Below are 71085 nucleotides of genomic sequence, written 5' to 3'. Positions count from 1 at the left end.
ATAAAGTTTTTGTGTGTGAGTGTGTGAGGAAGATTGGCCCTGAGCTAACATCCGATGCCAATCCTCCTCTTTTTGCTGAAGAAGATTGGCCCTGAGCTAACATCCGTGCCCATCCTCCTCTACTTTATATGGGACGCCGCTACAGCATGGCTCGACAAGTAGTGGTCAGTGCGCGCCCGGGATCCAAACCCGTGAACCCCGGGTAACTGCAGTGGAGGGCGTGCACTTAACTGCTTGTGCCACCAGGCCGGCCCCTGAATGATATCTTTAAAACTGAAATGTACTTTCTTTTATAATTATTAATTATTTGTTTTAAAACTCAAGAATGAATTAAGAAAATGAAACATTACTTCAGTGGTATGGTTTAGCAATTGTCTAAACTGTACTTTTTATAGACATATTAGTTTTATTAAAATTGACTCATTCTGATTTTTTTTAACTGGAATGAGTCTATAGCCAAAGTTGAATTTAAAAAAAGTTTCATTGACTGCATTTCCTTACTGACCATTATTATTATTTGTTTCTCTTTATAATTAACACTGAAAATAATGTTGTGGTATATAGGAGCGAAGTAGTTAAAAAAAATGGTTTTCTCTGGGGTCAGATATGGTCCCAGCTTACAAACTGCATATGGTTTGTTTGTGGTTTGTTTGCTTGTTTGAACTCTTTCCTTTTCCCTCATTAGCTAGGAACTGAACATACTGACTTTGAGTTTTAGTGCATCAAAGAGTTTAAAGTTTAATGCTGCAAGATTACACGGGCTGACCAGAACACGTTATAATCAAGGTCAAGGATGAAAAGCTGCCCTGCTGGTAAAACGATGTTTTGCAACTTGACCTGCTCTCACCCTGCTCAAGCAGGGAAAGGTCAAATGCAAGAGCAAAGACACAGCCCAGGAGATTCAGTATTTAAGCAACAAGCCAAGATGAGGGAGGAGCATGCCCTCTCCATATGCTAGTATGTGTCAATAGCCAAAAAGTGATGATTTTAAGAAGATATTTCTTTCTTCCTAGAAACAGTTACAGCCATCATTCATTCATTGAACACCAACTATGTGTCCAGCACTGAATGCTGGTGATATAGTGGTACACAAGCCCTTCTCACAGATTTTGCTGTCCAGTGAGTGGGACAAACATCAGGAAAGTGAGGACCCACACACATAGTCACCAATTAAGGTGAATGCCGGGAGGGAAGGCCACAGTCCTTTCAGAGTACATAGCAGATAAACTGTGATTGGGGTTTGAGGGATCAGCTTCCCCAAGGAGAAGTGGAGAAGTGGCCCTTCCTGGGCGCTGAAGCATGCATTGGCGTTAACTAGGAGAAGAAGATGGACAGAGAGAGGGAGCTAGAGGAAGAGGCTTATGGTGGAGGAGATATGGTTCCTGTTTGAGGACTAGAAGGAAGGGCTGTGAGGGAAATGCAGTGAGCTCAGGGGACAACAGACAAAATGAGGTCAGAGAAAAAGAGGTGGAGTGAATGACCAGGGTCTTGACAGTCATGCAAAAGATGTTAGTCTTTATCCTAAGAGTGGTGAGAAGCCACCAAAGACTCTAAGACAGAAGGTGATATATTCAGACTAGCATTTCAAGATGTCCACTGTGGGTGGAGTGTAGAGATAGGATGTGAGTGGGAGCAGGGGTGGAGGAGTCATGGCACTGTCTAGTTGAAAGGGCCATGGAGTGGCCATGGGTATGGAGGCTCTCAGGGATAAGACAGGAAGCTCACCTCCTCCTTTAGCCTCTAGCACACTGGTAACAAAAGTGGAAGGTTAAGTTTAAGATTGATTTGTAGGACACAGTTTCTTGTAGAATATCTTTTCATTTTAATTGCACAAACATTTCTCTAGTACCTACTATGCTAAGTTCTACTGAAGATTAATGAGAAGAGAAGAGGAAAAAGAAAAGGGGAAGATCTGGATTATCAAGCTTCAGAACAGTAAGCGATATATAACATAGTCACGGATCTCTATGAAAAGGGAAATGTGGTCTGAGATAGTTAGATTCTTTGTCAGGACTGTTTTTCATATTCAGCAATATATCTGACCCAAGGAATACAATTTAGTCACAGTCTCAATGGCAGATGCAGGACTAAACTTGCTGGAGCAGTTTGCTGTGAGTCACAGACTCCAAAGATCAGGACGACGCTGGTCAGGCTGTCGGGTGTCTGTAGCAAGTGACTTGGGTGGTTTTCTCTGTTCTGCCTGGTCGGTGGCATCATTGGAGGGGCCAAAATAGAGGTTGGCCTGTGCACAGGCCATTCAGCACCCAGGCCCTGCCTTCTCCCACCTCTTTTCCCAGCCACAATTTTCCCACTCCTCCTTTCCACATAGTCAAAGTACAAGCTGGTGGATCATTTTGAAATGACAATACTAAAAGCACATGGGAAACATAGACCACCTTTAGGCACGAGCACTTCCTGCTCCCCTGCCAAGAAAATACTTAAATGCATTTTCAACAAAAGAATACCATGGTATAACTATTCTAGGTACTACTGAAGATTAGTTTATAACAAAGAAGAAAAGGTGGGGAGAGGAAAGAAAAAGAAAAGAAAACCGCACATGACCAATGTAAGTTGTTTCAGGCCCTTTAATCCAGTTATGGAGAAAGTCAGAATACAACTCGGCCAAGGCACAGGAAGATGTGTTCTCCGGTTACCTGGTGAACCACTTCAGAATGTGCCAAGAGTTAACACACAGATGGTACCTCCCCATGCTTGTCACACTGTGATCAAACAGAAATTACAGTGCCTAGGCTATGATCAACAGCACTGCAAGTTAAACCAACCACAACCATCCCTCCAGAGAGGCGTTTCCTCTCCAGCCAGCTGGCGGCTAGAATCTTCCCCAAATCAGACAAGCTTGCACCTTCTTTCACAGCTCCATTTCTGAAAATCTCTACTGAGACAACCTGCATCAACTGAAATAAAATAACTTGCCCTCTCTTTTTGATTTTCTTATGGTTTATTTTAGAACACCATTTCCTAATGGCCTCAGAGAAGAAAGGTCAAACTCAGCCCCCCAAAATGGATGAGGTGGAGGGAATTTTGTTGACCAAAGCCTCGTATGCCTTTTGGGATAAAATCTAGCACTTCTAGGCTAGACCCAACGACCTCATCATTGCCACAAATCCTAAAGCAGGTGTGTAAAATTGTTCAGAAAGATAGGGAGGCAGGTGTGGGAAGTCAAAGGGCACGTCTAAGAGCTAAGCCTTCTCACCTGTGCACCTTCACATCTAGGGTTGGTGCTCACATACACATCACCTCTATTCTCCTGGTTATCTCCAATGGCAGAGGAAGCAGCAGCCTGAAGGGTTCTAAGCAAAATCCACCAAAACATCAAAGCACTGGCACGTGTGCACACATACACATTCACACATACACACACGTGCACACATACAGTATGCACAAGTGCACACACGTTCACACATGTACACACGAGCATACGTGCACACATGCATACGTATGCACACTCTCGTGTACAATACACACACATTCACGTGCATGTGCACACACGTACACACATAACCATGTACACATGTGCACACACTTGCACTCGTGCAAACATGTACACACGTGTGCCTGCACACACACATACACATGGGCACACATACAGTTACAAACACACACAGAATCAGGCAGCAGTGTCTGTCCCTGCCCAGGAGCAAGATGACTATATCTGGAAGTAAATTGTCCTAAACCTGCTTCCTCCTGACCCTGAGCATTCCCTAAATGATCTATTCTGTTTCCTTAGAGTCTTGTTTTAGAGTTTCTCCTTCTATTAGCTCCTGATTATGGAAGAAGCAGAAAAGAAATCAAGCAGATTTCTAGTCAGTTGGCAACATACATAACGTGATAAGAGCGAGCCTGCCCTACACGCTTGGGCCAATGCTCCAACTTCTCCGACTTTTATTTCCTTATATATAAAGTGAGGAAGTTGAAGAGAATATTCTAAGATACTTGCATTCTTTGTTTTAATAAAAATTTGCTGAATTTTACAGTGTGCTGGGTACTGTGTTATGACCGGGGACCTGAAGATGAGTAAGAAAAACAGCCATAACTCCTAAATATGAGGGAGGCTGTAATGTAGAATAGTGGAAAGAGAAAGTCCTTCAGCCTCAGACTCTGTCACTTCTGAGCTGTGTGATCTTGGATAAGTTAATGAATCTCTCTGGGTCCCCCTTTCCTCACCAGGAAAATGAGAGAAATGTCCACCTGACCGTTTTGTGGAGGTTTTAATGAAAGAGTAAATGCAAAGCAGCCTTGTGGCGTATAGTATGGACTAGCCCCCACCTCAAGGCCCTCCTCCCCCAAAAAGTCTAGAATAGAGGTCTATTTAAAGCACTGTGGGGTGCAGAGAAAAGAGAGCTTGAAGTTGCCTAGTGATGTGACATCTCTCACCTCCAGCTTCCCACTGGCTGTTTCCTCTGGAAACACCCTGGAAACTTCCTCTCTGCCCTCCACTCCCACCTTCACTGAGATGGTGTCTTTACCCTTCAGTTCTGATCTGAGATGTAACCTGACCATCACCCCCCAGTTTACTTTAGATTTACTTTAGTTTACCTCCTTTGTGAGCTCTTGTAGTGCCCACTGCTTACATCTATCCTAACACTAGCCAGCTCTGCTGTGATAGCCTGCTGACCTGTCGGCCTCCTCCCTGCCTGACGCATTGAACTCGAAGTTCCCTGTGGTGGAGTTGTGTCTCTGTCAGAACCCTATCCCCAGCACATAGCAGGAAGTGCTCATTAGAGGCTGAATAAGATCTCAATAAATGATTGAACAAATGATTAAACAAAAGAATGAATGAAAAGAGCAGACAAAAGGGAAGAGGTGCTCGTAGGAGAGTGGCGTGACCTCATAACATGGCTGCTTATTCATCATAGGGTTTTGTTATATTCAGCACCAGCTGGGAATGGATTTACAGATCTCTAATTATATTGTAAAATGTAAAGGATTAAATAGAAATGCTGTCTGAGAAGTAATTAACTAAATGTCACTCCACTCACCCTTTTGTGGGGCCAACCAGGGCCAATGTGGCCACAGGAGGTTGTGGATATGATATTCCATGATGAGGAAGTTGATAATGCAGGTGAGACCCTGTATGTGTTAAGCACCTTTTTCTTGAATAGGCCACTCTGAGTGACCCTCTCAACATCCTAACCCCAAGGAGTGTGGGGCTCCCTGGTCAGACAAGCCTGACCATGAGAAATGTAAAGAAAGAAAAATCCTGGACAAAAATTTAATAATAAGATTGCCCCATATTTTCTGCATAATCAAGCAGTGAAAAAGACAATTGTAGCAATATGTGGGATTTTAAACACAGATTCCATGCCCTAAAATGATGCATGTCACCTCTTCTCGATGGCTCTTATCTTTTCAGATTAGTGTGATGGATTCCCACTAAGTCTCAACCCCAGGTTACTCTCTAAAATCAATGGGCCAAGATTCAGCTTCTTTGGCTGTGGACAGAACAAACTTAATAGCTTAAAAAATTGATTAAAGGTTTCCAATGCAAAACTCTACTTTGCCACAAGGTTCAAAAGTTAAACTGACTACCAGATGTGCTAAATCTCATCAGTTTTTCTTAATTCCTGAGGCAGTGGTTCTCAAAGTGTGGGCCCCAGGCCTGCAGTATCAGCATCACCTGGTAACTGATTACCCCCAACCAAGACCTTCTGAGACAGAAACTCTGGGAATGAGGCCCAGCAATCTGTGTTTTCACAAGCCCTCTGGGTGGTTCTGGTACATGTTCAAGTTTGAGAACTGCTGTTGTGGGGCAAAAAAATACCTCATGTGCCTCAGGAAATCATCTCTGGAAATCGCTTCTGTAATAAGGCAGAGTAGAAAGCAATACCTAAATGTCCTTCTGCTAGATTTCTCCTCTAATATTTAGGTTCAATTTTCTAGTTTACATTCAAGAGAAATATTAGGGTTATTTGATGAACAAGCATTGATTAGCATATTCTTGAACAGGATATCAAGATAAATTTCTCAAAGCTACAAGAGTTAACATAACAAAGTCCCTGCCATCACCTCTCAATTAGCAGCATTAGTAGCCATCTCCTTTGTACTTCTCAATGGTAAGATTGTTGGTCCTTGCCAAGAGTCCATGGGCAGAATAGTCCTTAAAATTCAGATCTAAACTGCTAAGCCTGCAAGGTCTAGAGAATGGAGCTGCAGATAAGACACAAGCTCCTTCCTCCATATTCACCAAGTGGCCCTGCAATGTGCCACCAATCTGATGACACAGGGTATAGAGCCAGGTTAGGCATAGTTCTCCTGCCAGGAGCCTATGTGACAACTGCTGTGACAGTGATAGAAAGAGGGGGCCAATGGGACACCTGGCACAGCCTTGAAGGAGGCAGGTGGTGTCCCGAGGTGATGCCTGAGCTGGGTCTTCATGGACAATACGAGCTATTGGTACAGGGAAGTGGGCAGAGAAGCCATTTTGGCATGAGCTTGTGCTTCATAAAGCTGCATGGCCTGTTTGGCAAGCTGCAAGTTCAGCATGACAGGATGGTCAAGGAGAAAACACTCAACAGTGGCGTTAGGCCTGATATACGGGTAGTGATCAGATCAATGGCTGAGGCCAGATGTGTGGTGTCTTAGGCACAGATCTGTGGCTGACTCCAGTTTGGGCCTTTTCATGAAGGCAGTAGAAACAGTGAAGAATTTTCCCCAGTGATGACAGAATCGATCTGCAATTTAGAAAGGGCACTCAGGCAGCAGTAGGGCAATGGCTGGAGACTGGCAAGGAAAGCCAAGAGACCACGTTGGTGGTGGTTGCCCAACTCCAGGCTGAAGGTAGTATGACCAGGACTTGGAGAAGGTTTGACAGGAATGGAGAAAGGGTTTCAGCCAACAATGATTGAGGATGTGGTAATTGCAGAATATGGAGTATGGAAGTTGTTACCCAGGTCCCTGGCTTGAGCATTTGGGAGGATGGTGGGTTTAGTCTTCTTTAGGGGATTAGGAGGTACCTGTCGAATGTGTTAGTGAAGATGGCACTCCAAGGAGAGAGCTGGACTAGCAAAGTAGTAGGAGAGTCAGCAGACCATGGCCAGGAAGTGAGAGGGGCTGAGACTGACCAGGGAGAGCATATAGATTGAGGAAAAGGCCCTCTTGTGGAAGCAGAGAACTTTGATTAATATTGATCCAGGCTCATGATGAAATGTAAGGACAAGGGCATTGAGGGCATTGGCAAGAGTGGTTGCAATGATGGATGATAGAGTCTGGGCAGGGCGAAGGCAAAGAGCAGGCAGAAAAGAGCGACAGACTGGTAGAAAGAGTGGTGATGAAGGGAACTGATGGGGGTGATGAGTTTGGATGAAGAGAGGAAAGTGGAATCGACTGTGGTCAGAGCATCAATGGTGGAGGGTAAGCTACTAGAAATGAGACTCTCTCCATGACCACAGCACCTAGGACACAGCCAGGAGTAAAGCAGGTAGGGATAGAATATTCTCCTTCATAATTCACCAAAAACAAAAGAACACCTAAGTAAAATCATATTCAAATTAAGTTTCTTAGACATAAATAAAGTCAAAATTAATTTATAGATTTGGAAAAGACCAATGCAATGCCTCCCCAAAGATCATTAACATTCATCATCCAATTGATGCTGCTATCCATTTAGGAAAAAAACTGCAAGGTAAGAAGCAGAAGGAAAACAAATGAGCTGTTTTATGAAAATTAAACAGCCCATTTAATTTAAACAATTCTGAATTTGTGGAAATTCAGGCTGAGCTTGATTATTTTTGTAACAGCTAAAAAGAACATCTTGCTAAACTATTAATTGTATAAAAAAGATTTCAGAAGGAATGTTTAACATGGTTACATCTTACAAGATTAAATGATATTGAAGTACTCATAAGCTCATTATTCCTACACAAATCAATGTCTCCACATGTTTACTGATAATCTTTGATGTGTATAACAACACCCTGCTGCTAATTGTCAAGAACGCTTAGACTTGAGGCCGGCCCAGTGGCATAGCAGTTAAGTTCCTGTGCTCCAGTTTGGCCTCCCAGGATTCACAGGTTTGGATCCCGGGTGTGGACATACTCACCGCTCATCAAGCCACGCTGAGGCAGGGTCCCACATAGAAGAACTAGCAGGACCTACAGCTGGGATATACAACTATGTACTGGGGCTTTGGGAAGAAAAAAGAAAAAGAGGAAGATTGGCAACAGATGTTAGCTCAGGGCCAATCTTCCTCAAAAAAAAATTAATTAATAAAAAAATTAAATAAAAATTTAAAAAAGAACACTTAGATTTTATTAAGTCACATTGGTTAAGATCTCTTCTTGGAAAGATTAATTAGTAGTTATCCTAACTCAGCAGATGTAATTAACATCATTATTGCTTTGAAATAATTCTGAAATTAGGTTTGTCCTTTAACTTGCATGTCCTCCTTCTTCCACTAGTTCAAATTTGTGAAGTTTCCTGTACTTATTCCCAGTTGTTATCAGGTCTTTTAAAGAAGCCTCAGGAATGGTTTTAGGCACTATGCTGCTGGCTAATTATACTCCATAGTAAATCAGTCTGTGATGGAATTTAAAACCTCTTGACCATTAGGCAACCCCAAGATCCGGGTGCAATGTCAATTCACAGTACTCAGGAATCGGAGTCACAGGAGATTTCACGGCCCTCAGAAATTCTTCCCATGGCTTACAGAAACCAGCCTTTTCTTAATTTAGTGGAAGAGATGATGACATAGAAACAACCAATAGTAGAAACTCTTTCTAAAAATTATCATGAGCTCATGTGAAAGGATACCAAAACATAAGCAAGAGATGAAGTGGGAAGAGCAACCCTAAGATCTTCTTACCCCTATGAAGAGCCTCATGGCCTGATAGCATGGACATTTGAGCTGTCCTGTGGTGGTTATCATTAATTAGGAGTCCAAGGAACCACACCATCGGACATCAGATCATGTTCACAGGTTCTGGGACTCATAAAGACAAACTGGAGTGTTAGCAATGACCAAAGAGTTTGTAGTCCTAGACTCAGTAGGTCCCTAATCAGAGGTCCCTTGAGCAGGCCAGAGATGGAGGAGGGATAGGGGATTTGGTCTAGAGCTGTGGGACCTTCCCAAACTCAGTGTTGCAAGGAAGCCCCAGAAATGACCTTTTCTTCCATCTTGTTTGTGAATTATACCCCTGAGCAAATCTCTGTGAGCACAGATGACCTTTAAGGTTACAAAGGCCCCAGATATGTCCCCTATGTCTACAGATCAGGAGGTTGCAAAATCTATCTGGCCATATCTTTTAAAATGGCACCAGCACTAGCCAACTGAGAGTTTCTCTCTTCACTGTCAATTCCACCGTGTCCCCCATCATCTGTGTTTCACTGCCCCCGTGAGCACCTTATGCAACTTATCCTTGACCTCCTCTGCTCTAGAGGCCTTCACCTACACTCTGTTTCACAACCCCAGTCCCTAAGTTGCGTCCTAGAATCTGTCATAATCCAAAACTGCTGTGCACCAGACATTTTAAATACTAATAATATCCTGTCTCAATTGGAATCCCTTCCTTCCAGCTCAGTCACCATCACTTCCAATTACTCTGCTTGTTAGTTGTTGTCTTCAACTTGCAAATGCTTAGGTCTGAATCAATCCACCTTTTAGTTTTCTCTCTTTCAAGCCACAGAACTGCTAGACAAAATTCATGTAGCAGTACTATTGTAATCACTGCAAAATCGGGTGTCTGACCTCAGCTAGGAGCAGTCACTGCCCTCCTATTTCCTTCTGTCTCTGTGCCAAACTTTCTTCTTGCCCCTCAAATTCTTGACCCCCCCCCCAAAAGTCCCCTAGTGACTATCTGGATCTCTTGTCTCTGGGGCAGATGAGACCCCTTCCCACCCAAGGCTGACCACACCAGCTGTACTTCAGATTCCATCCCCATCATTTCTTTAGTGTCTTTATCAATTACTCCTTCCTCATATCTCTAGCAGCCTGCGGTGGAAGAGTGTCTCCAAGGAGCTTTCAAAAGTTCTCCCATCTTTAGAAAGCACAGTGTACTCCATTAATTATCTGAATAATTATTTATTCTTTGACTCCCTTATTAGCATGTAAGTGTCCCCAGGGCAGGGACCATATCTGTTTTGTTAGTATTATATCCTCAGTGTCTAAAAGTGCTTGATAAATACTTGATGAAGGAATAAATGAATGTAGGAACCTAAGAGCAGGAGAGCAAATCACAGAGTGATCAGTAGTGGCCAACTTGCGGAGAGGACAAGAAGGAAAGAAAGAAAGAAGCGTCCTCTGGGTTTGGCAAAGAGAAGGGCATCACTCATTCTAGAGGTCCCCAGAAATTCAGAATGAGGGGGCACTAGGAGTCTAGTCCACTCCTCTAGTCCAGCTCCTGCTGCATCTCAGGCCAGGGTAGGAGGAGAGACAATGATGATGTCATGCACAGTGAGGACTGAAGCCGAAGTGGAGAGGTGTGCACCTCCTGGAGATGCACACCAACAAAGGAATCTGAAACATTAGCTACAGACAAAGGCTGTCCAGAACTTGCTAAGGTTTCTTAAATGTTGGTAATTTTTAAATTATTTTAATGATGTCCCATGCCTATTTCCCACAATGAATAGCCATAAAACCCTTATAAGAAAAGTATGCATGTGCTTATCCTCAGGAACAAGTGAATGGAGGATGCTAATGACTCTGTCATCCTAGACAAGCAGTCTAGTTTAGCAAGCTTTGTAGCCTACTGTGGGAGTTTGAGTCCTAGCCCTGCCAATTACTAGATGTGTAGCCTTGGGCTAGTCACCTTACCTCTCTGACCTCAGTCTCCTCATCTGGAAAATGGGGTCAATAGTCATACCTACTGTGATACTGTGATTTAGAATAAGAAATATATATTTGCCCTTCATCCTTGTTCCTGGCACAGAGCTCCTAAAACCCTTGAAATTTCCTAAGTGATGGGAGCTGCAAAGGTTTTTTTTATTATGTTAATGAGGTGACTTTTGAAAGCCCCTGGGTCACCTAAGGATGAGTCTGGTTGCCACAGAACCAACCATGTGGTTGGAGTGTTGGAACTTTCAGCCCCACCTCTTACCTCTGGGAAGAGGAGAGGAGCAGGAGATTGAGTTCAATCACCAATGGTCAATGATTTAATCAATAGTGGTTATGTAATGAAGCCTCCATAAAAAAAACAAAAGGACTAGGTTCAGAGAGCTTCCAGATTGGTGAATACATGGAGATTTGGGGAGAGCAGCAAGCTCAGAGAGCATGGAAGACCCATCCCCCTTCCCACATACCTTGCCCTATGCATCTCTTCTAGCCAGCTCTTCCTGAGTTATATCCTTTTATAATAAACCAGTAATCTAGTAAGTTAAGTGTTTCTCTGAGTTCTGTGAGCCACTCTAGCAATTAATTGAACCCATGGAGGAGGTCACGGGACCCTCCCATCTATAGTCAGTAGGTCAAAAGCCCAAGCAACAACCTGGACTTGTGATTGATATCTGAAGAGTGTGTGTGTGTGTGTGTGTGTGTGTGTGTGTGTGTGTGTGTGGAGGTGGGAGTGAAATTCTTGTAGGACTGAGCCCTTAACCTGTGGGATCTGACACTATCTCCAGGTAGAAAGTGTCATAATTGAGTTGAAGTATAGGACACCCAGATGATGTCAGAGAATTGCTTGGTGGTGCTGGAAAAAACACACATGGGAATTGGTGTTAGAATCATACCTATTTCATAAAAATTTAAAAATAAACAAGATGAAGCATATAAAGCCCCTGGACAGTGTCCAGCCAGTAAGCACTTGGTGTGCTTTGTTTGTTTTGTTTTGTTTTGCTATAATTAGTATTAGTAGTAAGTGAAGTTGTATTAATATTATCAACTCAGAGTGTTAATTTGGTCAATGTCAGGTTTAAAGAAGAAATGAAACAGATTGAGTCCTTGGATCCTATGACAAAGAGGAAAAGGAAGTAAGGGGACCCAGGCCCAAGCAACAGCCCTAGGAAGTCATCAGAAGATTGAGTATTAGCCTGAAGCAAACAAAATATTACTCTATTTACTGAACAAAGAAGAAAAATTGATTAAAGTTGTGAAAACCAGGAAGAAGAGCATTAAAATAGTTCCTGGAGTGATGTCAGCATCATGGTAGAGTGAGATGTTCCCTTTGTCTCTCCCATCTAAGTTACAACTAAATGGACATTCATTAACCAACCAAGGATTCACTACCCAGCACAACAGGAAACCTGAGAGATCCAAGCAGCCATATATCTGAAGGTGGGTGGATTGGATTCCCAGGAAGCAGTAGAACTAGGTGAGTGGACCCCACCCCCTCCCCAGCAGCAGCAATCCAGGTCACAGATCCTCACACAGCAACCAGTGCAATGGTGAGAGGTGACGGAAGTGGCCTGGTCCACCTGCGAACACTTTCAGAGTGGTAGCTCAGCCTGCGGGAGCACCCACTGTGTCGAGGCAGCCCTACCTTTGGGAATGCTCCTCACTGAGTAGCAGCAGCTCAGCCCCTGCAAAGGCACCCCACCCACTAAGTGCAGTAACTCAGCCAAACCACCTGCAAGCACAGCACCAAACCACACAAAAGAAAGCACCCCTCCTGCCTAGCACAGCAGCTCAGCACAAAGCTCAGCACAGAGCACAGAGACCCCACCCACACATGTGTGACCTGCCTGCCAAGCACAGAGGCCTGGCCTGTGTGTGCACAACCCGCCTGCTGAGTGTAGAGGCCCCACCCCCATGAGTGCAGCCTGCTGAGTGCTTACAGCCAGCCCATGCAAATGCAGAGCAACCATATTAGCACAACTACCAGCAGAAAGGGCAGGATCAGAAAACACAGCTCCTGCTCTCCCCACCAGCTGTGGCAGGTGGAATCTGTGACTTGATACTATTCATCACATACCATGAAGAACTTCAGTAACACTTCAGAGCAGAAGGAAAATGATAAATCTCTAGAAACCAATCCTGAAGTCACAGAAGTTTACAATCTAAATGACAGAGAATTCAAAATAGTTGTCATAAAGAAACTCAAAGAGTTAGGAGAAAAATCAGAAATACAGTCCAATGACCTCAGGAATAAAGTTAATGAGCAGAAGGAATACTTCACCAAAGAGATTGAAGCCCTTAAAAAAAACCATACAGAAATTCTGGATATAAAGAACAAAATTAATGAGATTAAAAAAATAGTCTAGGAATGATAAAAAATACAGCTGATCTTAGGGAGGACAGAATTAGTGACTTAGAGGAGAGAAATATAGAAATGCTTCAGGTGGAGGAGGAAAGAGAACTAAGATTTTTAAAAAATGAAAAAATTCTTTGAGAAATATCCAACTCAATTATGAAAAGCAACATAAAGATTATAGGTATTCCAGAAGAAGAAGAGAGGGAGAAAGGAGCAGAGAGCTTGTTCAAAGAAATAATAGCTTGGGAAGGAACCCCAACCCAGGGAAGGAACTGGAATTACAAGTACAGGAAGCCAATAGAACTCCTAATTACATCAATGCAAAAAGACCTTCTCCAAGGAATATAATATTAAAACTGGCAAAAGTCAATGACAAAGAAAAGATATTAAGAGCAGCAAGGCAGAGGAAAATAACCAACAAAGGAACCTTTATCAGGCTTTTAGCAGATATCTTAGCAGAAACTTTACAGGCTAGGAGAGAGTAGAATGATATAGTCAAAATTCTGAAAGACAAAAACTTTCAGCCAAGAATAGTCTATCCAGCAAAAATATCCTTCAGATATGATGGAGAAATAAAAATATTCCCAGATAAACAAAAGCTGAGGGAGTTCATTGCCACTAGACCTGCTTTACAAGAAATGATGAAGGAAGCCCTCATACCTGAAACAAAAAAGGCAAAGGTTTACAAAGATTTACAAAATTTCAAGCTAGGAGATAAATAGACAGAATCAGAAAATTGCAGCTCTCTATCAGAACAGGTTAGCAAACACTTAATTATACCATAAAAGATAAAGGGAAGGAAAACATCAAAAATAACTATAAACACTTCAATTTAGTCACAAACTCACAACATAAAAAATAATAATTTGTGACAATAACTCAGAAGGGGAAGAGGAAAGGGATGGAATATGTTTAGGCTAATGGAGATAAGAGGCTATCAGAAAATAAACTATCTCATCTATGAGATCTTTTATACAAACCTCATGGTAACTGCTAAACAAAAAATCAGAGCAGAGCCACAAATCATAAATAATGAGAAAACCATCACAGTAAACCACCAAATTGAAATGGCAGTCAGAAATAAAAGGGAAAAGAAACAATGAGAATATAGAACAACCAGAAAACAAGAGATAAAATGGCAGTATTAAGCGCTCAAATATCAATAATCACTCTAAATGTAAATGGATTGAATTCACCAATCAAAAGACACAGAGTGAATGGATGGATTAAAAAACAAGACCCAACCATACGCTGCCTCCAGGAAACACATCTCAGCTCTAAAGACGAAGATAGGCTCAGAGTGAAGGGATGGAAGATGATATTCCAAGCAAATGGTAAGCAAAGAAAGCAGGTGTTGCTATACTTATATCAGACAAAGCAGACATCAAGATAAAAAACACAGTGAGAGACAAAGAGGGGCAGTATATAATGATAAAAGAGACATTCCACCAAGAGAACATAACACTTATTAATATATAGGCACCTAACACAGGAACACCAAAGTGTATAAAGCAACTACTGACAGACCTAAAGGGAGAAACTGACAGCAACACAATAATAGCAGGGGACCTCAACATCCCACTTACATCAATGGATAGATCATCCAGACAGAATCGACAAGGAGACAGTCGCCTTACATGAAACACTAGGCCAGATGGACTTGATAAATATATAGAGAACATTCCATCCAAAAACAGCAGATTATACATTCTTCTCAAGTGCACATGGAATATTCTCAAAGATAGACCATACCTCGGGAAACAATGCAAGCCTCGATAAATTTAAGAAGATTGAAATTATATGAAGCACCTTTTCTGACCACAATGCTATGAAACTAGTAATCAACTACAAGAAAAAAGCTTGGAAAGGCACAAATATGTGAAAACTAAGCAACATGCTACTGAACAACGATAAGATCAATGAAGAAATCAAAAGAGAAATCAAAAAATACCTGAAGACAAATGAAAATGAAAACAAAACATACCAACTCTTATGAAATGCAGCAAAAGCAGTATTAAGAGGGAAATTTATAGCAATACAGGCCTACCTCAACAAACAAGAAAAATCTCAAATGAGTTTCAACTAGACCAGACAGAACTAGAAAAAGAAGAACAAACAAAGGAGAAAGTCATCAGAAGGAGGGAAATAATAAAAATTACAGCAGAAATAAATGAAATAGAGACTAAAAAAACAATAGAAAGGATCAATGAAACTAAGAGCTAGTTCTTTGAGAAACAAACAAAATTGACAAATCTTAAGCCAGACTCACTAAGAAAAAAAGAAAGAAGGCACAAATAAATAAAATTAAAAATGAAAGAGGAGAAATTACAACAGATACCACAGAAATGCAAAAGATTAAAGAGAATGCTATGAAAAACTGTATGCCAACAAATTGGACAAGCTAGAAGAAATGGATAAATTCTTAGATTCACACAACCTCCCAAAACTGAATCAAGAAGAAATAGAGAATCTGAATAAACCAATCACAAGTAAAGAAATTGAAAGAGTAATCAAAAACATCCCAAAAAACAAAAGTCCAGGACCAGATGGCTTCTCTGTTTGAGATATCAAACATTCAAAGAAGAGTTAATATTTATCCTCAAACTATCCCAAAAAATCAAAGAAGATGGAAGGCTTTCTAACTGATTCTATAAGGTCAACATTACCCTGATACCAAAACCAGACATGGACAACACAGAGAAGGAAAATTACGGGCCAATATTGTTGATGAACATAGATGTAAAAATCCTCAACAAAATATTGGCAAATTGAATACAGCAATACATTAAAAGGATCATATACCATGATCAAGTGGGATTTATTCCAGGGATGCAGGGATGGTTCAACATGTGCAAATAAATCAACGTGATACACCACGTTAACAAAATGAAGAATAAAAATCACATGATCACCTAAATAGATGCAGAGAAAGCATTTGACAAGATCCAACATCCGTTGATGATAAAAACTCTGAATAAAATGGATATAGAAGGAAAGTGCCTCAACATAATAAAGGCCATATATGACAAACACACAGACAAAATCATACTTAATGGTGAAAAACTGAAAGTCACCCCTCTGAGAACAGGAACAAGACAATGGTGCCCACTGTCACCACTCTTATTCAACAGAGTACTGGAGGTTTTGGCCAGAGCAATTAGGCAAGACAAAGAAATAAAAGGAATCCAAATTGGAAAGGAAGAAATAAAACTCACTCTTTGTGGATGACATGATTCTAAATATAGGAAGCCCTAATCCACCAGAAAACTATTAGAAATAATCAACAACTACAGCAAAGTTACAGGGTACGAAATCAACCCACAAATATCAGTTGCATCTCTATACACTCAAAACAAACTAGCAGAAAAAGTCGAGAATACACTCCCATTTACAATCATAACAAAAGGAATAAATATCTAGGAATAAATTTAATCAAGGAGGTAAAATACCTATACAATGAAAACTATAAGACATTGTTGAAAGAAGTGGGAGAAGACATAAAGAAATGGAAAGATATTCCATACACATGGATTGGAAGAATAAACATAGGTAAAATATCCATATTACCTAAAGCAATCTACAGATTCAATACAATTCCTATCAAAGCGCCAATGACACTAGAAATAGAACAAAGAATCCTAAAATTTATATGGAACAACAAAAGACCCCAAAGAGCAAAAACAATCCTGAGAAAAAAGAACATAGCTGGAGGCCACATAATCCCTGACTCCAAAACATACTACAAAGCTATAGTAATAAAAACAGCATGGTACTGGGACAAAAGCAGACACACAGATAACGGAACAGAATTGAAAGCCCAGAAATAAGCCACACATCTATGGACAGCTAATTTTTGACAAAGGAACCAAGAACATACAATGGAGAAGGGAAAGTCTCTTCAATAATTGGTGTTGGGGAAACTGGACAGCTACATGCAAAAGAATGATAGTAGACCATTATTTTACTCCATACACAAAAATTAACTCAAAATGGATTAAAGACTTGAATGTAAGACCTGAAACCATAAAACTTATAGAAGAAAATACAGGCAGTCTGCTCTTTGACATCAGTCTTAGCAGCATCTTCTCAAATACCATGTCTACTCAAGCAAGAGAAACAAAAGAAAAAATAAACAAAATGGGACTACATCAGACTAAAAAACTTCTCCAAGGCAAAGGAAACCATGAACAAAATGAAAAGACAACCCACTAACTGAGAGAAAACATTTGCAAATCATATATCCTACATTGGGTTAATTTCCAAAATATATAAAGAACTCAACAACAAAAATACAAACAACTTGATAAAAAAATGGGCAGAGGATATGAAGAGACATTTTTCCAAAGAAGATATACAGATGGCCAATAGACACACAAAAAGATGTTCAACATCACTAATTATTACGGAAATGCAAATCAAAACTACAATGAGGTATTACCTCACACACATCAGAATGGCTATAATTAACAAGACAAGAAATAACAGGTGTTGGAGAGGATGTGGGGAAAAGGGAGCCCTCATACACTGCTGGTGTGAATGCAAACTGATGCAGCCACTATGGAAAACAATATGAAGATTTCTCAAAAAATTAAAAATAGAAATACCATATGATCCAGCTATCCCACTACTGGGTATTTATCCAAAGAACATGACATCAACAATACAAAGATATTTATGCACCCCTGTGTTCACTGTGTCGGGGGAAGTGGGAGAATCTTCCTCTGCCCTTTTCCTTAAGGTTCTTATGGCTGGCCAAGTAATTAACAAGACAGGTTAGCAGGAGAAAATAATACCAAGTTTAATAACATGTGTACATGGGAGAAAGCAGGGACACTGCGTTTCTCAACACAATAGCAGAAATTTTCGTCTTAAATACCATGTTCAGCCACCGACAAAGGAGGATGTTGGGGGTAGGGGGAGTCAGTTACAGGAGATTACCACTAAAGCACAGTAAACAAGAGTAAGGTTATTATGCAGATTTAAGGCCTCACCTTCCACATTGATAAGTCTCTAGAAATGAGGCCATCCCCCCTCTTCCCAAAACAGAGAGGGAGATACCTTTACAAATGGAGATTTCCCTTATAAATGTAAATGTTTGTCTGGCATGTCCTTGCAGGGCCATCCAGAGAGTGTGGCCAGAGAGACAGAACTTGGATAAGATGGGCTTGTTGGTGCCTTTCCTACTGTAACATTTATCCTACATTATCTTAACAGCCATCATGATAGAAGATCTGTTCCAGGAAGGAGCCACCATGTCAAATTCTTTAGGCAGTTAGTGGGGGAGGTCAAATGTCCATCAGAGAAAACAATCAAGGTAAGGAGAGATTTCAGGGTGGCCAAATCTTGATCTCCCACAACTGCATCTTTATTCACCATAGCCAAGATGTGGAAGCAACCCAAGTGTCCATCAACTGATGAATGGGTAAAGAAGATGTGGTATAAATACACAATGGAATACTACCCCCCCCCAATAAAAAAAGACAATATCGTCCCATTTGCAATAACATAGATGGATCTTGAAGGTATGATGTTAAGCGAAATAAGCCAGACAGAGAAAGACAAACATCATACAGTTTCACTCATATATGGAAGATAAACACATGGATAAGGAGAAGAGATTAGTGGTTACCTGAGGGGAAGGGAGTGGGGTCTGGGCAAACAGGGTAAAGGGGCACATATATATGGTGACAGATAAAAACTAAACTATTGGTGGCGAGCATGATGCAGTCTATAAAGAAACTGATATATAATAATGTACACCTGAAATTATACAATGTTATAAACCAATATGACCTTAATCAAATAATTTTTAAAAAATAAAAGATAAAACAAAATATTTCCTGAACCGAGTTGCTCCTTGAATTCTGCTAGAGGCCTTATGCATTCAGAGCTCCCTGTGGGCACATTCTTTCATTTGCAGACTACTGATGACAATACAAATAATATTTTCTTTCTCTCACCCCAGTTTCACCCACTATTTTAGACAATCTCTGTGGCAAAGACAACACAGTGTCCTACTGTTACTTCCACAGGTTAACCATGTCCCTGTGACCATGCCGCCTCCAGATCATGGAATCAGTACTCTGAAGCATCTGTGAAGGGGAGGGTGAGTGGATCCCAAGGGGTCCTATGAAGCCTTAATAATGTCTACTCTACAGTGAGAGGAAAGGAGACAAGAACAACCTAGCTCCAAAGCCAACTTCACCAAACACCTCCCTTTGAAACCTCAGCCCCAGCTTAGGGAGCCTTCATATACCAGCTCTTAGGCAAGTCAGACCACTCCCCCATTCTCTTTCTTTCAATGTGCATGGGTTCCTGGTATAACCATGTAAAAGGATGATGGAAGAAGAAAAACAAGCTTGCATCAAATTCTCTACTTCTTCTACAAGGAAATGAAGGAAAGTAGACAACGCACCTCCTCATCCACTACATACTTATTAGCAAAGCAAGGAAACTTTCAGGATAAAATATCCACATGCACTGCCTTGTGTCACGGGGCAGGAACCAGAGAAGGACTCTTGGACCCTTAGGGCTGGGAGAGCTGATTGAACCATGATGGCCCGTGGAAGTCCAAGATGAACACTTTTCTCTCCCTATCTGAGAGGTTCTTGGAGGCAAGAATTATGCAACCAGCCTCTATATCCTCTTTGGCTCTCAGATTGCCTTTACTTTCACTTTGTTCACAGAGACGATTTGCTTCTTGCTTTTTCAGATCCATGTAAGGTTATGACCTCAAAGTACCTGCCAATCACATAAAACAGTTTTTTCTCCAACTGGTGTTCTACTTGGCCCAAAAGCCACTAGTTGATTTGTTCAGCTTCCTGGGGAAACATTCCGTCAATCTTTGGTACACATAAATACTGCCTAAGAATTGGATTATCCATACTTGGATTATAAAAAATACCTACCTAGATGATCTCACTGCTTTACTTCCTCCAATTTCAAAAATTCAGAAACAGATGTCATCTTCCTCTACGGTTTATATTATTCATAGCATTCACCCTTCTTAGAAGCTAAAATAAATATGCAAGGACATACCCATAAGCTAAGAGAATATTCCAGGTGGGGTTAGTTGAATATCTTTCTGATGAATGGGCATCTAGTACAGATTCGAGGATGAAAAAAATTCTGCAGCTAAGAGAAAAATGTAGGGTTGGGGAAGGTCAGAGCAGGAGCTGGCCAGTGAAACTACAAGGAAAAGAATTAGGGTCTGTGTCTGGGGCAGGGACTAGGGATGGGGTAATAGAGCAGAGACAGGGGCCTGTCAGAGTAGACGAGAGAGGGATTGGGTGAAAACTGCAGATACTGGAAGTCATCATATGTTTCTGAAAGGAAAGTTACAATGAAGACGGTTGACTGGTGAGAAAGGCAGAAGAAACAGAGAGAGAGAAATCAAGAGAATGTAATACCCTGAAGTTAAAGATACAGAACACCTGTCTTCTTCAAGTGAGCAAGACCAACAATATCACAAATACTGAGATGGAATAAATTGAAAGAATTTCACCCAGATTTTGTTTCCTTGCTTTTCTTGATTCTCTCACCAAAATCCCCTAAGGATTACTTGTAGTCCTAGCCCCCCACCCCCACCCCCACAGAACCCAGAACAAGAAATTCAAAAGGTAATAGAAGTTTTGGGTAAGAAGCTAGATGAAGAGACTGTCAAAGATCGTTCAGCACACTTCATTTGAAAGAAATCCAATGACCAGCTACACAATGCTGTCTTCTGATGTCATGGACCACTCCATCCACCCATTTATGAGAAAAGGTACTTTCCAGCCATCGCAAACTTCAGTGAGAACAATACTCCCTCATAGCCAGTATTTTTAAAAAGAATATTAATATGGTCATTTAATTTTTAACTATCACTATACTACCAATAATTCTAAAGTTTTCTCAAAATATTACTCTTTGAAAGAAAATAGATGGTGATATGTATTTGTAATAAAAATTAGTACTTTTTATTTATTTCTAAAATTTCACTTCAAGGAGAAAGCTTTTAGAATAGACTTCCCACCCAATCTCTCAAGTATGACTTCGTTGTCTTTCAGGGACTGTGGGAGACTGAAAAAATTACCTCAAAGTGCACAGAATAAGAGACTCAATGAAGACTATAGTAGGAAAATGGCTGACACTTCTCTGACCTTCCACACAGAACCCTACAGAGAGGGAGTTAAAAATCTAGGCCACATAGGGACAATTTTATTACCTTATCTTATAGTTTTTATTTTATTTATCACTGCTTTTCCGTTAGAAATGACTTTCTGAACTTGCTCAAATTGTTCAGGCAAGAAATAGAAATTATGTACATTTTTCCTTTCTACATGCACCTGGAAAATAAAATCATTTTGTTAACTAGTCTTGCAGGTCTTCAAGTATAGACCGCATGGTTGTAACAGGAACTGTGGAACTTAGGAGACTGGTGGTTAGGGCTCTAAATCAAGGTACAAAGGTCCTGAGGTCAGCTGGCCAACTTCTTCTGCCCCTTTACCTGGCCCTGGACTTCCCAATAGGAGTATTTTCTCTAATGGGTGACTTTGGCTCAAGAATTCCTCAGAACTGGACCACAGTCTAAGACTTTTCCTACCCAGCCTTCCTTCTCCCCTACTCTCCTCCATAGGGGTTGGTCCTGCACCATGCTCTGACAGCCGCCTCCTCATTTTTCCTTCATAAGCATTGTTTCCAATAAATCTCTTATGTGCCAAGTGTCTGCTTCTCACTAAAAAAGAGAACATTATTCTCCTTTTGTTAGAGTGACCATTATATTTATGATGTACTATTAAATTCAGATACGCAAGTAAGTATTAGGTTGAATCATCTGTAATTGGCAAAAAAAAAAAAAAAAGAAAGAAAAAACATTCAAGTATCATAAAGGCAACAACTTCAGAATGACTGAAATTACTTAAAAGCTGGGAGGAGAGGTGCCTGGAGCAGAAACTCCAGGCTCTGGGGAGGGAGCACTGCTGGGCCGGGCTGGTGTCTCTGAGGTCATGAGGAGGCTGTTTCTGCAAGTGTGAGAAAACTGTAAACTGTGTTCAGCTGTTGCTGCAGAAAGGCACGGCCACTGTGGAGGGAAGAAACATCTCTGGGGTCCCGCTCACAGAAGGGAACAAATCCGTGTTCTCACTCTCGTCTCTTACTCTCCCTATGGGCAGAGACACAGAGGGGCCAGCTGGCCAAGCAGAAACACGGACTGCAGAGTTCCAGCCCCCACATCTGAAAGGAAACCACAGAGCAGTGGACTTGGACCTGAAAGTCAGTAACTTAACAAGTGGGCCAGCCAGTATCTGACATTTTTAAATCCCAAAAATGGCAATTTCAGATGGTTCAAACTAATATATATATCGCATGTAAAAAAAAAAAAAACTGGGAAAATATCTAGACTTACCGAAAAAAAGAAGCAATCAACTATAATATAGTTAGCAAACTCTCCCTCTCTGCCTTCTACCCCAGGATCCCAAGTGGCAAGTCTTCTCCGAAGATCCTGCAACACATGTGAGGGCTGTCAGGGAAACAGTGGTAGTAACAGATGCTGAAGTAGAGAAACAACTGTTTCCCAGATGACTTTTATAATGGTTTGTTTGAAATTTGTGATTAATGCCAACACTCAACATGCCAGAGGACACATACTAGAACATAGATGAACAGTACGGACTCTAAAATCCCTTTAAGGTGACAGAGAGAAGAATCTTCTCACTTGGGTTGGTCAATCTTGAGACAGAGAAATTCTGGTAGAAGTGACTCCTGGAGAAGCCTGACTCTCTGAGTGACACAGAGTGACACAGGGACAATGCTGGATTCACTTCAAAGTGAGTGAAACGTACAGTCCTACAGGGCAGATACCCACCTGAGCCAGCAACTAAGGGAGATGAATAAAAGGTTGCCATTCTTGCCACAGTACTGGAAAGAAAGAATCTCAGAAGTAGAAGAAGATTTTGGAAGTCATTCAGACAGATGGTAAGGTGGCTCTTTTGACATCATTAAGCTGTGTCCTTATCTATGTATTGGGAAACTGTTTGGCAGTTTCTACTCAAGTTAAACATATCTATGACTCAGCAGTTCAGATCCTAGGCTTACACCCAAGATAAATGAGTACATATGTCCACAAAAAAAAAAAAAGTACAAAAATCTCATAGAAGCTTTATTCATAATCACCAGAAACTGGAATCAGCCCATATGTCCACCAAAAGAAGAGTAGACACACAAATTGTATATTCATTTAGTGATCTAGTACACAGCAATAGAAATAAAGGAACTACTCACACTTGCAACCATATCGATGAATTTCGAAAACACCATGTTGAAAGAAGGAAGCCAGACATGAAGAGTACATAATGCATGATGCCGTTACTATGAAGTTCAAGAAGAAGCAATACTTTTCCATGATGATAAAAGTCAGAACAGTGCTTGTCTTGGGCATGGGTTGGTAGTGAGACATTGACTGGGAAGCGGCAGGAGGGAACTTGAAGAGGTGATGGAAGTGTTCTATATCTTGATGTAGGTCGTAGTTACACGGGCGTAGGTACAAGTAAAAACACATCAAGATGTAAACTTAAGGTTTGTGCATTTTACTGTATGTTAATTATGCTTAATTTTAAAAGCTCTGTCTGGTAATAGTCCTCAAATAGTACAGTCTAACCTCACATATACAGAAAAGAACAGAGCCTTGAGAATTAAGCAACTTTCTAATTCAGCCTTGGAAATTGGGATGGAATTCCAAGCTGAATTGTCCCCACTGGCAACATCAACACGTGCCTCTAACACATGACACATTAACAGAAGCTCAGTTCTGCTCAGTCTGGGGGAGATGTTTCTCTAAATCTCCTTGGATGACCAAGGCCAGAACACAGAATCACTAACTGTAGGAGAAGAAAGGGAGGAAGGAAGGTGGTTTCCTGGAGACTTGCTCCAGACATCCCTTCAGTGACCCCTCACAAGTCCCCATCTTAGTGGGCATCCACAGGACCAGGAAATGACCTTCTGGACTTGGACAGTCCCCTTAGCTGAGCTGCCTTCCCACTATACTTCCTTTTGGCAGCATCAAGGTGGGGCCCCGCCAGAGTCTTGCCTTAAGGAAGGCATATTCTGGCACAATGTTAAGGATTTTGTTCCAGTTACTCAGGATGTACAAAGCCATGGAAATTACCTCTCTTTGTTTGTCTGAACACACATACCTGTAACAGATGACTAGAGCTCTGTGCCCAAAGCACTGAGTATATAAACCTGTGTGAATCCTAACTTTCATTTACTTTTCACTTTCCCCCACTGGTACCCAAGACCAAGATGGAGAGAATGGCTAAGGATAAGGTGGAAGAGACAGGGGAGTTAGAATGGGCCTTGCTACCCCGAGGAGAAATTTCCCAAGTAGAAGGGATTTTTCTAGAAAAGAATACATGCAACATCTGGGATAAAATCTGGAACTTCCAAGCCAAGCCGGATGACCTGGTCATTGCTTCCTATCCCAAAGCAGGTATGTAAATAGACATGAGAAGGGGGAATGGAAGTCAGAGCATGTGTCAGCTCTTTTTAGGACAATACGGTAAAGTTTAAGAGTGGAGGAAAGCAATGTCCTTGCCTATAAATTAGATAGAATGGCAAAGAATCTGAAATTTTTCTATAAAACTACAAAGTTTTTTTTAGAGATAGAGTAGTTTATTTATTAAAAATACATAACTAGCCAAAGCAGATTCCTCAGGTCAAAACATTTATGCTAACCATTTTTTTCTTTCATTCAACAATTTACCAAGAATCTTCTAAATACCAGAGACTAGCACTAGGCACAGTGATAGACAAAATGTTCATTATCTTCACCCTGCTGGCATTTACAATCCAGTCTGGAGAAGAACATTAAGCCATTAAACAAACAATTACACAGATCTTTATTACAACTTGTGTTAAGGGCTAAGAAGGAAACATAGAGGGTATAATGAGAGAATACTGGTGGGTCCTAATTTAGATCAAGGAAAGTATATTAGTCCCCCCGTATCCATAGGGGATACACTCCAAGACCCCCAGTGGATGCCTGAAACTGTGAATAGTACCAAACTCTATATATACAATGTTTTTTCCTATACATCCATACCTACAATAATGTTTAATTTATAAATGAGGCAAGTAAGAGATTAACAAAAATAACAATAAAATAGAACAATTACAACAATATACTGTAGTAAAAGTTACCATAGATCTTAGCAACCTCAGCATATGATTTTTTTCTTTCCTTATTAAGTGGAAAACTTGCACCTTTTCACTCAAAGGAGGCACTTTGCAGCTTCTCTTTGGCATATCCCAATTGCCAGCATCACTATTCTTGTGCTTTGGAGCCATTATTAAGTAAAATAAGGGTAACTTGAGCACAAGCACTGCGATGCCCCAACAGTCGATCTGATAACTGAGATGGCTACTAAGTGACTAATGGGCAGGTGGTGTATACAGAGTAGACACGCTGGACAAAGGGATAATTAACATCCCAGGCAAGACAGAGCAGGATGGCGTGAAATTCCAACATTGCTACTCAAAGCATCATGCAATTTAAAACTTATGAATTGTTTATTTCTGGAATTTCCCATTTAAGATTTTCAGACCAGGATTGAGCGTGGGTAACTAAAACCGCAAAAAGTCAAACCACAGATGAGGGGGAACTACTGTACAGTGAAGAAACTTGGAACTACTGTGATTATTATGAAGGCAGTGTATGAGTTTGCTAGGGCTACCGTAACAAAGTTCCAGAAACTGGGTAGCTTAAACAACAGAAATGTATTGTATCCCAGTTTTGGAGGCTGGAATTCAGAAATCAAGGGTCAGCAGGGCTGGTTGCCTTCTGAGGGCTTGTGAGGAAGGATCTGCTCCAGGCCTCTCTATGTGGTTTGCAGATGGCCGTCTTCGTGTTCACATGGTGTTCTCCCTGTAGGCATGCCTATCTCCAAATTTCCCCTTTTAATAAGGACACCAGTCATATCGGATTACAGCCCACCCTAATGACATCATTTTAACTTTATTACTTCTGTAAATATCTCAACTCCAAACAAGGTCACATAAGGCTCCCATCTGCTACTTACTAGCTTACCTAAGTCAGCCTGTCATAATCCTAAATCACTCCCAAATCAGCCTCTTTTCTGTCCATGTCATAGGTCAGGTGCCCTGGGAGGCAGACTCTGAATCAGAAATAAGTGTGTGGAATGTTTAATAGGGAGTGCTCTTGGGATCACTGGGGAATGGAAGAGAAGGAAGAGGGATTGGGCAGAGGGAGGAGTTGAGATTCAACTCAGTCCCCAAAAAAGCCTCATCCAACCCCATGGGATGCTCTGAAGCTGAGGTGGCCCTTCAGAGTTGGTGTTATCCCAGTTGGGGTGAGAGGAACGCTGTCAGCCAGTCACTGGATGCAAGCTGCCCCAGGAAAGGGGCATGACCTTGATCCTGGAGAGGGATGAATACCTGGAGGCTATCTGCCAGCAGCACCCCCAGCAACTGGGAGAATAAACCCTTCTGTTCAGAAGGGAAATGTGGGTAGCACATCCTGTACACTTCACAATCCTCCATATATGGCTGTAGGGCATAACTCCAGCTGCAGCTTGCCTGAGCCATGTCATGGGTTGCTGGGATTCTATTCAGGTCAACATCCATGTCTGGGAAGATGCCAGCTAGTAGGTAGAGTCCATAGGAGGGCAGATATCAGATTGCACTGGGTTTCAGGCAGTAGTGATGACTCTAGGAGCATGGGCTAGTGGGATTCAGCTTTCCTGAGGCTAGAGGGGGTAGTTCCTGGTGAGTGCAAGTCATGGTGTGAGGGCTTCTGTCAACAGGCTGGGTTGCAGGACGAGTCTGGAGTGTGAGGCAAAGAAGTCCAGCAGAAGCCCTTGTATGGCCTGAACCAACCACCAAGGCAGCCTATGTTTCCTGAGATGCTTACAGCATTTACAACAGCAAATCCAAGTCTGGAAGTGGAATCTGCAGGTAGAGGACACACATGACTTCCTTTGAGAGGCTCAGCCAGCCACAGAATCCAGGAAAAGAAGCAGAGTCAGCCTACGTGGAGAAAGGCTCTCCGCTGTTCCCAAAGCAGCCTGGATTGGGCAGAACCAAATGCTACAGAGTTAGGATAATAAATTGACAGGGAGGCAACAAAAGGCTCAAAGATGAAGCTAAATCTGATTCCAGGAGAGCAGAAGGAGAAATCGGTTTTAGTGAAGAGTGGGAACCAATTAAGAGCTGAGCAGATGTGGTACCAGAGAACAGTCTAGAAGGGGAGCCATGGAACAGCAACCAGAGACCACCATCAAGATACTAGGGAAGGACGAGCCAGGATCAAGGGAAATGGGCATGAGGGCACCATGACAAGAATGGCACCTTCCTCCCCAGGGGTTACCTGAGCAAGATAGTCTCCTATGTACTGGCTCTGGCCCTCCAGGTATAGTAGCACCAACATAGTCAAAAAATTAAGACACTTAACATTTATTTAGTGCCTACTGTAAGCTGGGTTCTGCCTATTTTCTCTTCTAATTCTCAAAACCACATGAGAATAATTGATGCTGGGTGGTTTTACATAATTTATCCAAAACCACCCAATTCGTATGTCCCAGAAATAGGACTGGAGTCCAGATGATTCCACACCCCTACACACATCCAAACCAGGCTCCCCTCCAGAGACACAAGACCAGATCAGCCAAGTGTCCCAGAAGCCAAACAGGGAGAGACTTTCTGGAAGGCTAAACACTGCAGAGGCCAAAGGTGCTCAGGGCTGAGAGAACCCCCAGAATCAGGAAGGAGATCATAGATGAGGCCTCAGAGAGAAACAAATATTATCCCCAAATGCAGCAAAGGTTATTTTTCCATTTAAAACCAATTCAACTTTCTTGTAGAAGTCACCGTTTGGTATTACATTGAATCTCTGCTTTTTAAAAAGGAATTCATTCAGTCTAGATTTTTCAGGTTTGTGGATTACTTGGGATTCTTATTTTTCCTTCCTTTTCACATTATTCGCATTGGATCAATTTCATGGTTCTAAAAACGTAACCAGAGAGGAGAAACAAGATTACTTATTAGCAGCCAGGGTTTAATAATAAAAGTGAGTGTTTGGGAATTTCTATGATTTTCCTCAAATGGAGATATTTTTTAAATTAACCCCTATTGTTACATATAATATTTATTTGTATTATCATTTTCTAGAAATACCAATGTGTATTCAGATTTTGAAAAGTACATCATTGGAGTATAAAAATGAATGTCACATGTTGATGCAAAATAACCAATGACCATTCTATAGATAAGAGAAATAAGGTGAGTTTACTTGAGCCAGAGTGAGGATTATAATCCAGGAAGGCCTTAGAAGGTGTTCCGGAGAAGCATGGTTTTCAGCACAGTCTTATATCTTTTTAGAACAAAGAACATACATTAAACAGAATACATTTCCATCAAAATTTCAAAGAGCTATTCAGTTGCAAATTAGCAGGTCACCATGACCGTGAAGTCAGGAAAGGGACTGATCCGGGCGTTACCAATAGGGCGTTACCCATAGGGTGTAGGAGGGGAAGTGTGCATTCTTATCTTAAGAGAGTGCATTCTTACTTTAATGGTTAAGCAGATGTACAGTGTATGTTTGATAGGCCATAAGTCAGGCTTTTCAGTTCAAGCCGAATCAGTTTTGATTACCCCATATACCTCAATATGTGAAAATCTCTTGTCACACAGTTCTTCCTTTAAACTTTCTGGTGAGGAAAATATAATCTTAATAGTTGATTTTAATTCAACGTAGTAAATAACATAAGTGAGTCATTGATAGACAAATTAATTCTTTGTGTAGCATCAGATGTTTCTAAACTGTAAGTTGCAGAAAATCAATAGTCAGTTCCTCGGTTCTTTATTTTACTTTCTTTCAGGAACCACTTGGACACAGGAAATTGTCGATCTGATTCAGAACAATGGAGACATTGAGAAGAGCAGGTGGGCTTCCATTCCACTTCGACAGCCTTTCTTGGAGCTGGTAATAACAACATATTCTGGTAAGTCTACAATTTAAAAAATCATAATCTTCAGATAAAGATGGACAATTTGGGAGTTGAGAGTCTGAAAGTCAACCACACACTGAAGAAAAAAAAAAAAACTCCTTTCATTCCCCAATTCTAAATGCTGGATGAAAGTTATCTTTTCTTCTGCAAATCCAGGTAGGTTCCTTCACTTAAAAACTTAATTAGCCCTAATACTTAACAATAGAGAGGTATTATCTCTCTATTAAATGAAGTGTCAGTGAGTTACAAGTAACAAAGAATATCTACCTACCCCTCCCCCAACGGAGGCCATGTTTTCCCATGTGAGACTTCACTGCCAAATAGGGGTCCTCTACTCACTGCAAAGACAAGCCAACAGTCCAGAGGCAAGGTGGTAGGTGAGAAAGTGTCTTTTATTGTAGCTTGCTAGCAAGGGGGAAGATGGCAGACTAGTGTCCTTAAACAACCATCTTAAAACTACAAACATTTGAAGCAGTTATATAGGGCAAATGGGCTGAAAGAAGGAGGGGTCTCGGAATGCAACCATCTGGAGGTGTAGTCCTTGAGACACCGGATCATCCCTTTTTCTTGTCACCAGCGATGGATATCAGCATAGGGCTCCTTTCTGGAGGTCGTTACATTCCTGAGAAAACTTAAAGAACGAAGTTACTGCCTTATCGCAATAGGGAGGTCTATGTATATACCAAGGCCGAGAAAGTAGCAAAGCATGCGTATTGCACACAAGCAGGTGTGGACTCATCCAGGCTATGTGCAAACTAAAGCACTGTTGACTCAGAAAAGGGGGGGGTGTCTTGTGGATCAGCCTCCTTTATCGTTCCAACATGGTTCCCCTCTACAAGATGGCTTCCCTTATGCTAACTTATGCTAACCTTTGACTACATATCTATCATAGCTATTTAAGCAGTGCTAACAAGATCTCAAAGCCAGTGTCAAGGAAGCCTGGCACCAAGTACCCCAGCGTCCAGAGTTAGATTTCACAATGCACTTTCCACAGAAAACTAACAAATGATATAGTCATAGCTAAGATTTTCATAGCACTTACCATGTGCCTGGCATTATTCTAAACTCTTTGCATGTATTATTGCATTTAGTCTTCTCAACACACTTGTGAGGCAGCTGCTTTTTATACCCATGTTACAGATGAAGAAACTGAGACACAGAGAGGTTATGATTTGCTCAAAGTCCATAACTAATAGGTAACTGAGCCAATATTTGAACTCAGGAATTCTGTTTGTAAAGTCTATTCTCTTAACCACTAAGCTATATATATATACAATATATATGTAGGGACTACTCCAGGTATATATATCTGAGGTATAGGATGGAGTTAAATAGACTGTGGTGCACCCACATGGAAATCTGTTCATCTTTATAAAACATCTGACTTATAAACACATCTTTGGAAAATGAATTAACAAACTAATGCTCATTGTCTTTTATTTATTTATTTTTTGAACTAGCCTAACGTGTCATGTTTTTAAAACCGCTCAGTCAGTGTCACACCAGGGTGCTTGGGAAAAAGTGGCAAAAATTAGAGTTAAAAATAACTAGGAACAGATTTTGAAGAGTGTTCTAAACTACAATAAGTAATTTGGATTTGATCTTAGAGGCCATCTGTGGACACATCTTTGCAAGTCCTCAAGACCTCTACAACAATTTCTTAATTATTATTTTATTTGAATGGTAATTTAAAAATATAATATAGGCTTGTTCTGGATCATCTAGATGATCAGTGTGTAACCTAAATCCTCCCGTGTGGTCTCAGTGTCCTCATTTGCATCTACGTCAACAACCCCCTTGATCCTGAGTGGTCCTGCTGTAATTATTTTTGAAGGTTAATGGGATGAGAAATGGAGATGAGGACTCAGTAGTAAATTAGACACCAAGTGAAGGCCAACATATCAAAGATTTTATCACACAAAATTAAACATAAAGTACTAAAAGAAAACAAGGAAGAATGGTTTTTATCATCTAGGAGTGAAGAAGGGCTAACCATGACATAAAACCCAGCATAAGTGGAAAAAACTGACAAAATCAATTGCATAAAAAATAAAAACTTTTAAAAAATTAAAGAATAAGCCAGAATAATTTTTCAGGACTTAACCAGGCAAATGCAATGCCTTCCCCAAGGACCCTGAAAACTCATCTTCCAGTGCAACTACTGCCTCCATCCTTCTGGGAGAAAAACTGTAAGGTAAGTATGAAGCAAAAATATTCAGAGACGGATTTTCCCTATAAGAATGTTGGAAGTGCTTTTTGTGTCAGAAACACAGTCCAGTCATCCCATGTGTGTCTGCCAGGAGCACCAAGGAACAGATTATGGGACCTGTGATCATCTTCTCATTGATAAGAATGAGCTCAGTACACACCTATACTGAGAAGAGGGAGACGACCAATATCTATGAGGCTTGGTTCCAAGCATCCTCAGCCCCTCAGTAATGCTATGAGGGACAGGTACAGATGAGCACACTGTAGCTCAGAGATGTTACACAATTTGTCCAGTGATAAACACCTGGAAGGTGGAAGAGATGGGCCAAAAATCCAGGTCTTCTTCACCTGACAGCCCATGATCTTTCCACTACCCTATGTTGCCTACTCTATGCCTTCTACAACCACAAAATTCTTCCTAAGCTTATACACAGCTGGCTTGCTCCTAGCCTTGAGGTAATGAGTATTTAAGTGATCAGAAGATGGCATTGAAGGAATCTTAGAAACCATGTGCTCCACTATCCTCTCATTTTATTTCACTTATAGCTAAACTGTCTCTTTCAAGCATCTAAGGGTGCCTATAAGTTCTAGTCATTCTGAGACCTAATAAAAATCAGATTATTGTGTCAAAATTTTATAAAAATCAAAATTATTTTTTGTATTGAAGCTTATGGGGTGCAGATGCATTTTCACATTCATCATGAGTTGGTCACCAAGGAATTTGTTTCAACTCTTTCAGGACCCCAAGAGATGGTTTATTGCCTCATAATCTAAAGAAGTGCTTACCTACAGGGAGAGTCTGCAGATGCGCCCTTGGCAGTAGGCCAAAGCAGTCCCCACCCCTCCTTTTCCATGGGACAGTTCTGTGCCCTTTGACAGTCTTGTCAAGGTCCACACCTTATACCATCCCTGGTTCTCTAGACTGTATCCAGGCCCTTAATCAATCCACCTTGCTGACCCTAGTATATATTCCTGTGTAGATCTAGAGTCCAGGGAAAGAAAAAAATGACTGAAGACAAATGTCAATATATCGTTAGTGCAGACAGAGCCAGGCCTGTGTTGAGGGTAACAGTAGAATAAGAATAATTATAACAGTAGGCTGGACAGGACCATAATGAAAAACTGGGTAAGGTGTTTTGGGAGCATAAAGGTGGGAGTATATAACTCCTTGACAAGGAGGGTTGACAAGCGTGACAGAAGAGTTGGGCCATGAGGAATAAACAAGACTTTGCAGATTGGTAAAAGAGGGAGAGCTTTCCTGTTTACCAGAAGAGCAGAAGACAAGACTCTTACACTTAAGAAAACACATGCAAGGCCTGAAAGGTAGGCAGGAGCCAGAGGTTAAAGGCCTTGTTGCCATGATAAAATGTTTGGACTTTATCCCATAGGCTACTTAGGTCCCATTGAAGAATTTAAACAAGAAAGTGAAATGATCCCATTTACATGTTAGAAAGCTCCCATGGGGACACAGTCATATGGAGGATTGAACGGAACTGGGGCAAGACTGAAAGCAGGATATTAATGAGGTGTAGATGGCAACAGTCCAGGGAAAGAACCGGGAAAATTCAAATTAAGGCAGAGGCAGTGAGGACATGAATTCCAAATGTACAGAACAGACAGAATCTACAGGACTTGGTCAAGGATTGGCTATGGAAGAGATGGAAAAAGAAGCATCTAGTATGATTTTGTGACTTTAATTGTGTTGATGGTTGTACCACTAATGGAAAGAGAGAACAAAGGAGGAAGTGAAAGTTTGTGTGAGGACAAATTGAATTTTGAGCCCATAGAATCTGAAATGCCTGCAGGGCATTCAGGTGGAGATGTATGAGGCTGTAGAGAGGTATGTATCAAGAACATATTCATGAGTCATAAATAAGTGAAATTTACAGCAATGGAAGAAAATGGCAAAAAAAAAACAAGAAAATTGGACAAAATGAGAATAAATGTAGGCCCTAGGCAGAGCTCTAAAGAAAACCAACATGTAAATTAAAGGTTTTAAACTTTCAGCGATCACAAAACCCATTGAGAATCTGAAGGAAGTCGTGTCTCCGCTTCTGACAAAGTGCACATCTACACAAAATTTTGCATATTGTTTTACAGAGAAGCACAGTCCTCTTGATGTTCATCAGTCTAAGACCTCCTGATTTAAGAGAGGAATGGCAGAACAGGAGGCACTGAAAAAAGGATGGCCAGAAAGATTAGAAAAGATCCACAAAAAAAGTGCTACTGAAGAAAGAGGGAGGTTAAATGTGACCTGTGGGCAATGAGCAAGGGGAAATTGGAGAGCCACCCCATGGTCAGATCATGCAGACCCTTGTATCCCAGGTTGAGAATTTTTAACTTAATCCTAAGAGCAACGTACAGATATTGAAAAGTTTTATACAGGGGAGCAACCCGATAATATTTGCATATTTACAAGATTATACTGGCTGCCGGATGATGAATGGAAGAGAACAAAGATTATTCATGGCCTTTAGGACTTGGTTAGTATGAACACAGATGCATACTGAGTGCCTAATTTCTAACTCCTTTTATCATTTACATTCTGTCTCTTCCATTTCTTCTCACTACTTTAGATAATCTACGTGGCAAGGAATGCCAAGGACACCATGGTGTCCTACTACCATTTTCAAAGGATGAACAAAACACTTCCTGACCCAGGAAGCTGGGATGAGTACTTTAAGACATTCTTGGCAGGCAAAGGTAAAACAAATGGAAGGAACCAGTCTCCACCTATGTCTGCATAGGATAAGGTTTCCCCGTAAAATTCTTCTTCTGTGGGAAATAAAATTCACCCACAGAAGGAGCTCTGATTGTTCTGTGGGGGAAGGACTAGAGGCAACATCCTTGAGAGATGTGGCATGGCCCTGGCTATGTGTCATCAGTGGTTGGTGATCTGCTTCCAATGACAATATCCACTGAAGGAATTCAGCGAGTATTGCAGAGAAACCAGCTATAATAATAGAGGGTTCCAACTCTAAGCCTATGCTAAATATTTTACATGCATTAACTGGTTTAATCTTTAAAGCATGGTAATAATATCCATAACTTGCAGGAGTTTGAGTAACTTATGATTACCCTGCTGATAAGAGTAGGGACTAGAATTTGAACATAGGCGGGTCTAGTCAAGCTCAAACCCTGTAGGCTTAGCTGCCATGTTGAAGTCTTCCCAACTGCCTACATGTTCAACTGGAGAGAAAGATTGTGTACATATGCAAGTTTTCCAACCAGGACCACCATGATGTGGTGGTGATGTGGTGGCCCATGACACTTTGGGATCACAAATTATCATGTGTAGAAATGCATGGCCTTACAATCATGCTTCCAACATCAAAACCGAGTTACCACAAGTTCCTCAAAGTTTTTCTCAATCGCAAATGCTGCTAGAGCTTTTAACGCAGCAACTCTTCTCCTAAAGAAGCCTAAAGAGTATTAAAAAGTGATTAAACCATTGAAGCTGGGTAATGGGTTCACAGAAGTTCACTATACTATTCCCTTTACTCATGTGTATATCTGAATACTTTCATAATAAAAAGATGTTTGAAAAGTTAAAAAAGACAATTTAAGCAAACCTTTTCAAGGTTACACCTTTTGGGAGGTACAATACAAATATAATATCAAATTGGTTTGCACTATGAAATTGAATTGGTGGCTTTGCATGATTAAAACCTAAACATTTGCATTAAATTACTAGATTATGCAAATTCAAAATTTATAACTGAACCTCTTTTTGCTATTATTTATATTGTCCTATGGAGAAACAACTGCCCTCTACAGTTCCCCTATATTTAAGTCCTGTTCCTCTAAAATAATTATGAATAAATTTGATAAAGTATTTCTTTCCATTAGTAATAGTCCACCAGTAAAGCATGGAACTATGATGCCTTTAATTGCCATTTGATTTTCATAATTCTAAATGACAAAAATTATTATTGCAATTTGTTCCTTATGAGATGCATTTTGAGAATGATCTATTTGTACCTTGAGATATTTTTACTTGTTTAATGTCTTCAATAAATTTTGTTGTGGATGTTTTAACAATAATGTCAGAATGCCTTTCGACAAAGAGTGAGCCACAAGGAAGTGACCCGGTTGAACAAGTTGAGAGCATGGGGTTTGTGAGAAGTTGGGTCAGGGCTGATGTATAGATGGCTGTTTCTAAATCAGAGCTGAGAGTGTAGTTCCAACCCCTTGTCCTGCATGAGATAAGTTGTACTTCCACAGAGAGAAGCTTGGAAGTCAACGCCTTGAAGGGTATTCTTCTAGATAGACACACATGCACACACAGACACGTGAACTCCTGATGAAGCAGATTCAGGGCTACCAGAATGGGACACGGGGTAAGTAAAACTAAGAAGTACAGTAGCAGCATCTCCTTCTATTTATTAAGGTCTTACTCAGTGCCAGGCACCATGCTGAACATTTTAACCAACTGAAGTAGCTTGAGTACTTTCTGCCAAAGTGAGGATTGGTCCCATGTCTGGAGTGCCCAACCAGACCAGCTTGTCCCAGACTGAGAGAATTCCTGAGACACTGGGTGTTAGGTGATAAAACTGGCACAATCCCAGACAAAACAGGATGGTTCATCACCTTATAACTATATCATATGCCAGAAGAGAGAAAAAAGCTAAATGAATGTTCCCTAACGATTGGAAACTATCGCTGGGGGTGGGAGGTGTGAAGTGTTTTTAGTCAGACAGCCTAGCATTAGAGAGACTTTCAGATGCTTTCTAGCAAATGGAGCACAGGAAAGGCAAACTTGTCAGAAGGGATAATGTGATAGAAGCAGGGGGAAAATCATTGATGAATTTTTAGATAAACTTTATTGAGCAGCTACTATGTGCCAGACACTTACTAATCCTAGGCACTACCAGATCAATGCTTTAATATGCCTTAGGTCATTTGATCATGCTGTTATTTCTCTCATCTTAAAAAATAAAATAAAAAACCACTCTGTTGACCCTACCTTCCCCACCCCCAGCTACTGCCCCCTTTCATTCCATTTACTGCCAATGCCTTGAAAGACTGACTCACACTTATTATCCTCAATTTCTCTCCTCCACTGTCTCCCCACCACACCACCAAAACATGCCCAGCTCACCAGCAACCTCTATATTACTACACCCAAAGGCCAATCCTCAGTCCTTGTCTCATTTAACCCATAGCATCATCTAACGCAATTGGTTACTCTCTCTCTCTTCCATGAAATGGTCTCCTCATTGGCTCCCAGAACACCACCCTTTCCTCATGTTCCTCATACCTCTCTGACTGCTCCTTCTTAGTCTCCTTTGCTGGTTTCTCTTTAGCTCCCAGACCCTTGCACTTGGCTTGTTTCTCTTTTCTCCCTACAGTCATTCCTTGGGCAATCTCAATCATCTCATGGCTTCGTTGTCATCTATCTGCTGACGAGTCCCAGATTGGCACCTCTATTCCTGTCTCGGCCCTGCGCTGCAGGTGCATAGACCCAGCTGCCTCGCTGACATTTCCACTTGGATGTCTACAAGGCATCTCAGAGTTCACATGTCCAAATCTGAACTCCTGTCTTTCCTCCAAAACCTGGTCCTCCTGCAGGCTTCCGCATCATAGTTAATTGTGGTTCTGTCCTTTAAGTTGCTCAGGCCTAAAATCTTGAACTTACCTTGAGCTTCTTTCTTTCTTGCACACCCCATCCAATCCATCAACAAATCTGTCAACCCTACCTTCAAAATATATTTAGAATCCTACCAATCCTCAATACTTCTCCTACCTCCCTGATCCAAGCCACCATCACATCTTCCCTGGATAAGCGAACAGCCTCTGCCCTGTCTCTCAACTTCTGCCCTTGCCAAGCTACAGTCTCTTCTCAACACAGAAATCACAGGGATTCTGTTAAAAGGGAAGTCAGATCACCTCACTCCTCTGCTCACAGCCCACCAATGGCATCCCATCTCACTCAGAGTAAAAGCCAGAGCCCTTACTGTAACCCACAAGGCCCACAGGGTTGGGCCGCCTTACCTCTCACGTCTTTCTCCTGCTCCTCTGCCCCTCTCTCACCCTGTCCTAGTCCCATTGGCCTCCTCGCTGTACCTCAGACACCAGGCACTTCCTGCCCCAGCGCTTCGCCTTGCTGTTCCCTCTGCCCAGGAATGCGCTTTCCTTCTCTTTCTTCAGGGTTTTACTCAATATCGCCTTCTCAAAGAGCTCTTCTCTGGCCAGCCTGTGAACATTTCAACCTCCTACATAAACCCAACACTTTCCCTCTCCTTCTCTGATTTATTTTTTCTCCTAAGCATGCATTATGATCTAGTACACAACATATTTCACGTGTATCTCATTTGTCTCCCATACAAGATGTACTTCCAGAGGCGGGTTTTCCACCTGTCTTGTCCACTGCTCTAGCCCCAGTACCTCGAACAGTGCTGAGCACACAGCAGGCTCTGTGGAATAAATTAGTAAGTCCTAATATTACCTCATGGGGTAGGTACTATTATTGACCCTTTTTCAGAAATTAGGATTAAAAAAAAAAACCTGAGGCTCAGAGAGATTAAGTAACTGATCCAGGGTCATACAGCTGTGTCACAGCTGGGATTTGAATGCAGCAGGCTCTAGATCCCGAGAGAGTAATCTTGCCAGCTTCCAAAAGGAAGAAAAGTCATGCAGAAAATGGATATAGGAGGTGTGAAAAGTAAATTCTCCCACTTTAGAGTAGCATCGACCACAATTTCCATTTGTATTCTGAAGAAACAAGTTATTTTCTTCTCTGCCTTTTCCTACTCACACCATCTCATGGCCCAAATACATTATGTGTCTTCCTTTCAGTGGCATGGGGGTCCTGGTATGACCACGTGAAGGGCTGGTGGAGGAAGAAAGACAGTCACCCCATTCTTTATCTTTTCTACGAAGAAATGATCACAGTAAGAAATATACTTGAATCTTGACTTTATAGTATCTTTTCTTAGAATTACAGGTCCACGATAGAAATGAAGGAAAGTAACATATAAAAGTTTATCTATGCAAAATATTTTGCATGCCAACTTCAACTTCTCCAACCATCTTGCCATGTAGCATACATAACTCCAAACTTGGTACCGATACCATATTAACCATACTGCACCGGAGGCAGCCTGTTCCTTCCTACAGGCCTGACTGTGCTCTGAGGTCAATTCTCACTTCATCCAGAAGCTTGGAAGAGATCTCCTGTTTGAGCTCCAAGTTTTCTCCCTCTCTAGCTCTCCAGGTTCCTCCTTCCAGGACCTCTACCTTCCCCCCATTATTTGCTCTGATTCCAGAATTAGGATTTTCAACAGGAAAGAATTAGTAAGGAAGAATAGAGCTATTTTGATTTGTCATTTTAAATAAAAGTTTCCAATTAGCAACATCTTTGCATATGTAATCCCTGGCTCCAAGGCTGTGTCGTAAGTTTACATGTAGAATAAATTTATGGAACAATGTAGCCCTGGCTGGCTCGTGGTCCTTCAAGCCTCTGTTTATGACATGGACATCACTGTGATGGTCCATGTCACATGGTTATCACTACGACATCACTAACCCACTCGTGCCCTTCATTATCCACAGCTTCTCTTTCCTCCTCCCCTCTGGATAGACAGAATGCATTTCCTTCCATCTGTTTGGCTTGGGTCAAAATCCCTCTTTCGGTCCATCCTTGCTTTCTGCAGCTTTCCTAAGTGTCAGTGTAGCCCCTGCTTCCCCTAGCTTTGTGCCTGTTTGAGAGAGCCACAGGGACTATTCGCCCAGGCCAGGAAGGACATTCAACCTCGAGTCAGAGCTGCCAGTGAGAAGAGGGGAGACCTGCGAGGGGCGGCCTGGTGACCTCCAAACAGGGCAACTCCCACACCAAACTGGAGCCCTTTTCTTAAATTCTAGGAGAGGCAGGAACCCATTTCAGAGTGTGAGGGGCTCTCATGAGGTCCATCTGTAAACAGGTATCCCCAACAGGCCCAGAGTCAGGAATAAGCCCAAATTCAGAGTCACCAGACATCAGAACAGAAGCCAAGAGAGCGAGGCCCTGCAGCTCCTCAGTACCAGGCCGGAGCAACGAGCGCTCCGTGCATTTGTGTCTCTCCAATCACAAGAAGGAACCATGACCTGTTTATTTTGAAAGACAGCCAGCTCTTCTCCCAAATACCTTATCTGCTCCCTGTAAAAGTGAAGTAGAATACTAAGTTTCCCAGAGGAAACCCTGCTCAGCACATCCCCTTAGCATCAGCTACAGCACGTGATGAAACACAATTGTTTTAATATATTGCACTTTAAATTGCCATGTTTATTGACATTCATCAATCTACATATAATAATAAGCATAACTTGTTAGAATTATTTTTAAATATAAATTAACAAGCTCTTAAAACATTGGTTTTAAATGTTTTAACCATTATTCCCAGGCTTAGTTCTCTAAGGTTTGACTATTGTTACATTTTTACCTTAGAAAAAAATCTACTATGTTTCTTCTACTCTCCTTGACAGGATCCAAAACGTGAAATTAGAAAAGTGATGGAATTCCTGGGGAAGGACCTAACAGAAGAGGTTTTAGACAAAATCGTCTATAATACTTCATTTGATGTAATGAAAAACAACCCCATGACCAACTACACAAATGTTAGAATGAATCATAATATTTCTCCATTCATGAGAAAAGGTGATGTGTACACACTCTTTGTCTTTCCTCTGATAAGAGAAAAAACATTATCAATTCATAAATGCTTTTCTAACCTTCGAGTTCGGTGAATTGCTGTTTACAGTGTTCCCTGGAGTGAGTTCTTTAAAGCCTTCTTCTGAGACAGAGCCCATGCAGCAAGTGTTTCACAATCAGAGAGCTGTGGGAAACTCTGCCCACTGTATCGGCCTCCTTTGAAGCACTCGAGCATATCCAAGTTTCTAAGAAGAAACTTGTGTAATTCTGCTTACCTGACAGCTTCAAAAATGTAGTTGACCAAAAAGCTTTCTGAAGTAAAGCCTTGGATCTCCAGAAAGCTGGTGTCCCTCCCAACGCATCCTGGAGGATAGTAGCGAAGGTCCTTGGCCTTAAGAGCTCGAAGGGTGGGACCTTCAAGGTTACTTAGTCAAATCACTTCACAGAGGATAACCAAGGTAGCACAGTGAGTCGTTGGAGCCCGGCCAGAGCAGGACCTTCAGCCACGAGCCCAGAGTATATCCTCTGCTACCACACTGCTGACTCCTTATGGAGACAAAAATTGTGCAGTTATGATTATTTTAGGAAAATGAAAAAAAAAATATTCTAGTAACTTTTGTTTGATAAAATAAGCAAAAATCTAAGGCTCAAAGGAGAAATTTTCTCTCTAATTTGATCATTGATTAACCTAATTTTGTTTTTTTATTGGAAAAATTTTACTGTCTATTTGTCCAGATACATATTTATTTATATGCGTAGCAACACACTATACATGCTGGAGTTTTTTCAGGTTTGTTTTTCCAGCTTTATTTAGATAAGATTGATGAATAAAAATTGTATAGGTTTAAATGTGATGTTTTGATATGTGTATACATTATGAAATGATTACCACAATCAAACTAATTAACATATCCACCACCCATATAGTTACCCATTTTGGTGGGGGAGTTGGAACACTAAAGATCTACTATCTTAGCAAATTTCAAGTATATAATAATTAATTATAATCATCATGCTATACATTAGGTCTCCAGAATTTATTTATCTTATAACTGAAAGTTTGTACCCTTTGGCCAACATATCCTCCTTTGCCCCACCCCCTAACCCCTGGTAACCTCCATTCTACTCTATTTCTATGAGTTTGACTTTTTTTAGATTCCACATATAAACGATCACACAGTATTTATCTTTCTGTGTCTGGCTTATTTCACTTAGCATAATGTTCTCCAGTTTCATCCATGTCGTCACAAATGTCAGGATTTCCTTCTTTGTTAAGGCTGAATAATATTCCACTATACAAACCACATTTTCTTTATCCATTCATATGTCAAGAGACACTTAGATTGTTGCCATATCTTGGCTATTGTGAGTAATGCTGCAATGAACATGGCAGTGCAAATATCTCTTCGAAATAGTAATTTTATTCCCTTGGGATATAACCCAGAAGTGGAATTGCTGGATCAAATGGTAGTTCTATTTTTAATTTTTTGAGGAACCTCCATAATGTTTTCCATAATGACTGTAACAATTTATATTCCCACCAAGAGCACACAAGGGTTCCTTTTTCTCCATATCCTCATCAACACTTGTTATCTTTTGTTATTTTATTTTTTAATTTTTTGTTTACTGCAGTAACATTGGTTTATAACATTGTATAAATGTCAGGGGTACATCATTATACTTCTATTTATGCATAGGTTACATCATGTTCACTACCCAAATACTAATTACAACCCATCATCACACACATGTGCCGAATTATCCCTTTCGCCCTCTTCCCTCCCTCCTTCCCCACTGGTAACCACCAATCCAATCTCTGTCTCTATGTGTTTGTTTATTGTTGTTGTTATCTACTTCTTAATGAAGGAAATCATACGGTATTTGACCTTCTCCCTCTGACTTATTTCACTTTGCATAATACCCTCAATGTCCATCCATGTTGTCACAAATGGCTGGATTTCATCGTTTCTTATGGCTGAGTAGTATTCCATTGTGTATATATACCACATCTTCTTTATCCATTCGTCCCTTGATGGGCACTTAGGTTGCTTCCAAGTCTTGGCTATTGTGAATAACGCTGCAATGAACACAGGGGTGCATGTATCTTTATGCATTGGTGTTTTCAAGTTCTTTGGATAAATACCCAGCAGTGGAATAGCTGGTTCATATGGTAGTTCTATCTTTGATTTTTTGAGGAATGTCCATACTGTTTTCCATAGTGGCTGCACCAGTTTGTACTCCCACCAGCAGTGTATGAGAGTTCCCTTCGCTCCACATCCTCTCCAACACATGTTGTTTCCTCTCTTGTTAATTATAGCCATTCTGACCAGCCTGAGGTGATATCTCATTGTAGTTTGGATTTGTATTTCCCTGATAGTTAATGATTTTGAAAATCTTTTCATGTGCCTGTTGGCCATCTGTATATCTTCTTTGGAGAAATGTCTGTTCAGGTCTTTTGCCCATTTTTTAATTGGGTTGTTAGTTTTTTTGTTGTTGAGATGCATCAGTTCTTTGTATATTTTGGAGATTAAGCCCTTATCAGATGTATGGTTTGCAAATATCTTCTCCCAATTGTTAGGTTGTCTTTTCGTTTTGTTGATGGTTTCCTTTGCTGTGCAGAAGCTTTTTAGTTTGATGTAGTCCCATTTGTTTATTTTTTCTATTGTTTCTCTTGCCTGGTCAGACATGATGCTTGAAAATATGTTGCTAAGACTGATGTAGAAGAGCGTACTGCCTATGTTTTCTTCTAGGAGTTTCACAGTTTCAGGTCTTACATTCAAGTCTTTAATCCATTTTGAGTTAATTTTTGTGTATGGTGTAAGGTAAGGGTCTACTATCATTTTTTTGCATGTGGCTGTCCAGTTTTCCCAACACCATTTGTTGAAGAGACTTTCTTTTCTCCATTGCAGGTCCTTGGCTCCTTTGTCAAAGATTAGCTGTCCATAGATATGTGGGTTTATTTCTGGGCTTTCGATTCTATTCCATTGATCTGTGTGTCTGTTTTTGTGCCAGTACCATGCTGTTTTGGTTACTATGGCTTTGTAGTATATTTTGAAATCAGGGAGTGTGATACCTCCAGCTTTGTTCTTTTTTCTCAGGATTCCTTTACTTATTCTGGGTCTTTTGTTGTTCCAAATAAATTTTAGGATTCTTTGTTCTATTTCTGTGAAAAATGTTGTTGGAATTTTGATAGGGATTGCATTGAATCTATAGATGACTTTAGGAAGTATGGACATCTTAACTATGTTAATTCTTCCAATCCAAGAACACGGAATATCTTTCCATTTCTTTGTGTCTTCTTCAATTTCTTTCAGCAATGTTTTATAGTTTTCTGTGTACAGCTCTTTCACCTCTTTGGTTAAGTTTATTCCTAGGTATTTTATTCTTTTTGTTGCAATTGTAAATGGGATGGTATTCTTAATTTCTCTTTCTGTTACTTCGTTGTTAGTGTATAGAAATGCAACTGATTTTTGTATGTTGATTTTTTATCCTGCAACTTTACCATATTCGTTTATTACTTCTAAAAGTTTTCTGGTGGATTCTTAAGGGTTTTCTATATATAAAATCATGTCATCTGCAAATAGTGACAGTTTCACTTCTTCCTTTCCGATTTGGATCCCTTTTATTTCTTTCTCTTGCCTGATTGCTCTGGCTAGGACTTCCAGTACTATGTTAAATAGGAGTGGTGAGAGTGGGCATCCTTGTCTGGTTCCTGTTCTTAGAGGGATAGCTTTCAGTTTTTCACCATTGAGGATGATATTAGCTGTGGGTTTCTCATATACGGTCTTTATTATGTTGAAGTACTTTCCTTCTATACCCATTTTATTCAGAATTTTTTTCATAAATGGATGCTGTATCTTGTCAAATACTTTCTCTGCATCTATTGAGATGATCATGTGATTTTTATTCTTCATTTTATTAATGTGGTGTATTACGTTGATTGATTTGCGAATGTTAAACCATCCCTGCATACCTGGAATAAATCCCACTTGTTCATGGTGTATAATCTTTTTAACGTATTGTTGTACGTGATTTGCTAGTATTTTGTTGAGGATTTTTGCATGGATGTTCATCAGTGATATTGGCCTGTAATTTTCTTTTTTTGTGTTGCCCTTGTCTGGTTTTGGTATCAGGGTAATGTCGGCATCATAGAATGAGTTAGGGAGCTTCCCCCGCTCCTCACTTTTTTGGAAGAGTTGGAGAAGGATCGGTATTAAGTCTTCTTTGAATGTTTGGTAGAATTCACCAGGGAAGCCGTCTGGTCCTGGACTTTTATTTTTGGGGAGGGTTTTGATTACTGTTTCGATCTCCTTACTGGTGATTGGTCTATTCAAATTCTCTACTTCTTCTTGATCCAGTTTTGGAAGGTTGTATGATTCCAAGAATTTATCCATTTCTTCCAGATTGTCGAATTGGTTGGCATATAGCTTTCCATAGTATTCTCTTACAATCTTTTGTATTTCTGAGGTGTCTGTTGTAATTTCTCCTCTTTGATTTCTGATTTTACTTATTTATGCCTTCTCTCTTTTTTTCTTGGTTAGTCTAGCTAAAGGTTTGTCAATTTTGTTTATCTTTTCAAAGAACCAGCTCTTGGTTTTATTAATTTTTTCTATTGTTTTTTTGGTCTCTATTTCATTTATTTCTGCTGTGATTTTTATCATTTCCCTTCTTATACTGATTTTGGGCTTTGTTTGTTCTTCTTTTTCCAGTTTCTTTAGGTGCATTGTTAGATTGTTTATTTGAGATTTTTCTTGTTTGTTGAGATAGGCCTGTATTGCTATAAACTTCCCTCTTAGAACCGCTTTTGCTGTATCCCATAAATTCTGGCATGTCGTATTTTTATTTTCATTTGTATCTAAGTAGTTTTTGATTTCTTCTTTGATTTCTTCGTTGATCCAGTCGTTGTTCAGTAGTATTTTGTTTAATCGCCACGTATTTGTGGCTTTTCTGATTTTCTTCCTAGAGTTGATTTCTAGTTTCATACCGTTGTGGTCAGAAAAGATGCTTGGTATTATTTCAATCTTCTTAAATTTATGGAGACTTATTTTGTGGCCTAATATGTGATCAATCCTGGAGAATGTTCCATGTGCCTTTGAAAAGAACATGTATTCTTCGGTTTTTGGATGGAATGCTCTGTATATATCTACTAGGTCCATCTGTTCTAGTGTGTCATTTAAGGCCAATGTTTCCTTATTGATCTTCTGTTTGGATGATCTATCCGTTGGTGTAAGTGGAGTGTTAAAGTCCCCTACTATTATTGTGTTACTGTCTATTTCTGTTTTTATGTCTGTTAATAATTGCTTTATATATTTATGGTGCACCTACATTGGGTGCGTAGATATTTACAAGTGTTATATCCTCTTGTTGGATTGTTCCCTTGATCATTATGTAATGACCTTGTCTCTTTTTACAGTTTTGTTTTAAAGTCTATTTTGTCTGATATGAGTACTACTACCATGGCTTTCTTTTCATTGCCATTTGCATGGAGTATCTTTTTCCATCCCTTCACTTTCAGTTTGTGACTGTCTTGAGGTCTGAAGTGTGTCTCTTCTATGCTGCTTTTGCAGCATCCCATAAGTCTAGGTATATTGTTTCCACTTTCATTTGTTTCAAAATATTTTTTATTTCTCTTTAGATTTCTTCTTTGACCCACTTGTTGTTTCAGATTATGTAAATTCCACATATTTGTGAATTTTCCAGTTTTCTTCCTGTTATCATTTTATAGTTTCACACCTTTGTGGTTGGAAAAGATACTTGATATGATTTCTATCTTCTTAAATTTGTTAAGACTTATTTTGTAACCTAACATATGATCTATCCTGGAGAATGTTCCATATACACTTGAGAAGAATGTGTATTCTGCTGCTGTTGTATGGAATATTCTGCATATGTCTCTTAAGTCCATTTGGTCTAAATTGTCATTCAAGTTCCATGTTTTCTTATTGATTTTCTGCCTGGATGATCTATCCATTGTTAAAAGTAGGGTACTAAAGTCCCCTACTATTATTGCATTGCTGTCTATTTCTCTCTTCAGATCTGTTAGCATGTACTTTATATATTTAGGTGCTCTGATGTTGGGTGCATATATATTTACGATTGTTATATCCTCTTGATGAATTGACCCCTTTCTCATTATATAATGACCTGCCTTGTCTCTCGTGACAGTTTTGACTTAAAGTCTGTTTTGTCTAAGTATAGCTACCTCTGTTCTCTTTTAGTTTTTGCTTGCATGGAATATCTTTTTCTATCCCTTCACTTTCAGCCTATTCCTTAAAGCTGAAGTGAGTTTCTTGTAGGCAGCATATAGTTGGGTCTTGTTTTTTATCCACTAAGCCACTGTATGTCTTTTGATTGGAGAATTTAAACCATTTACATGTAAAGAAATTTTTGATACTTAAGACTTATTATTGCCATTCTGTTGTTTTCTGGCTCTTTTGTAGTTCCTTTGTTACTTTCTTCCTCTCTTGCTGTCTTCCTTTGTGATTTGATGATTTTTTGTAGCGCTATGCTTTGATACCTTTCTCTTTATCTTTTAAGTATCTACTATAGGTTTTTACTTCGTGGTTACCATGAGGCTTACATAAGACACATTATAGGTATAACAGTCTATTTTAAGCTGATAACAAATTAACTTTGATTTCATACAAAACTCTACCCTTTTACTCTCTCCCCCCATATTTTATGTTTTTTAATGCCAAAATTTACATCTTTTTACATTGTATCCACTAACAAATTATTGTAGCTAAAGTTACTTTTAATACTTTGTCTTTTAACCCTTATACTAGATTTAAAAGTGATTTACACACTACCATTACTACTTGGGTATTTTGAATTTGACTATATACTAAGCTTTACCAGTGAGATTTTTACTTCCATATGTTTTCATGTTACTAATTAGTGTCTTTTTGTTTCATCTTAAAGAACTCCCTTCATCATTCCTTGTACAGCAGGTCTAGCGGTGATTGACTCCCTCAACTTTTGTTTGTCTGGGAAAGCATTTTCTCTCCTTCATTTCTGAAGGACACCTTTGCTGAACAAAAAATTCTCGGTTCACAGGATTTTTTCCTTTCAGCACTTTGAATTTATCATTTCACTCTCTCCTGGCCTGCAAGGTTTGTGCTGAGAAATCTGTTGGCAGCCTTATGGGGGTTCCCTTGTTGTCATGTGCCTCCTCTTGTTGCTTTCAAATTTTCCCTGTTGATTTTGGACAGTGTGATTACAGTGTCTCAGTGGGGACCTCTTTGGGTTGAACCTGTTTGGGGACCTTTGAGTTTCATGTCCCTGGATGTCCATATCTCTCCCCAGATTTGGGAAGTTTCAGCCACTATATCTTTAATATCTTATTTAGAGATATATAAGGCATTATCTCTCTTCTCCCTCTGGTATTCCTATAATTTTTATATTGATCTTCTTGATGGTATCCCATAAATCTCAGAGGGTTTATTTCCTCTTTTTAATTCTTTTTGTTTCTCTAACTGGATAATTTCAAATGAATTTTCTTTTAGTTTTCAGATTCTTTCTTCTGCTTGATCAAATCTATTGTGACATTCTCTATTGCAATTTTTTTCACTTCATTCATTGTATTCTTCAGCTCCAGAAATTTCTATTTGTTTCTATTTTATGATTTCTATCTCTTTTTTGAAATTCTCCTTTTGTTCATGTATTTTTTTTCTGATCTCCTTGAGTTGTCTGTGTTCTCTTGTAGCTCACTAAGCTTCCTTAAAATAATTACTTTTAATTCTTTATCCAGCAATTCATAGATCTCCATTTCTTTGGGATCAGTTAGAAAAATTATTGTGTTCCTTTGGCGGTATCATATTTCCTTGATTTTTCATGTTTCTTGTAGCCTTGTGTTAATGTCTGCACGTTTGCTGAGTAGACACCTCTTCCAGACTTTGTGATTTGGTTTTAGTAGGGAAAGGTCTTCACCTACAGGTGTGTGTGAGGTCACTGGCTGGGTGGGCTGCAGCAATTGCAGCTCCAGGTAGGGCACAGCATCATGGTCTCTGTGCAGCTCCATCAACTGAGGTCAGTGTCAGTGAAGATTGCAGAAGCCCTCGGCAGTTCTGACTGTTGGTGTCCACAGCAGCAGCATGGGCTCTTGGGGTCTTCAGTGGTGAAGGCTGCTGGGGTACTCCTGATCTCTTTTTTCCCACAGGGGAAGTTGTAGCCAAAGAGATCCTTCTTGGCACTAGATCTGGCTTGCAGGTGCAATTGTGGTGGTGGTAGTGGTGGCACCAGTGTCTGATGGGCAGGCCCATATGGAGCAGCCATGGAGCCAAGGTCCAAAGCATGGGAGCTTATAGAGCTATTATGGCTCCAGGGTCCAGGGTCACTGTGGCAGTGGCTCTGGTGTCCTAAGTGTGGGCACTCTAGGAGTGGTTGCAGAGCCAGAGCCCAGAGTGCAGGCATGTGCAGAGCAACTGCAACTCTGAGGCCTGGGGTGCAGATACACTTACTGCAGTGGTGGTTCTGGTTTTGTGGTGTGGGCACTTGCAGAGGGGCCATGGAGCCAGAGTCCAGAGTGTAGGTATATGTGAAGTGGTCATGGGGCCTGGATGTGGAGAGTGGGCATACACAGACTGATTAGGGTTCTGGGGTCCAAAGGCATGCATGGAGTTGAGATGAGTGGAGGCCAGGGTCCCAGGACAGCACAACAGTGGTTCCTTCTTGGAGAAGAGGGAACACAGTAGTATCTCCCTCTCTAGGAGATCTGCAGTGGTGATGGCTATTGGTTACCTTGGTGGGGAAATGTGCCAGAGTCCTCAGCAGAGCAAGCCACTGGAGTCCATGTTAACAAACACTATAGAGTCCTCCACTGTGCAAGGTACAGGCAGTCTACAGCTGTTGCAGGATTGTCGAGGTCTGCTGGGGTTCTCTGCAGAGCAGGCCACTGGGGACCACAATGATACCCACTATGTGTCTGATACTGACAGCCCCCACCCTTCTTTGTTCCTAGCCACATTCAGACATCTCAGCTATGCCGATCTCCCCAGCAATCCTTTCTGTATGGTTATTCTCTGTTTTTGATCCACTGTGTTGCTTCAGGCTCTTAATTAGACTCTTGAAGCTTTCCCAGGGCTATTTTTGTTCATAGATAGCTGTCTAATTGTTGCTTTTTGGGGGGGGATGCAGCCTGGTATCTCCTACTCCACCATTTTGCTGATGTTACTTGCTCATCTAATTTTGTTGTAAGCCAATTGATAAACTATATAATCATATAACATTACCCCTAGACAACTAAGTAAATTTACACTTCACACATGAAAATAACATTACACATCTCAAAGAGACAAAATGAATCAGACAGCCTGGAGCAATCAGAAGAGAAATAGCTTTCTATGGGTTTTCTGACCATTTTTAGTTATTGAAGCTTAAAAAAAATTGAATATTCTATTGCATAAGCATGAAACAATGTTAATCAACTCTGCCATTCCTTCATGTTCTATTGCTTTAATTTAATTATATGTTAACAGCAATGATAATTTAGATTGGAAAGGAGAATTCTCAGTTTTGTTCAAGTAGGAGTTTTTCCTGAACGAGAGATGCAGATAAGAGGAGCAGAGAACGCTGTGAGGATGCAGCCACGCACATCAGCCCTCAGGGGCCTCTGAAAAGAGGATAAGGAAAGTAGGTCCAGTTCACTTAAACAGAATGTTAGAGGGAATGAGGGTTCAGAAAGTACTGGTGGATCAGAGAGCCCGAGTGTAATGCGGAGAATTGGAGAACCCAGATCTAGATTTCAGCCCCTCCCTATGTGTTTCAGAATAAAGCTTTCTGTTTACAAATACCTCCTTTGTAAAATGGAGAAATCTTACCTGTAGCTTCAGTTCTCACTTGATGTCAGGAGAACAATGAGCTAATGTCTATGTAAGGAATTTAAGTATTGAGAGGAAAGGGATGTCTAAATGAAAAATGGTCAAAGTTCATGAATATATCACTGATTGTGCTATGCATTACTCTTTTTAGGAGTCATAGGAGATTGGAAAAATCAGTTCACTGAAACTCAGAATAAGCAATTTAATGAAGACTATGAGAAAAATATGGCTGATACCTCTCTGTCGTTCTGCATGGAACTCTAAAAAGCAGAGCAAAGGAACAAGACCTGTTCTCTTGCCAGCCTCTGTGAAGTAGAAGAGAAACCTGTTTCCACATACCACTAATGGTTTGACTTGATGTGAGGGTTTTCAAACAATAATGTGGACATCTTTTAGTCTTGAATTTCTGATCTGCCTTTTGGATTAACCCCAATGTGACTTCAGTACTCTAGTATCAATATTTGACATTTTTCTTCTCTCTTTGCATATTTTTTGTGTTTAGGTGAATTTCAATATACCAACCTGTGATGTATAATATAATACACATTAAATATTTCTGTCCCTTCTATATATCCTCCTTCCATCTTCTGTTATAAATTTCTTTGAATTAAAACGTTTCTTTCAAAAGTTCTACCGTACATTCAAAGAAGATTTAATACCTACCTTTCTTAACTCTTCCAAAAAACTGAAGAGGACGGGATGCTTCCTAACTCCTAACTCATTTTACCAAGCCAAATTATCCTGATACCAAAACTAGACAAGGACAAACAAAAAAGGAAAATTACAGGCCAACATCACTGATGAACATAGATGCAAAACTTCTCAACAAAATATCAGCAAATCAAATACAATACTACATTAAAAGGATCACACACCACAATCAAGTGGAATTTATTCCAGGGACACAGGGATGGTTCAACATCCACAAATCAATCAATCTGATACACTACATTAACAAAATGAAGAAGAAAAATCACATGATCATCTCAATAGACACAGAGAAAACATTTGATGAGTCAACATCCAGGTATGATAAAAACTCTCAATAAAATGAATATAGAAGGAAAGCACCATAATATAATAAAGGCCATATATGAGAAACTCACAGTCAACCTCATACTCAATAGTGAAAAACTGAAAGCCATTTCTCTAAGAACAGGAACAAGACAAAGATGCCCACTCTCACCATTCTTATTCAACATAGTATTGGGAGTCTGAGACAGAGCAATTAGGCAAGAAAAAAGAAATGAAAGGAATCCAAATTGGAAAGGAAGAAATAAAACTGTCATTATTTGCAGATGGCATGACTCTATATATAGAAAACCCTAAAGAATCCACCAAAAAAACTATTAGAAATAATTAAATACAGTAAAATTCCAGGGCACAAAATCAGTATACACACATCAGCTGCATTTCTATACATTAACAATGAACTAGCAGAAAGGAAATCAAGAATACAATCTCATTTGTAATTGCAACAAAAAGAATAAAATACATAGGAAGAAATTTAACCAAGGAGGTAATACCTATACACTGAAAACTATACTATTGAAAGAAATTGAAGAAGACATAAGAAATGGAAATATATACCACGCTCATGGATTGAAAGAACAAACATAGTTTAAAATGTCCATATTACCTAAAGCAATCTACAGATTCAATGCAATCTCAATGAGAATCCCAATGACATTCTTCATGGAAATAGAACAAAGAATCCTAAAATTCATATGGAACAACAAAAGACCCCAAATATCCATAGGAACCCTGAGAAAAAAAAACAAAGCTGGAAGTATCACACTCCTTGAATTCAAAATATGCAACAAAGCTATAGTAATCAAAACAGCATGGTACTGGCAGTAAAACAGACACACAGATCAATGGAACAGAATCGAGAGCCCAGAAATAAATCCACACATCTATGGACAGCTAATTTTTGACAAAGGAGCCACAATATACAACGGAGAAATAAAAGTCTCTTCAACAAATGGTGTTGGGAAAACTGGACAGCCATGTGCAAAAGAATGAAAGTAGACTATTATCTTATACCCTACATAAAAATTAACTCAAAATGGATTAAAGACTTGAATGTAAGACCTGAAACTATAAAACTTCTAGAAGAAAACATAGGCAGTACGCTCTTTGACATCAGTTTTAGCAGTATCTTTTTGAATTTCATGTCTCAGGTAAGGGAAACAAAAGAAAAGGTAAATAAATGGGACTACATCAGACTAAAAAGCTTCTGCAAGGCAAAGGAAACCATGAACAAAATGAAAAGACAACCCACCAACTGAGAGAAAATATTTGCAAGTTGTATATCTGGTAAGGGGTTAATTTCCAAAATATATAAAGAACTAAAACAAACAACCCCATCAAAAAATGGGCAGAAGATATGAACAGACATTTTTTTCCAATGAAGATACACAGATGGCCAACAGGCACATGAAGAGACGTTCAACGTCGCTAATTATTAGGGAAATGTAAATCAAAACTACAACAAGATATCACCTCACACCCATCGGAATGTCTATTATTAAAAAGACATTTTTAATAATAGGCGTTGGAGAGGAGATGCAGAAAAGGGAACTCTCATACATTACTGGTAGGAATGCAAACTGGTGTAGCCACTGTGGAAAACAGTATGGAGATCTCTCAAAACTTTAAAAATAGAAATATCATCCAATCCAGCTATTCCACTTCTGGGTATTTATCCAAAGAACACAAAAACACTAACTCAAAAAGATACATGCACCCCTATGTTCATTGCAGCATTATTCACAACAGCCAAGACTTGGAAGCTACCTAAGAGCCCATCAACAGATGAAAGGATAAAGAAGACGTGGTATATATATATACAATGAAATACTACTCATCCATAAAAAAGATAGAATCATGCCATCTGGGACAACATGGATGGACCATGATGGTATTATGCTAAGGAAATAAGTCAGATAGAGAAGGCCAAATACCATATGATTTCACTCATATACAGAAGATCAAAGAAACAAACAAACATGGGAAAATACCTGGAAAAGACGTGTGAGAGTGTATAAGTTTGGTGGCTCAAGTGGTAACAGTCCTAGATTCCAAAGGTAGACCATTCCATAGTCATTAGCACCTTTCAACTATGGGCCTGTTGAAATCTTAGCTGATGTTAATAACCGTGGATTGCAGGAGGAATGTTCTCTAGTGTCCCCCGGAAACTTTCTGTTACCATTGTTATATTTTCACAAATCTCCCAGTAAAACCTTCCCTTTGCTTGGCAAGATTCACTGCCAATTTCCTGCAGGCATATTTCCTCAATAGCCCTATAACCTGCATTCATTCTCCCATAATGCTATTCCTATATGATATCCAATTTCCACATGAGTAGCTGTTTGTACAATATTTTAAGTGTGTTTCAGTAAAAGTTCAAAAGTCATACTGTGCAGCAAGAGATACAATTACAACCAAGACAAAGGCTAATAAAAGTTTCTGTGGTTGGTTACAATCTAGTTCTGGGCTTATCTAAAGGCAAGGGAAAAAGAGAAACAGTTTTCACTGTCTTTTGAACAAATAGGAATTCTAGTCCACTGAGAGAAATAAGTCTTTTTGGTTCATTTTGTCTTGTTCTACTTGTTGTTGTTGTTCTAGAACAGAACACAAAGAGGTCACACATAAAATACTAAGAGTATCTTTTGCTTCCTTCTACCTTCTGCCTTCTCATTACTTACCTTTATGGGCCATTATCGCCAGAAAGAATTGACAAGTTCTTTCTGTATTTTTGCTCCAATGCCTCCAACGCAGAGGGAGAATCTGAGCAGCCCAGTCCCAGATGACCGCCCACCCCATCCTATCAAGTGTGTGGCACAGGGGTGGAGGAGGCACAGACCAAACTCAGCACCCACAAATTCAACTACAAAAGGAATAGGTGAGGAGAAAGCACTAGGAGGATGTAGCTGACATATCCAGAGTACAAAGAGGCTTTGGACAAAGTTGGACATGCAAACGGGCTCAACTCTGCCATCAAATGGAAGAGGCCACCACGTTAACATAGGGCCTGGCAGAGCCTTACCCATGTTTGATATGTAATTAATCAATTAATTAATCCTTGTAAGCTCCTACCTTGAGGGAGTAGAGTAGCACTCTACAATGAGTAAAATGAGTTACTACTATGTTAGAGAAATTAGTTCCTCCTCTCAGTGCCAAATTATTATGTTTGATGAATTTATTTCAAGAAAAATTAGGAAAGGCCACCTTGACCATCCACAAACACCTGCATTGCAAGTAAATGGTACTGCTTTACAAAAGATTGCTGGGACATGAAAAGTTAGGTCTGAGATGTCATCACACCATCCACCTACCTCATATTTCTTTCTTTTTCAATACTGATCTTGAAGCCTGATCCCTATCTGATTTTGTAGATCTGGGGGTGTTACATTGTATGGGTTGGCCTAATGCTGTAGGTTGCCTCCAGAGAAAGGAGTCTATCAATGAGACACTGACCCCTGAGATCTAGTCAAAGACTGCTCTCATTTCACAGTGAGTGAATAAAATTACAGTTTTCCTCTTTCACTTGAGGAATGCCCAAGATCATTGCAAAATCTAATCACGAATCAGAATATGCAGTAAAATTTGTTCTTGCTCCTATTTATAGAATTGCAAACTTTACCCCAAAAAATGGACATTATAGGCTGTTCTCAGAATATCCAAATTATCAGCTTGGATTAGCTTTTAGTTAGCACTAAAAGATCCTGAGTGAGTCAGATTCCACTCATGTGTCCCCTGTGGGTCACAAAAACCAGGAAGTAGGACCAGAGCAGTTCCAGGAAACAATGAGCAGGCAGGTCAACAAAATGTAAAACCTGTCTTAACCTGGCAGGTGGTGCTATTGGAGGTCTTATTCACATTCTGCTCCTTGTCTCTGAGCTAAACTAGGGAAAGTACTATGGTCTCCCTCGTACCAGAACTCCTCTGGTCATCGTGGCTGGAGCTGATATAATAATCAGAGGCTTTTACAGCTATGGATGCTGTGAGACAAGTCAAAAAGAGCTTGAGAACACTAGCCTAAGATAATACTTTTAATAACAAGGCAGAGCTGACATTGTACATGCAGTGCTAAAGAGGCAAGGAGGAATTAGACACAGTCCCTGCCCTGAGGGTGTTTTCATGGGGAAACATATAATAAATAAATTGTAAGTCTTGTTCTTATTTTTTGCTTTCTCCCTAACCACTGGGCTTTAAAATGATTATGCAGCATAAAGAATTCTAATTTTACATGACCCAACATAAGTACTAAGGTTTGTTGGCACAAAGTCCTGTGTTACTAAAGACTATTTCAATCCAGAGACTTTGGAATATCAACATACACTCTCACACATAATCTTTTGTTTTTAAAACATTAGGAGGGGGATGTATAATGCAATGTCCTGATCTCTCCCCAGAGGGAAATGAATATAAGTCTTCTCAGTGCTTTTTGGGTCGTTTCCTAATACACGTTCTCATGATTTCTATGAAGAAGTGTCTACTATAGCAAACTGAGGAGGATATACAGGTAAGATATTTCTTTTTTTTTTTTTTTTTGTCTTTTCACTTTTTTTATTAGGATTTTTTTTTATTTCAATCATTTTATTGAGATCATAATGGTTTATAACATAGTGTAATTTCGGGTGTACATTATTATTTATCAATTTCTGTATAGACTTCATCATGCTTATTACCAGTAGTTTAATTTTTATCCATCACTGTACATATGTGCCCCTTTACCCCTTTTGCCCACCCCCTAGCCCTCTTCTCTTCTGGTAACCGCTGATCTGTTCTCTTTATCAATATGTTTGTTTATCCTCCACATGTGAGTGAAATCATGCAGTATTTGTCTTTCTCTGTCTGGCTTACTTTGCTTAACATCATACCCTCAAGGTCCATCTATATTGTTGCAAATGGGACGATATTGTCTTTTTTTATGGCTGAGTAGTATTCCATTGTATAAGTATACCACATCTTCTTTATCCATGCATCATTTGATTGGCACTTGGGTTGCTTTCACATCTTGGCTATTGTGAGCAATGCTGCAATGAACATAGGGGTGCATAAATCTCTTTGTATTGTTGATTTCATGTTTTTTGGATAAATACCCAGTAGCAGGACAGCTGGATTATATGGTATTTCTGTTTTTAATGTTTTGAGAAATCTCCATACTGTTTTCCATAGTGGCTGCACCAGTTTGCATTCCCACCAGCAGTGTATGAGAGTTGTCTTTTCCCCACATCCTCTTCAACACTTGTTATTTTTTGTCTTGGTGATTATAGCCATTCTGACAACTGTGAGGTGATATCTCATTGTAGTTTTGATTTGCGTTTCCCTAATAATTAGTGATGTCAAACATCTTTTCATGTGTCTTTTGGCCATCTGTATATCTACTTTGGAAAAATGTCTGTTCATATCTTCTGCTCATTTTTTGATTGAGTTGTTTTTGTTGAGTTGTATGAGTTCTTTATATATTTTGAATAGTAACACATGTTGGATATATGATTTGCAAATATTTTCTCTCAGTTGGTGGGTTGTCTTTTCATTTTGTTCATGGTTTCCCTTGCCTTGCAGAAGCTTTTTAGTCTGATATAGTCCCATTTGTTAATTTTTTCTTTTGTTTCCCTTGCCTGAGTAGACACGATAGTTGAGAAGATGCTGCTAAGACTGATGTCAAAGAGTGTACTGCCTGTATTTTCTTTTAGGAGTTTTATAGTTTCAGGTCTTACATTCAAGTCTTTAATCCATTTTGAGTTAATTTTTGTGTGTGGCATAAGATAATGGTCTACTTTCGTTCTTTTGCATGTGGCTGTCCATTTATTGAAGAGACTTTCCTTTCTCCATTGTATGTTCTTGGCTCCTTTGTCAAAGATTAACTGCCCACAGATGTGTGGGTTTATTTCTGGGCTTTCAATTCTGTTCCATTGATCTGTGTGTCTGTTTTTGTGCCAGTAGCATGCTGTTTTGTTTACTATAGCTTTGTAGTGTATTTTGAAGTCTGGGATTGTGATTCCTTCAGCTTTGTTATTTTTTCTCAGGATTGTTTGGGTATTTGGGGTCTTTTGTTGTTCCATATACATTTCAGGGTTCTTTGTTCTATTTCCATGAAGAATGTCGTTGGGATTCTGATTGGGTTGCATTGAATCTGTAAATTGCTTTACATAATATGGATATTTTGACTATGTTTATTCTTCCAATCCATGAGCATGGAATATCTTTCCATTTCTTTATATCTTCTTCAATTTCTTTCAATAATGTCTTATAGTTTTCAGTGTATAGGTCTCTCACCTCTTTGCTTAAATTTATTTCTAGATACATTATCCTTTTTGTTGAGATTGTAAATGGCATTGTATTCTCAACTTCCCTTTCTGCTAGTTTGTTAATGTTCATTTCTGTTAATACAGAAATGCAGCTGATTTTTGTAAGTTGATTTTGTACCCAGAAACTTTGCTGTAGTTCTTGATTATTTCTAATAGTTTTCTGATAGATTCTTTAGGGTTTTCTATATATAGAATCATGTCATCTGCAACCAGTGAGAGTTTCATTTCTTCCTTTCCAATTTGGATTCCTTTTATTGCTTTTTCTTGCCTAATTGCTCTGGCCAAAACCTCCAATACTATGTTGAATAAGAGTGGTGAAAGTGGGCACCCTTGTCTTGTTCCTGTTCTCAGAGCGATGGCTTTCATTTTTTCACCAAGTATGATACTGGCTGTGGGTTTGTCATTTAGGGCCTTTATTATGTTGATCATTTATAGGCAAGAAATTTATACACACTGCCCTTAAGGAGCAAAAACTCTAATGTGGAGCTAGACCCAGAAAAAGCAAACTAATACTTTTTTCTAAGTGAAGTAACATCATGGGTATGAGAACCAGGCTAAACTTTGCTTTGGGAAGAAGTCCATAAAGACTCCTCATTAGGCCTCTGTCTTGAACACATAATTCCACCCAGCTGTCCACTTAGAGCACAAGTTTCCAACTAGTGGCCTTTAGGTTGAATATGGCTTGCAGATGTGCTGTGTTTTTATTAAATTTTGAATTAGTTGTCAAAATTTAAAAATCAGGAGATGTTCCATAAACTCATGATTTCCAGCAGCACAGGGCTAGTATTCCAACATGGCAACAGTCCCCAGAGCTCCGTGGCCTTCCACTGTAAATTGGGCTGACACTCACCAAATGCCAACTGGTCCACTTCACCCACTTACTGCCCTGCCACTGCTGCCACTGAAATTGTGACCTCTAACAGAATATATGACTTCTACCTCAGAGTTTGTAATTGGAATGCATAAATCCTATCTAAAAGGATACAAACTCTAATAGGACCAGTGCAAGAAAGGGGATCCAAAGCCTTGAGCTCAGTGAGGGGCACCAGCCAATGGAGGCTAACTCCTTCAAATTCATAAAATCAACCATTTCAGAATTATTTTATTTCAGATTTTTGTTTCCCTTTAATGAGTTTAGTTTTGAAAAGCTTCAAACTTTCTCAGCTTAGGTTAGGAAAAGGTGAATTTGGTATGCTGATAGCATTTAAGGAGAAAATCCAGAGGCTAAGGGAGTGGTAAAAATTCTCAGGACAAAGTGCTGAAGGACAGCTCCTCTGTTGACCTGTCCAGGCGAAAGGGACTCATAAACACAAAAGCTCTTCTGCCATTGTCCCTTGGAGGTCTTTCACAAGGCTTTGATTTTCTTATATACACATTGAGGGGATTTTCCAACTACTATAATGGGTTTGAAATTACCAATCTTAAGAGCACAATTTTATAAACTGTTGGCTAGGGTTAGGATCTGTGGTAACGGAAGAGTGAAGAATTAGCAGATCCAAATCAAATAAAATCCATCTGAGTCTATTTCAAAAAGATGAAACAATTTTGCAGCACTGGCATTAAGTGTGAATTAACTAGGTATCTGGAAAATACAGATATTTTATTCATTTATTTTACTTAACAGAAATACCTAACTTTATCATGCTTTTTATATCACTAAATATCTAAACCCTGACATTAACAATTGCCATCTTTTCAAACTTACTCTATTTTTTTGCAATGTTTTAATTGAGATATAATTCACACAAAAGTTCACCATTTTAACCATTTTAAAGTGTACAATTGAGTGGTTTTTAGTATATATGCAATGTTGTGCAACCATCACCACTATTGTTTTCCAGAACATGTACATAACCCCCAAAAGAAATCCCACACACTTTAGCAGTCATTTACAAATCCCCTGTCTCCCCATTCCCTGGCAAAAACTGTGTCTATACCATCTGTGTCTATGAATTTGCATATTCTGGAAATTACACATAAATGAAATAATACAATATAAGGAATTTTTTGTCTGGCTTCTTTGGCTTGATATAATATTTCAACGTTCATCCATATTGTAGTGTGTGTCAGTATTCCATTCTTCTTATGGCTGAATAATACTCCATTGTATGGATATACCACATTTTGTTTATCTAGTCATCAGTTGATGGATATTAGTGTTGTTTCCACTTTGGAAACACTGGATTCATTTATTAGCTTTAATACTTTTTTTGTGGATTCTTTAGTGTTTTCTATATATAAGATCATGTCATCTGCAAAAAGAGATAGTTTTACTTCCTCCTTTCCAATCTAGATACCTTTTATATCTTTTCCTGCCTAATTTCCAAGGCTTGGGCCTCAAGAAAGTGCTGAATAGAAATGATGAAAGCAGACCTCCTTGCCTTGTTCCTGAGTTTAAAGGCAAACATTTCAGTCTTTTACAAATAAGTATAATGTTAGCTGTGGGATTTTCATAAATGCACTTTATCGGGTTGAGCAAGTTCCTTTCTATTCCTAGATTGTTGAGTAAAATTTCTTCATGAAAGGGTGCTAGATTTTGTAACATGCCTGATATATTGGCTTTAGTTTCCTACAGCTGCTCTAACAAATTACCACAAACTTGGTGGCTTAAAACAACACACATTTATTCTCTTATAATTCTGGAAGCCAAAAGTCTGAAATCAGTTTCACTGGGCTGAGATGAAGGCTTCAATAAGGCTGCACTCCCTCCAGAGGCTGTAGGGGTGAATCTGTACCTTGCCCCTTCCAGCCACTGGTGGCTGCTGGCATTCCTTAGCTTGTAGCCACATCACTCCAATCTCTGCCCCATGGTCACAGTGCCTTCTTCTCTTCTGTGGACAAATCTCCCTCTTCCTTCCTCTTATAGAGGTACATATGACAGCATTTAGAGCCAACTCAGAATCCAGGATAATCTCCCCATCTCAAGATTCTTAATTGAATCACATCTTCAAACTCCTTTTTGTAACACAGGGTAACATTTACAGGTTCCACAGATTAGAACATGGATATCTTTTAGGGGATCATTATTTAGCCTACCATACCTTCTATTCCTAGTTTGTTGTATATTTTTTATCATGAAGGGTGTTGGATTTTGTCAAATGCTTTGTCTGCATCTATGGAGATGATCATGTGGGGTTTTTTCCTCCTTTTTTCTCTTAATATTGTGTATCACATTGATTGATTTTCATGTGATGAACCAATCTTGCATTCCTAGGATAAATCCTACTTGGTCATGGTGTATAATCATTTTGATGTGCTATCAGATTCAGATTACTAATATTTTCTTGAGGACTTTTGCATGTATATTAATAAGGGTGATTGGTCTGTAGTTTTCTTTCCTTGTGATGTCTTTCTCTGGCTTTGGTATTAGGAATACTGCTGGTCTCATAGAATGAGGTGGGAATTCTTCCCTCCTCTTCAAATCTTTGGAAGAGTTTGAGAAGGATTAGCATTCATTCTTCTTTAAACATTTGATAGAATTCGCTAGTGAAGCCACTTGATCCCGAGTTTTTCTTTGTTAGAAGTTTTTTGATTACTGACTTAATCTCTTTACTTGTTGCAGGCTTATTAATATTTTCTATTTCTTTGTGAGTTACTTTCAGTAGTATGTGTTTTTCTAGGAATTTACTCATTTCATCTAGGCTGTCTAACTTGCTGGCATACAACCGTTCCTAGTATTCCCTTATAATCCTGTTTTTTCTGTGAGGTCAGTAGTAATGAAAGAGGTGGGACCTCTTTCATCTCTGGTTTTAGTAATTTGAGTCTTCTTTTTTTTCTCGGTCAGTCTAGCAAAAGACTTGTCAATTTTGTTGATATTTTCAAAGAATCAATTTTTGGTTTCACTGATTCTATTGTTTTTCTATGTTCCGTTCATCTATCTCCACTCTAATCTTTATTTCCTTCCTTCCTTCCTTCTTGATTTAGGTTTAGTTTGCTATTATTTTTCTAGCTTTTTAAGGTGGAAAGATAGGTTACTGATTGGAAATCTTTCTTCTTTTTTTTTTTTTTTTTGTGAGGAGATCAGCCCTGAGCTAACATCCGCCAATCCTCCTCTTTTTTTGCTGAGGAAGACGGCCCTGGGCTAACATCTGTGCCTATCTTCCTCCACTTTATATGGGACGCCGCCACAGCATGGCTTACCAAGCAGTGCGTCGGTGCGCGCCCGGGATCCGAACCAGCGAACCCCGGGCTGCCGCAGCGGAGCGCGCGCACTTAACCGCTTGCGCCACCGGGCCGGCCCCGAAATCTTTCTTCTTTTTAAACATAGGACTTTACATCTATAAATTTCCCTCTGATCACTACTTTCACTGCACCTCATAGGTTTTGGTATATAGTCATGCACTGCATAACGACGTTTTGGTCAATGACAGACCACACATACGCCGGTGGTACCATAAAGATTGTACCATATAACCTAGGTGCATAGTAGGCTATACCATCTAGGTTTGTGAAGTACACTCTGTGATGTTCACACGTCAACAAAATCACCTAACAATGCATTTCTCAGAACATATCCCTCTTGTTAAGCAACATGTGACTGAATTATGTTTTCATTTTCATTTACTTCAAAGAATTTTCCAATTTCCCTTGTGATTTTTTTCACTGACACATTGGATATTTATGAGCGTGTTGTTTAGTTTCCACATATTTGTGAGTTTTATTGATTTCTAATATCATTTTATCGTGGTTGGAGAACACACTTCATATGATTTCTTTTTTTTTAATTTTTATTTATTTATTTTTCCCCCTAAGCCCCAGTAGATAGTTGTATGTCATAGCTGCACATCATATGATTTCAATCCTTTTAAATTTACTGATTTTTTTTGTAGTCTACTATATGGTCTATCTTGGAGAACGTCTCACGTGCGCCTGAGAATAATGCACGTTATGCCATTGTTGGCTAGCGTGTCTGTAGATATGTTAGCTCTAGTTGGTTTGCAGTGTTGTTCAAGTCTTCCATTTCTTTGCTGATCTTCTGTCTGGTTTTCCTAGCCATTATTGAAAGTGGGATACTGAAGCCTCCAACTATTATTATTATTCTGTCTATTTCTCTCCTTAATTCTGTCAATTTTGTTTCAATGCTGGCAGATTTGGGGGCTCTGTTATTCGGTGCTAGTATGTTTATAATTACATACTTGATCTTTTATCATTACATAATGCCCTCCTTTGTCTCCCAAAATGAATTCTGTCTTAAAGTTTATTTTGTCTGATATCAGTATAACCACTCCAGCTCTCTTTTGGCTATTGTTAGCATGGAATATCTTTTTTATTCCTCAATTCCTCCTGTACTGCCTTCTTTTGTGTTAGTGTACCATTTTAATTGCTTTGTCACTTCTTTTACTATATGTTTTATAGTTATTTTCTTAGTGGTTGCTCTGAGGATTACAATTAACACCTTAATTTATAAAAATGTATCTTCAAGTTTGTCAGTTTTTTCTTCTGCTTGCTCGAATCTGCTGCCAAGCCCCTCTATTGAATTTTTTTATTTCAGTTATTGCACTTTTCAACTCCAGAACATCTATTTGATTCCTTTTTATAATTTCCATCTCTTTACTGATATTCTCCATTTGGTGAGGCATTATTCTGTTACGTTTATTTATTTAGACATGGTTTCCTTTAGCTCTTTGAACATATTTAAAATAGCTTATTGCAAATCTTTTCTAGTAAGGGCTTACATCTGGGCTTACAGTAACAGTTTCTATGGACTACTTTTTTCAAGAGTATGGGCAATGCTTTATTGTTTCTCTGCATACTTTGCATTTTTTTTGTTGTTCAAAATTGGACATTTTAAATATAACATGGCAATTCTGGAAATCAGATTCCCCCTCTCTCTAGGGTTTGGTGTTGCTGCTGATTGTTGTAGTTGTTGTTTGTTTAGTGACTTTTCTGAACTAATTCTGTAAAGTCTATATTCTTTGTCATGTGTACCCATTGAAGTTTCTGTTCCATTAGCTTAGTGGTCAGCTAATGACTGAACATAGATTTCACTAAATACCTGGAACCAAAAATATCCCAATCTTTGTAGAAGGGCTGTGTATGGGTTGGAGCACACCTTCAACACTCAGGCAGTTTACAACTCTCTTATCCTTCACGTCCTACTTGCACAGAGCCTCAAAGGCAGCCACAGGCAGAAGCTTAGAGCCTTCTCAGGTCTTTCCTGAGCATGTGCACAGCTCTGGGCATGTGTGTACCCTTCTAGATTCCCAGGAAAATATGTCTTGTGTACATCTCATTCTCTAACCTTTCCTCCCAATTTTTTTGGTTAGTCTAATGTTTGCCCCGTTACTCATTGCCTCACACAGTAAAAACCAAAAACATCTGCCTGTACATTTTTGACTAGTGCTCCCTGGGTTGCAGCTTTAGCACTGGGAAAATTCTTAGTCAAGTTAGATAAAAACAAGACTTTTGAGTAGGTCTTCTAGGGTGTCACCAGGCAGATCAAATAAAGACAAACCTTTCCAAATGAGGTCTATTATGCTCCTTCCAGTACTGGAAATGTGGACTGCTATTTTCAAGGTTACCATTGAGCTGGGGAGTGGGGGATGGGACTAGGATAAGTTAGACACACCACAAAGTTTGCTGTTCTTACCAAGATTCAGCCATTTTTTTCTTGAATAAGCATTTTCCCTGGTTGCTGCAAGCCTTTGATTAATTTCCAAAGTTCCAAAAAAGTTTATTCTGGCTATTTTTGCCAGTTTTTTCATTGCTTTTATGGAAAGTTGGAATTTTGGAGTTCCCTACCCTGCCATTTTTATGTCTGCTTTTTAAACTTTCTTAACAATAGTAATTCTGGCATTTCCTTTGGTGTCTTCAAACGTTGCTACTTTTAATCATTTGACATGAATATTAATATCATTAACCCAATGATTAATATATTTGGGCCATTAAAAAATGAGACCCAAAAAGCAATGTCTTAGGAAAATTTTAAGACTGAAGTCGTACTTATCAGAAAGCTGAGCCACATAGTTTCTTGTAACCTAGGATAGGTAGACATTCCAGTTGAGTTTCTTGATTGATGTTGAGTGATATTGATATTATGTTACAGGTGTGGAACAACCCAATACAATAACTTCCTCATAAATCATTAAAACTCATTTTCCATTCCAATTGATGCTGTCATATATTGGGGATCAAAATTGCAAGGTAGGAGAGGAGAGGATATGAAAAAATATCAATCATCACAAAAATAAGCGTGACATTGAAAGACCTAATAGTATCTAATTAGGCACAATTTGATCTGTGCTGAGCTAATCTGCTTTGTACTTAAGGGGAAAAAGTGGAGTAAGCCAAATAACACATTTTTAAAAAAGAATTATCCAACTTAAATATGCTAAATTATTACTGTTTAATTACTATCCCAGAATGCCAGATTATCTCTCTAATTTATGTATGTAGATGATGTTATCACTCAGGTAAATGCAGAAAAAAACCATCCAGCTTCAAAGTAGAATATAAGTGGCTTATAAAAAATTTAAATAATAAATCTCAAGTGGCCACATAAATTGAGTTTAGAAATCTGAACTGCAATCATTATAGAGTTAGTTTAATAATTACTCTCATTAGTTTTCTTGCTACTAAGAAATAAATTACTGTTCAGTGTCTGAAAAATATGGGAATAGTGTTCCTCATGAGACTGTGGAAAATAAGGATTCACCTGGCACTTTAGAATAAGATAGATGTTGATGTGCTGGGGTAAGTCCAGAGGAGGTTAATCAGTGGCAGAGAATCCTGAAATCCCATAGCATGAGAAACATTTAAGGAACCTTGAAAAACAAGTAGACTTGGAGAAATACATTGGCTGTCTTTAGCTCTCTAGAGTTTCCACGGAAAGCAGATTAAGCTTAGTCAGTGTGGTTCCAATAGACAAGACTGAGACAATGGATGACTGCTGTAATGAGAAGGATTTCAGGGCCGGCCCTGTGGCTTAGCGGTTAAGTCACGTGCTCCGCCGCTGGCGGCCTGGGCCCCGAACCCCGGGCGCGCACCGACGTATCACTTCTTCGGCCATGCTGAGGCCGCGTCCCACATACACCAACTAGAAGGATGTGCAGCTATGACATACAACTATCTACTGGGGTTTTGGGGGGAAAAAATAAATAAATAAAATTATTAAAAAAAAAAAAAGAAGAAGGATTTCAGCTCAGGATAAGGAAGAACATTCTAGCTGATCAAAATAGAACAGTCAGCCTTGTTAGGTGATCTACTAGGCCTAGAAAAGTATAACAGAAGCTGTAAGGGTGTGACAGAGGAGATTCTTACGCCCTATGGGAAGTGGGATTAGGACTAGAACATCTTCAACGTCCTTTCCAAGCCTAAGGTTCCAGACTCTCAGAGATTCAAGATCACTCCAAACTTAAACATTATCATTAACAGTGACACATACTTTTCATCTATTATGTGTAGGGCATGATGTGGAGCATAGAACTGGTGATTCTACCTCTTAATATTTCTTCACACCACCCACTTCGTGACTGTTACCATCTTCTTTCACCTGAGTCACTGCAAAAGTTTTCTGACTGGAACCTGCTTTCCATCTTCCCTCATTCCAATTTATTTTTCTCACTATAGTCAGGATGATCTTTCTAAATCACAAATCTGATTTCCTCACTTTCCCACTTAAAGCCCATTAGTAGCTTCCCATTTTCCTCAGGATAAAGTCAAAATACCTCAGGATCATCCTAGTTACCTCTCCAGCCTATTCCTCTGCCCTCCCCACCCACCACCACTACTGTGTCATTAGGTCCCTTGCCTCCTCCAGGCCTCTACCCCTGTTCCTACCTCTGCCCTGAAACCCATTATCCCTTTCTCCACACACACCCTCCCCCTTACTCTGGCTAACTTCTACTCCATCAAGACTCAGCTTCCTTCTGAAAAGCCATCCATATCCTTTCAGAGCTGGGGTAGAGAGCCCTCCTAGTGTTCCCACTTCCTCTAAGTTACCAGTCATCACACACACACATACACACACACAGTTATTTGACAGAAGTGACCTTATCTTATTCATGAAGGTATTCTCATCTCCTAAAATTATGTCTATTACACAAGAAGAACTCAATAACTATTTGCTGAATTAAAGAAGGAAAGAATGTACTAAATGCTAAGTCATCTAGCTACCGTAGGCTTGGGCAATTGGGCAAACGTTCAATGGACACAGGGGACTTTGAGTCATAAAGAAAGGGAAGAGAACTCCAGGCAGGTAAACGGCATGTTGAAAAACAGAGTCTGTGTAAGGAAAGTGGTTAAGGAAAATACTGTCAAAGTAAGTAGGGCTATACTACAGCTGCTCTGGAAAAGTTTGGCAGTTGCTCAAAAAGTTACACATAGAGCTCCTTCTAGTCTTCCAAGGTGGTGGGAAATATACGCCTTAGGTAGCAAGAATAAAACTCTCACCTGGGGCCTCCTTGGCTGAAGGAAGAAGGGCAATGGAACACTTTTTCTCTTGGTGCTGGATAGGGTGCTGTGGAATGAATGAACTCCAGCGCCCAAGGGCCCTGGAGACAAGAGACAAGAAGAGACAAGAAGAGACAAGACGTCTGGGCAAGATTCCCAAGGGATTGTAGGCTTTGAGTAAACTATCTGAGGTCCTTGACCTCACCAGCAACATGTGGTGCTGCTGGACAGTGCCACAAGCCAGGTCCCACTCCTCTGGGCCTCAGTTTCCCCCTGTGAGGAGAACAGGTTGAACTAATGCTTGCTCTTTAGTTCAGATCTGCTTATGAACCTTCAAAACTTTCTCGGGAGAGTTTAGAAGATGGTGGCACAGGAGGACCCTGAACTCACCTCCTCTCACAGACACAATAAAGCTACAGCCACCTGTGGAAAAATTTCCTCTGCGAGAGATCTGGAAACTGTATAAAAAGAACCCCTACAACAAGGGACAACAATGGTGGGGTGGAGGAGACAGAAATATAGCTTCACTGAGGGAAAAAACCACATCCTAGCTGTGGTGCTTCACAGCCAAGAGGAATCTCAAAGGTACCGAGCTTTTCCTGGAGAAGTGGGGGATTTGAGCTCCACACTAGGCATTCCAGCCCTTAGATTCAGCACAACCAAGACAAGATCCCATAATACCTGGCTTTGCTGGCTTTGAAAACCAACAGGGAATACACCATAAAAACTATAAAACTTCAGAGAAAGAAAAACCTGCTCTTAAAGGGCCCACACACAGATTCACCTGATTCGGAAACCAATGCAAAAACAACAGATAGAAAAGTGTATAGTCCATTGGTAATAGAGACTCACTTACTAAGCTCAGAGCACATCTCAGAGAGGCAGGAGGCAGCTGAGCCCACCCTCTCCCACTCCCAGAACGGAGACACTGGTGGTGGCCATTATTGCTGACACAGACACTGGCAGCTACCATTGGATTCCTTCTTCTAGCCTTTTAGTGCAGGGGTCTTCCCTGCCCAATAGAGCACCCAAGGCAACTGAGCACAGCCAGGCAGCAGGCAGCCTGCCCCAGGGACTAGCTCTGCCCACCACCAAGCCCGCTGCATAGGCAGAATGTGGGGGACCACTGTAGTAGCGCAAGTGGACGCACATTGGCGGGGTGTGCATGTGGACCTGCATTGGCAGGGCATCTGAGCCCATGGGCAGCAGGGCATGTGTGCCCGTAACAGACTTATGCCAGTGGCCATCACAAACGGCCACACAGGGGATCTGCCCTGCCTTCCAACACCTGAAACGATTGTGCACTGTTGCACCTGGGGATGGGTCCACCCATCTGCACTCCTGAGACAGCTGCGTACCACAAAGCAGCATAGCCAGATCTGCCCAGAGGCCTGCCCCACCCAAAAGAGAGCTGACAACAGCCACCTGCCATAGGAAGCCGCACCAGAGGCCTGCAGCAATTGTGAGCCCCTGAGGCTAGCAATCAGCCACACTGGCGGCCTGACTCACTTAAAAGCAAAACAGCAGTAGTTGTGTGCTATTAGACCTCATAACCAGCCATGCTGGGGCTTGCCCTACCCAATAAAGTGACCCTAGTAGCTGTACACAGCTGATCCCTACAACCAGCCGGCCCAGGGGCCTGCCTCACCTACTAGTGTGCCCACAGCAATAGCAACCCTACTACAATAGGAGGGTACATGTGGCCCACACAGGGGACATTCCTGGCGCATTTGGCATGAGTGACAAGAGGGGAGCATGTTGCTGGGCCCCATATGGTATCTCTTACATAAGGCCACATTTCCAAGATTGGGAGACATAGCTGATCTACCTAATACATAGACATAAACACAGAGGAGTACACAAAATAAGGAGACAAAGGAATATGTTCCAAATAAGGGAACAGGACAAATCCTCACAAAAAGAACCAAATGAAAGAGAGGTAAACAATCTACCTGATAAAGAGTACAAACTAATAGTCATAAGGATGCTCACTGATCTTGGGAGAAGAATAGATGTAAACAGTGAGAACTTTAACAAATAATTGGAAAATATAAAAAAGAACCAATCAGAACTGAAGAATACAATAATGGAAATGAAAAATTCACTAGAGGGAATCAACAGCAGAGAGATGACACAGAAGAACAGATCAGCAAGCTGGATGAAAGAGTAGAGAAAATCCCCCAAGCTGAACAGACAAAAAGAAAAAAGAATTTTAAAAAATGAGGACAGTCAGGGCCAGCCCAGTGGCATAGTGGTTAAGTTTCACGGGGTCAGATCCCAGGTGAGGACTTACACCCCACTTGTCAAGCCATGCTGTGGCAGCATCCCATATACAAAATAGAGGAAGATGGGCACGGATATTAGCTCAGGGATAATCTTCCTTAGCAAAAAGAGGAAGATTGGTAACATGTTAGCTCAGAACCAATCTTCCTCACAAAAGAAAACAAAATGAAGACAGTCCAAGAAACCTCAGGGATAACATCAAGTGTACTAACACCCATATTATAAGTGTCCCAGAAGGAGAAGAGAGAGACAAAGGGGCAGAGAACCTATTTAAAGAAATAATACCTGAAAACTTCCCTAACCGGAGGAAGGAAACAGACATCCAGGTACAGGAGGCACAGAGAGCACCAAACAAGATGAACCCAGGAGGCCCACACCAAGACACATCATAATTAAAATGTCCAGAATTAAAGATAGAGAATTCTAAAAACTGCAAGAGAAAGGCAACAAGTTACACACAAAGGAAACTCCATAAAGCTATCAGCTGACTTCTCAGCAGAAACCTTACAGGCTAGAAGGGAGTGGCACAATATACTCAAAGTGCTGAAAGGAAAAAACCTGTAGCCAGGAATACTCTACTCACAAGGTTATCATTCAGAGTGCAAGGAGAGATAAAGAGTTTCCCAGACAAGTGAAAACAAAAGGAGTTCATCACCACTAAAGAGGCCTTAAAAGAAATGTTAAAGGGACTTCCTTAAGTGGAAAAGAAAAGAACACAAATAGGAATATAAAATTATCAAAGAAAAAATATCACTGGTAAAGCCTGTGTATTTATACAGTAAATCAACCACCTATAAAGGATCAACCACCTATAAAGCTAGTATGAATGTCAAAAGACAAAAGTACTGGGGCCAGCCTGGTGGCATAGTGGTTAAGTTCACACACTCTACTTTGGTGGCCCAGGGTTTGCAGGTTCGGATCCTGGGCACAGACCTATGCACTGCTCATCAAGCCATGCTGCGGCAGGTGTCCCACATATAAAGTAGAGGAAGATGGGAGTGAATGTTAGCCCAGGCTGGTCTTCCACAGCAAAAAGAGGAGGATTTGCAATGGATGTTAGCTCAGAGCTAATCTTCCTCACAAAAAAAAAAAGGCAAAAGTACTAAAATTATCTATTTCCATAATAAGAAGTTAAGGGATACACAAAAATAAAGGAGGTAAAATATGATGTCAAAAACATAAAATGTGAAGGAAGGAGTAAAACTCTAGGGCTTTTAGTAAGAGGTCAAAATTAAGAGACCATCAACTTAATATACATGCTATTTACATAGGTTATTATGTGACCCTCATAGTAATCACAAACCAAAAACTTATAGTAAATACACAGAAAATAAAGAGAAAGGAACTCAAACATAACACTAAAGAAAGGCATCAAACCACAGTGGAAGAGAACAAGAGAAGAAAGGAACGTAGAACTACAAAAACATCCAGAAAAAAGTAACAAAATGGCAATAAGTACATACTTATCAGTAGCTACTTTAAATGTAAATGGACTAAGTGCTCCAATCAAAAGACATACAGTGGCGGACACATAGGGACAGAGATTGGATTGGTGGTTGCTGGGGGGGAGGGGGGAGGGAGGGGTGGTGAAGGGGATGGTTTGGTACATGTGTGTGGTGATGGGTTGTAGTTGGTGTTTTGGTGGTGAACATGATGTAATCTGTTCAGAAGTGGAGGTGTAGTGATGTACACCTGAAATTTTTACAATGTTGTGAACCAATGTTACTGCAATAAACAAAAAATTTTTAAAATTTAAAAAAAATAAGACCCATATATATGCTGCATACAAGAGACACACTTCAGACATAATGACATTCACAAACTGAAAATGAAGGGATGGAAAAAGATACTCCATGCAAACGGCAATGAAAAGAAAGCTGGGGTAGCAATACTTATCTCAGACAAAATAGACTTTAAAACAAAAACTGTAACAAGTGACAAAGAAGGGCACTACATAATGATCAAGGGAACAATCTAACAAGAGGATATAACACTTGTAAATATCTATGCACCCAACATAGGAGCACCTAAATACATAAAGCAATTATTAACAGACATAAAAGGAGAAATAGACAGTAACACAATAACAGTAGGGGACTTTAACGCTCCACTGACATCAATGGATGGATCATCCAAACGGAAGATCAATAAGGAAACATTGGCCTTAAAGTGACACATTAGACAATGGACTCAGTAGACATACACAGAACAATCCAATCAAAAACTGCAGAATACACATTTTTTTTGAATGCACATGGAACATTCTCCAGGATAGATCATGTGTTAGGCCACAAA

The 71085-nt window shown here is 39.9% G+C and overlaps 1 protein-coding gene across 2 annotated transcripts; it reads left to right on the top strand.

The window, feature by feature from the left end:
• The first annotated feature begins 24419 nt into the window (after nt 1-24419).
• On the top strand, nt 24420-50059 carry LOC131399825 (sulfotransferase 1C4-like). Of its 2 annotated transcripts, XM_058534345.1 has the most exons (8): nt 24429-24606; nt 29012-29111; nt 29175-29189; nt 31214-31334; nt 33925-34051; nt 38147-38241; nt 39812-39983; nt 49947-50059. In XM_058534345.1, exons 1-8 carry the CDS (start codon nt 24429-24431, stop codon nt 50057-50059), a joined length of 921 nt encoding a protein of 306 aa, XP_058390328.1. The 2 variants fall into 2 exon arrangements, with proteins under 2 accessions (XP_058390327.1, XP_058390328.1); XM_058534344.1 differs by lacking the exon at nt 29175-29189 and having other exon boundaries at nt 24420-24606; nt 29012-29134; nt 31237-31334.
• Nucleotides 50060-71085: the final 21026 nt, after the last annotated feature.

The sequence above is a fragment of the Diceros bicornis genome, chromosome 40, assembly GCF_020826845.1.
Source record: "Diceros bicornis minor isolate mBicDic1 chromosome 40, mDicBic1.mat.cur, whole genome shotgun sequence".
NCBI classification, from domain to species: Eukaryota; Metazoa; Chordata; class Mammalia; order Perissodactyla; family Rhinocerotidae; genus Diceros; species Diceros bicornis.
Note: the sequence above shows the minus strand (reverse complement) of the source record. Positions and strands in the feature narration are given on the sequence as shown.

What these genes read in the sequence shown, in the direction of transcription:
- LOC131399825 (XM_058534345.1), top strand. Translation starts at nt 24,429, where the DNA reads ATGGCTAAGGATAAGGTGGAAGAGACAGGGGAGTTAGAATGGGCCTTG. An exon ending in TGCTTCCTATCCCAAAGCAG is followed by an intron (nt 24,607 to 29,011) that starts GTATGTAAATAG and finishes ACTTTCTTTCAG; the next exon opens with GAACCACTTGGACACAGGAA. An exon ending in TCTGGGAGAAAAACTGTAAG is followed by an intron (nt 31,335 to 33,924) that starts GTAAGTATGAAG and finishes TCACTACTTTAG; the next exon opens with ATAATCTACGTGGCAAGGAA.